The 69,981-nt window shown below is 56.1% G+C and overlaps 2 protein-coding genes across 5 annotated transcripts in view; both read right to left on the reverse strand.

The window, feature by feature from the left end:
- Nucleotides 1-7, reverse strand: part of NCCRP1 (NCCRP1, F-box associated domain containing) — a 3,200-nt gene extending 3,193 nt beyond the window's left edge. For both annotated transcript variants that reach the window (XM_049621340.1, XM_049621339.1), the window contains exon 1: nt 1-7. This exon is cut by the window's left edge. The gene's annotated coding sequence lies outside the window, so the exon portion shown is untranslated.
- A 14,424-nt stretch (nt 8-14,431) lies between these two features.
- PAK4 (p21 (RAC1) activated kinase 4) lies at nt 14,432-59,958 on the reverse strand. 3 transcript variants are annotated; one of them, XM_049621318.1, is made up of 10 exons: nt 59,793-59,958; nt 25,264-25,337; nt 23,793-24,051; nt 20,569-21,027; nt 19,917-20,354; nt 18,456-18,589; nt 18,116-18,242; nt 16,843-16,968; nt 15,876-16,010; nt 14,432-15,444 (listed from the first exon to the last, which is right to left on the reverse strand). In XM_049621318.1, exons 3-10 carry the CDS (start codon nt 23,994-23,996, stop codon nt 15,289-15,291), a joined length of 1,779 nt encoding a protein of 592 aa, XP_049477275.1. In that variant the 5' UTR covers nt 23,997-24,051; nt 25,264-25,337; nt 59,793-59,958; the 3' UTR covers nt 14,432-15,288. The 3 variants fall into 3 exon arrangements, with proteins under 3 accessions (XP_049477275.1, XP_049477276.1, XP_049477277.1); XM_049621319.1 differs by lacking the exon at nt 59,793-59,958 and adding an exon at nt 26,357-27,215; XM_049621320.1 differs by lacking the exon at nt 20,569-21,027 and having other exon boundaries at nt 59,793-59,956.
- Nucleotides 59,959-69,981: the final 10,023 nt, after the last annotated feature.

Raw genomic sequence — 69,981 nt, forward strand, 5'->3', positions numbered from 1 at the left:
TCGGTCTGTGGGCTCCGGGCGACTGTGCCGGGCTCGGCCGCGGGGCTCGGGGTTAACTGGGGGCGGGAGGGGCGGGGCGCTCGGCGGGCATTTAAGAGACGGGTGTGTTGGGAAAGGCCCTCGGTCCCAGGCCCTCCGCCCTCAGACTTAGGAGTCCGGGGCCCCAGTCCCCTGCCCCTTCAGACCAGGAGTCCGGGTCCTCTCCTCCGCCGGGACCCAGGAGTCCAGGCGCCCAGCCCCGCTTCAGTTTCCCAAGCCTCCTGCCGCAGTTTCCCCGGGGCCGGCCGAGGGCCCAGGCATTGGCCCTGGGAGAAGCGTGTGACAAAAGAGCTAATACCAGGGCTCCCCGCCCTCATCAAGACCTGGCATGGCGGGGTTCAGAGGTCAATTGAGGAAGACCCCCTCCTGCCCCCACCCCGTTCTCATCCAGAGGGTAGGAGGTGGGGGGAGGTCCTACCTCTGCTGCTTCCTCCTCCCCCCTCACCTGGGCCATACCCTTGGGACCCTGACAGGGCCACCCGGGTGGCTGAGTCAGGTAAGCGCCTTGATTTCAGCTCAGGTCATGATCTCACAGTTTGTGAGTTCGAGCCCCGCTTAGGGCTCTGTGCTGATGGTGCGGAGTCTGCTTGGGATTCTCCCTTTCTCCCTATCTGCCCTGCATGCACTCTCTCTCTCTCTCTCTCTCTCTCAAAATAAATAAACTTTAGAGAGAGACAGAGAGAGAGGGACAGAGAGAGAGAGAGAAAATGGGGGGCGGGGGGCGGGGCAGAGAGAGAGGAAGACACAGAATCTGAAGCAGGCTTCAGGCTCTGAGTTGTCAGCACAGAGCCTGATGCGGGGCTCGAACTCACAGACCGCGAGATCACGACCTGAGCTGAAGTCTTGTGCTTAACTGACTGAGCCCCCCAGGTGCCCCAATAAACTTTTTTTTTAGAAAGAGAGAGATGCAGAGGGACAGATGTGAAGGCACGAGATGGGGGACCCCAGGGAAGCCCTGAGAGAGCAGCAGAGAGGGGAGCAGCAACCCCACCTGGGTTTGGGGGGGCCTGTACCCCTTCCCGGGACAGGGGCAGGGCTTAGGCACTGCCAACCCCTCTTTCCTCATAGGTCCTGGGGATTTTGGAGTGAGGGGTAGGGCGATGGTGGGGGCAAGAGGTCGGGGTGCGGAGGAAGTGGGGTGCCGGAGGAACCTGTAGGGCCGGATGCCCGCGGCCACATCCTCCGGGGCCCCATCCCACACCGGCCCAGGCAAGCACAGGCACAGAGTTCCGCACGGATTACCGGCGACAGTTTTCACAGTGGGTGCTTCCTGTGTACTAGGTGCTGTTCTAAGTGCTTATGGGTTCATTTCGTCCTCCAGCAACAGGGGAGGTGGACGCCCCTATTATCTGCACTTCGGAGACCCAGGAAAGGCGGCAGCACACAGGGGTGGCGCTGCGACCCGGCCCTGCGCACCCAGTGCCTGTGTTGCCGGCGCACCGACCCCGTGTGGGGTGTGTTGTTATTCCCATTTCACAGATGAGGAAAGAGAGGCCACCCTCACAGGCCTGGTCCCATGCTGCCCTAAATAACCCCGTATGCTTCCACGGGCACTTCCTGCCCCGGATTCCTGCAAGATGCGGACGGACACACGTTCCAGACACTCAGAGTTGAGCTCACACCCGAATGAAGCTGCTCGTGTAATTGAGGGCTGCTTGCGTGCCAGGCATTGTTCCGCGTTCTTTAGGTGGAGTAATTAACTCGATCGCCGCATCCTCCCTAGGAAATGAAGTCCGTCATTGCACCCATTTTGCAGATGAGGAACCGGAGACGCAGAGAGGTCTAGTAACTCATCCGCGGTTGCACAGCTGGCGGGTCGACAGGTGGATACACCAGAGTTTCCGCGGAGGCACACGGACAGGGACACAGAATCAAATACCCCCACCCCCAGGGAGGAATACTGGCCCGCACAGAAGCACGCGAGAGATGATGGTCACATTTACTGGGTGTCTGTCTTTAACTCATGGAACCTCACAACAAGCCCGGGTAGGGGGGATCTAGCCATGGTTCCTTCATTCACAGATTGGGAAACTGAGGCAAGAGGTGAGATGACCTGTCCTGGGAAAGGTGAGAATTAGCTAGGGTCTTGGGCGGGGTGGGGGGGGGTGGTGGCAGGCGGGACCCATGGGAGGGAGCAGACCAACTGTTGCCCTCAAGGGCTGGCACCCAGACGCACCAGGAAGGCCTCAGGTGTTTCCCAAAAACTCGCAGAGCTCCTGGCACACGCACAGCCAGAGACACTCCCCCGGCCGCCACAAGCACACAACACACACCCATATCTATGCACCCATATCTGGCCGCCTGCCCACCTGACCTCGCTGGAGAGGGAGCACAGGAGCAGGGGTGGGGGAGGAGGAAGAGGAAGGGCAGAGAAGAGCGGGAGTGTCTTTCGCGGGGAGTCACAGTTGTTCCTGGGTCAGAATCCAAGGCAGAGAGTGGCCTGGGGCCAGAGACCTAAAAGGAAGAGCGGCAAGGAGTGTGTAGAGTGGGGTCTACACCCCTGCCCCGCCTGCTCCCCTGGCCTGTCATGGTTTCCACACCACACTTCACATCGTCTCCTTCCTGGGTCCTCACCCCCTTCTATATCACACACACACACACACACACACACACACACACACACGGATACAGTCAGAGGGGTCCTACAAGAGCCCAAACCCAAGCAGACACTCCCCCACTTAAAACCACCATGGCTCCCCAGTGCCCTCAGGAACTCTTGGACTGACATTCGAGGCCCGGATTTCTGGTCCCTGCCCCCATAACCTGTGCTCTCCCATCAGGGATTTTGTTCCCAAAGTTCTTTCCACCTTGAATGACTTTCCCCCTCACTCACCCCCCCCCAGACTCCATGTCCCAAACTTTGCAGCATGTCAGACTCACACAGGGAGCTTATGCAGAATGTGTCTTCCCAGGTGCCACTCCCAGGCGCCTGACTCAATCCCTCTGGGCCCCAGAATCCAAAATTTCAGAAGCACCTCTCCCCCTGACACTCCTATGAGAAACATTCTTACTTAAATCTGAGGAATCCAGGCCACAACCCGGGGCCCTGCAAAGCCAAGCGGCTTTCAACATTAGACCTCAAATGTCCCCCTGTCTCCACCTTCAAGGAATAAAGGTCTTAGTGTGGGGACCCATCTTCCAAACAGGCTGAGGCCTGGGTGACCGACATAGCGCCCCTCCTCAAGGGCACCTCTCATGGGTCACGAAACATTCAAGACCATGAGCAATGGTGGGACCACTTTGGAAATCACTTCGACAATTTTTTTAAGTGTATTTATTTTGAGAGAGAGGGAGAGGAGGGGAGGGGCAGAGAGACAGAGAGAATCCCAAGCAGGCTCCACACTGTCGGCCTAGAGCTCAACGCGGGGCTGGAGCTCATGAACTGAGGTCATGACCTGAGCCGAGATCAAGAGTCAGACACGTGGGGCCCCTGGGTGGCTCCGTCGGTTAAGCGTCCGACTTCAGCTCAGGTCATGATCTCAGGGCTCTTGAGTTCAAGCCCCGCATCCGGCTCTGTGCTGACAGCTCAGAGCCTGGAGCCCGTTTCGGAGTCTGTGTCTCCCTGTCTCTCTGTCCCTCCCCTGCTCATGCTCTCTCTCAAAAATAAACATTTAAAAAATTAAAAAAAAAAAAAAAAGGGTTGGACGCTCAACCGACTGAGCCACCCAGGCGCCCCAACAATTTCTTATGAAACCAGATATCCGGGGAGCCTGACTGGCTCAGTCGAAAGAGCATTCGATTCTTGATCTTGGGCTCTTGAACTCAAGCCCCACGTTGGGTGTAGAGATTACTTAAAAAAAAAAACCAAACAAACATGAAGAAAACAAAAACAACAAATATCCTCCCACCCTACAACGCAGCCGTCCCACCACGCCGAGGACTCAGCCACGGGACACGAAAGCACAGGTCCACACAAAAGCCCACACACCACGCTTTTTCATAACAGCTCCAAGCTGAGAACAGCACAAGGTGCTCATGCTCTCTCCTCTCAGTAAGGAAAAGGGATAAAGCATCGAAACATACAAGCGTGCGCACGAAACCACACACTGTCACGCAGAGTGGCAAATGCCAAGCAAAAAAGTGCACGTGCTCTGCGGTTCCGCTTAGGGAAAATGCCGGAAGAGGAGGCAGTCACCTAGAATCCAAGAAGGGAGGTTGCTGGCTCCCTGGACCCGGGAGGGTCCCCTTTAAAGAGGCACGAGGCGGCGGGTGGGGGGGTGCTTTCTGGGAGGATGAGGCAGTTGTCTTAGTGGTGGTGGTTATATATGTGTGTGAATACGTTTGTCAAAACTCGCCCAGCGGTGTGTTTAAAATGGGTGTGTTTGGGGGGGGGGGCGCCTGGGTGGCTCAGTCAGTTAGGCGTCCGACTCTTGACTTGGGCTCAGGTCATGATCTCACCGTTCGTGGGTTCGAGCCGGAGCCTGCTTGGGATTCTCTCTCTCCCGATCTCTCTCTGCCCCTCCTCCCCCCCCCCCCCGCGCGCACTCTCTGGGTCTCAAAATAAATAAATAAACATTAACAGAATAAAATAAAATGGGTGTGTTGTATTGTAAATTATACCTCAGTAAGAAGCAAAACAAAAAGAATACGGCAACTCTCTCTACATACTAATAAGAAATTATCTACAAGCTTATTAAGTGAAAAAAGCGCGGTGACCGACAGGGGACCTTATATGCTACTATTCGTGTGAAGAAAAAAATATATGCAAAGCAAACAAGGATCCCTGGCTTCCCATTGCCTTTCTACCTCTTATTCTTTTAACAAATACTTAAGTATTACATAATAATAAGTAATAATACTTATCAAGTACCACTATTACTTATATCCCCCAGCCCTGTGCATTGGGGAGATAATGTGGAAGAACAGACAGATTCCTGTCCTCATGGAGCCTCCGGCCTTGTCGGGGGAGGTATGGACTTCAACAAGTCCAGGGGTAGCTGGTTAATTAACAAACAGCATCAAGTGCTTTGACGAAAAAGAACAGACTGTGAGGACGGAGGAGAGGAGCAGGAAGCCTGCTTTAACTAGGGTAGTTAGGGAGGACTTCCGAAGGAGGTGACATTCGAGTGGAGACCTGAAGAAAGGGGAAGAGCTGAGCCTATCCAAGCAGCAGGAACAGCAAGTGCAAAGGCCCTGGGGTGGGACCAAGCTTAGTGTGTTTGGGGAACAGCAGGGAGGCCCAGGCAGCTGGAACAGAGGAATGTAGGGCATTGGGGGGCAGCTTAGGTAGGGAGCGGTAGGTAGGTAGGTGGAATACATTCTAAATGAGACCCCGGGGAAGGTCTCAGCTGGAAAATGATCTCTGGCTGAGAGTGGTCAGGGGAACAGCGAGGAGGCAGATGAGGGTGCACAGGACCAGGGCGGGGTCATGGAATGACAGGCAGAGGACAGGTTCAGTATCCCCTCTCGATTGGCCCTGGGCCGTGGACAGATGGTGGCACCATTATCAGAGAGGGGAATATGGAAGGCGGGACAGATGCGAACTTGGGGAAGAGAGACAGGAAATCGAGCGTTGTATGTAGGTTGTGTGAAGTGCAGGACATCCAAAGGGACGGTGCCAGGCGGTGACTGGATATACGAGGCCACAGTTGAGGGACAGATCAGGGCTGAGACCCAGATCTGGGAGGCACCACCGTGTCGACAGCGGAAGAAAATAATGAGATATAACAACAATAATGATTGCAATTACGGAGCGCTTACTCTGGACCAGACACTGCCCAATGCGCTCGTGTGTATTCACGTAACGCACTCACTGCGGTAGGTATTGTTATTATTAAGCCCACTTCACTGGGAGGAAACTGGGGCACAGAGAGGTAAAGTGACTTGCCCAAGGTCACCCAGCCAGGACGTGGCAGAACTGAGATTTGAACCCCAGCGGGCTGGCCCCAGAGTCTGCATCCCTAGGGAGGGTGGCTGAGGTTGGGGTCCAAGGTCCTCATGCTAGTACCTGGCCCCCAGTGGGACCCTTCTTACCAGCCATCTGACCATGGCTCTGCTCTCCTTAAAACCCCTCCCGTAGCCCCAAAGGCCTCAGAGGGGATCCTGGTTAGCAGTCCAGTCTCTAAGTCATGGAGCTGGTCCCCAGCTACCCGGACACCGCCCCTGCCCCCTCTCTGCATTCCGGCAGCTCCAACTGCCATTCCTAGGATTCAGAGCCCTCAGGAGGAGGACAGATGAAGGCTGTGCTGGGCACGGTGACAGGGCTCCATCTCGTCCCAGGTGGGAAGTCCCGCTGGGGTCTGTCGGTCCGTCTGCCCCATTACACACGGTGTACGACTTTCCTAGGGCTGCACAGCCAATGAGCACACACGTGGTGGCCTGAAACAACAGAAGCTTATTCTAAATCCGAAATCAGGGGTCGGCAGGGTCTCGCTCCCTCCAGAGGCTTTAGGGGAGAATCCTTCCTTGCCTCTCGTGCCTTTTGGTGGCTGCCGTGTTCCGTGGCTTGTGGCCACCTCGCTCTAACCTCTGCCTCTGTGGTCATGCTGCTTCCTCTTCACTCTCAGATTTCCCACTGCTTCGCTCTTTTTTCCCCCTAAAGTTAATTTATTTTGAGGGGGGAGGGGCAGAGAGAGGGAGAGAGAGAATCCCAAGCAGGCTTTTTGCTGTCAGGGCAGAGTCCAGTGTGGGGCTCGATCCCACGAACCACAAGATCATGACATGAGCTGAGATCAAGAGTCGGACGCTCAACAGGCTGAGCCACCCAGGCCCCTCTGCCTCACTCGCATAGGTCAGTGACATTTGTCATTAAATCTAGGGCCCACCTGACTAATCCAGGATGACCTTTCCACCTCAAGCTCTCTAACCTGATTATATCTATAAAAACCCTTTTTCCAAGTAAGGTAGCATTCACGGATTCTGGGGACTAGGTTGGGGACATATCTTTTGGGGGACTGCCATTTGTCGCCATGCAACCCACGACAGACAGGAATCCCTCAGAGGACCTCCTCAGAGGTCTGGGAAGGCAAGAGAGCCTGGTTCAGTGGTTCTCAAATTTGACTATGTGTCAGAATCTTCTAGAAGGCTTATTAATCGCAGACTGTCGGGCTCCAAACCCTGCTCCCACCCTGAGTTTCTGATTCGGTAGTTCTGGGGTGGGCCAACAGGTGATGCTGGCCTGGGATCCCACACTAGGAACCACTGGCTGGTGGTTGACCATAAAGTTGCCTGAGCTCAACAGTCGCCACCCTTACGCTGTGTGTCCTTGGGCGAAGGACTTTCCTTCTCCAAGCCTTAGTTCCTCATCTATAATATTGAGCTAACTCCTCCCCACAGTGCTATCCGAGGTAGCCCACACTCTCCCCTCACTCGTGGTATCCCATATTTTTGCTGGTCCTTGACCTTCCAACTTCCTTTCTACCTCAGGGCCTTTGCACAGGCTGCCCCTTTTGCCTACCAGGCCTTCCACTCCATCTTCCCTTCAAACGTCACCTCTTCATAACACACACCTTTCTGCCTTTATTCTACCCAACAGTATATCCTGGCAATTGTTCCCTACCGGTGCATAAATAGCAACCTGGGCCCTCCCCAGCCAAGGTCAGTTTCCCACCCCCTGCTATTCTCTGTCGTCACACCCCGTTCTTTCTTTCTTGAATTTTGTATGATTTATAAATACCTATGAGTATGTGGATATGTTCACTTGGTCATGAACCGTGTCACCCCATGAGAATGTCTGCCTCACCAGGGCAGGGCCTTGGGCGGGTTTGTTTTTTTGTTTTGTTTTGTTTTTAGCTCAGGGCCGACGGACTGGTTGCTCTGTTTGCTGAGCAGGGAGGACAAGAAGGCAGGAGGATGAGGCTCCATCCAGTCAAGGAACCGCAATCAACGTGCATGAGTCTAGCTCCCACCGCTTCCACGGCAAAACCAGTATCACCCCCAGGGCCCAATCCTACTGGTTGAGAGAGAATGGTGGGGTTCTTGGAGGGCAGGTACCAGGGGCCTTTGAGAAACAGACGGTAGGTTTTCCACCAGGGATGCAGGGGGTGGGGAAGCCCAGCCAGGTCGGGAGGGGGCAGGGGATGGGAGAGAATCTGGTGGAGGATGCGGGGAGCCAGCTTCATCCTGCAGGGGGCGACAGAGAGGCAGGGATGAGTTGGGTAGGAGGGAAATGGGAGGGGCAGAGGGAGAGAGGAAGAGGAGGAGGGGAGAGTGGTGGGGAGGGAAGCAAAGAGACACAGAGACAGAGGTGTAGATAAAGACAGACTGGGATGAGCTTGGCCAGGGGCAGGGAAGGATCTAGAAGGTTAGAGACACCCGGAAGGCATTACCTGGGGCAGAGGGCAGGTGGGAGTCCAGCGGCAGGTGCGGGAAGAGGCAAGGCGTGTGTATTTCAGATACATTTGCCCTTGTGCCAAATACAAAGTATTCGTACAAGATCTGTACCGAGGCATTGTTTAGGACGGCAAACAACTGCAAGCTTCCTGAAAAGTCCATCAACAGGGACTGTTTCAGTAACTCACGGTTCATATGCTCCATGGGATGATACTATAGCCATCAACAAGGAGTGCGGTTGCTGTGTCCGTACTAACAAGGAACCACCGCCACCATAGAGTGTTAGGGAGGAAAAAGCAAAGCACAGAAGGTTGTGTACATTTATGCTAACATTTGTGCAAAGTAGGACACATATCTGCATATGCATGGAGGGATTTCCTGGTACATGCCATACGTTTCTGGAAGGAGATTGCGGGAAACTTGTAGAGAAACTTGTACCAGGGGTCGCCTCCAGGGAGGGGGGACGGGGGAGGGAGGGGGGTTGATTTTGCAATTTATCCCCTTTGGAATCTTTTACATTTTGTTCCATGGGTTTGGGTTACCTGCTTAAATACTAAGAGTCAGCGATAGAATAAGGTAGAGAGACAGAGACAGAGACAAAGGTACAGGGAGGAGAGAGAGTGAGGAAGAAAGGGAGAGATTCTAACTTTGCTGAACCCGGGGGCCCCAAACTTCTGTGATGCGTCTGACATTCTAGGGACAGGCCGCGAGCTGTCCCCACCTCCCCAAACCACAGACCTGGACCCTGTTTGCTGTCCAGAGTCACTCCCAGCCCCAACACCTCTCGGCCCTAAGGCTTCTTGAGCAACCATCTCTCCCCTGAGCCTTTTTGGGGCCTGGCCCTAGTCCAGTTGACTGGCCACCCCCAGCCCCCCCGGGGGAGACAGACGGTGACAATCTCCAACTGGGTCCTGTGGCCCCTCGGGCGCAGTAGTGAAGGGAGCCCTGCCCAGTCCAGGAGGCTGTGACAGGGCAGTGATGTGCAGAGAATCCCAGACCACGTGCTTAGGTTCGAATCCCGCCTCTCGCACTTTCTGGCTGTGTGACCTCAGGTTGGTGACTTCCTGGGAGGCTGGTATTAGCTTCCAGAGTGCCGTAAGGGAATCGCCGCAGACTTGGTGGCTTAAACCAGCAGAAAGGTGCTGTCTCACAGCCCTGGAGGCCGAAGTCCAAAATCAAGGCGTCAGCAGGGTCTTGCCCCCTCTGAGGCTCTCAGGGGAGAATCTTCTTGGCAGCTGGGAGCCGCCGGTGCTGTTCACACTGCAGGCCTCCCGTGTCCGCCTCGTCTTCACGTGCCTTCTCTCGGCATCGCAAACCTCCCTCCGCTTCCCCTTCTAAGGACAGGACGTTGTCACTGGATGCAGGGCCCAGCCCGATGAACCAGGGTGATCTCATCTCAAAACCCTTAATCGCACCTGCAAGGGCCCTTTATCCACAGAAGGGATTTGGAGGCTCCGCGTGGACGGATCTCCGGGAGGCCGCAAGGGGCGCCTTTCAACACCCTGTAGGGTTGAACTAGATAAACTCGGAGCTCAGCAAAGCCCTGGACACGGACTATTTTGACGAATGTTAGTTATGACCTTGATTTTGCTTGGGCCACACGATACTGTTCAACGTGCCAGATCGGTTGTCTACCTTGAAGACTGAAGAGCTCTCACGTGAAAATGGGGATTTCTCAAGGAAAAGCCTCCCCGGGGCTCGGAGGCTGAGCCTCTTGGACCATGTCTGTCGTGCTCAATGCTGCAGCCCCACCGTCTGGGCCACCCAGGGCCTGGCACAGAAACCAACGAGGGACCTGAGACTTTAGGCCTGGCCCTCCTAGGCCACGGGACCCGGGGCAGGGCCTTACCCTCTGTGGACATGATTCCACATCTGTGAAATGGGGGAAGGCATGAGATGCTTCCCTGGGCTTTTTTTTCTCCTGGGCCCCTCTTCATAAGCTGTGGGGTGTTGGCAGGAGGCAGGCACGAGGTTTGAGCCCAACAGTGACACTGTGGCGGACAAAGTGCTGGGCGGCCCCCACACCATGTTCCTGTTCTCAATCCTGGCTGCGCGTTAGAATCACCTGCACAGGGGTGCCTGGGTGGCTTAGTCGATTGAGCGTCCAACTTTGGCTCAGGTCATCTCACAGTTCATGGGTTCGAGCCCTGCCTCAAGCTCTGTGCTGTCAGTGTGGAGCCTGCTTCAGATCCTCTGTCCCCCCTCCCCCACTTTCTGCGTGTGTGTGTGTGTGTGTGTGTGTGTGTGTATAATCACCTGGATAATTTTCATTCAAATACCCGTGACTGGGTCCCAAGCCATACCAAAGAGGGTTGCCCTTTGTTCATAGGACAGACCATCAGCATAACCTTGAAGGTCTTTATTCCTCCCCAAACCCCTCACTTGTTCATTTATTCTTCCTCTTTGTTCCCTCTCCCTCCCCCTTCCTCCCCACTGGGAGCCATACCATTATGTAAATGAGTCTTTCTTGTTTTTAATCCTGAAAAATGAATATTATTGTTTTATGCCCATAATTTGTAATCGACACATGTAGCCTGGTACTATAGATCTTGATTTTACTTTTTTCTGTTGCTGGGTTGGCTCCCCCTACCCATGGGCGCACTTGGTCCCTGGGTCCTGAGCACGGCACGAGCTGGTGTGCAGCCCGTGTTTACCACTCACTGCCCTAGGATGGACACCCAGGCCGCCTCCTGCTCCTGCCCCATAAACATTGCTGCAGCGAACATCCTCGTGCTCGCTCCCTCCCGGTCCCATGATTTCTTTGGGAAGTCACCCAGAGGCAGAATTATTGGGAGATACATATGTGCAATACTTACTTCATCAGACTAAACCACACTCTAATTTTAGCAGACTTGTGACAACTTGTTGTTGAAAGTTGTCTTCCTCTAATTACCATTGAGTTTGTGCTCTTGTACACACCCTGATTGGTCTTTTGTGTTTTTTAAATTTTTTTTCTTCTATAAGTTGCCTGTTTATACCATTTGCCCATTTTCCTATTTGGGTCACTCTTTTTCTCATTAAAAAAAAATCTTCTCGGGGCACCTGGGTGGCTCAGTCAGTTGAGTGTCTCTTGATTTCAGCTCAGGTCATGATCCCAGGGTTTTGGGTGGAGACGCAAGTTGGGCTCCACACTCAGCATGGAGCCTGCTTGGGATTCTCGCTCTCTCCCTCTGCCCTGCTCGCTCACACGCTCTTCTCTCTCTCTCTCACACACACACACAAATCTCCATGTTAGACTTTGCAAATATTTCTTCCCATTCTGAAACCTGTTACATTTGCCCATGATGTCCCTCCTTGAACAAAAGCTTTAAATTTTAACATAGTCAAATTAATTTTTTTTTTTTTTTTTTTACTTTACAATTTGTTCCAATGGAGTTTTAAGTTCTTCTCTGCTCCTGGTCACCAAGTATTTTCCTCCGTCACCTTTATAGTTTTTCAGAGGATGCTGAATCCATCAGAGAAACCTTGTCCAATAGAACTCAGATAATGGAAAGCTTTCATATCTATACCATCAAATTAGTAGCACTGGTTAAAAGTGGCAATTGAGGATGTCAAATGTGGCTACCGCAGCCACAGCACGGAATGCTTCATTTATTAAAAGAATTAAATAGCCATATGTGGTTAGCGGCTACTGCCCTGGACAGCACAGATCTAGAGTTTTGTTGTGGTGTTAGGTACGGAGTTCAGTTTTCTTTTATCTCCAGAAAATGAACCAATTTCCCCAACACTATTATTAAACTATCTATTCTTCCCTCGTTGCTTTGTGGGGCCATCCTTATTGTATATTAAGCTCCTGAATACACGTGGGTTGGCCTCTGGGTTCTCCGGAGAAGCCCAGTGAGTCTAGTGAACAGCAGAGGTGGAGAATCACAATTCTACACTAATAGACTTTTTAGCCAGACACACAGCTGCCCAGAATAAAGACTACATTTCCCAGCCTCCCTTGCCACTGGAGGAAACCATGTGACTAAACTCTGGCCAATGAGGCAATGGTGCAACCTCTGGTCATGTCCTTAAAGGGGAGTGCCCACCTCTTCCAGTCCTCTGGACCACTGATTCAGCCGGGGCGGGGAAGGGGGGGGGGGCCTGGGAATTTGCATTCCCAGCAAGTTCCCAGGGATGCTGCTGGTCTGGGAACCACACTTGGGACAACCATTGGTCTGACTTGTTTCACTCACTCATCTTGGGTTTTTGTTAAACATGCCTTTGACCCACAGGCTAATACATCCTGACTTCCCCCTCCCAGGCCTTTGCAGTTTAGAGCACAGCACCCCCTGCTGGAGCTGAGCGAGGTAACCCTCGCTGCTTGCGTGGCACCAGGTCGACTCAGAGGCCGGCTGTGACTGTGCCACACTTGCCCTTGAGTGCTCCCCTGTCCTGCCGAGGCTGGAAGCCTGAAGAACTAACTTGCACGGACCCCCTTGTGAGCTGGGGTCAGTAGGGTTCTGCCTGAAGGAGGCACCGGTGCTGGGGGGCAGGAAGCTGGAAGAACCCCTGTTCCCCCAGCAGCAGAGGCACGAGGGGACTTCCGGGATTCTGGTGGTGCCACTGGAGCCCTTCTGTTCCTCTAGCCCCACACATGGCCGGGTTACTGGCCCTGTCGGCTCCCACAGACTTCCCAATACTTTTGTAACTAACCCCCTGTATTAAATCTCTTGTTTGAGACAACTAGAGGCCTTTGATGTCACAGGAGCCCCTTCTGCGGAGGCAGGACAGCAGGATGGGGGCACAGGGCCTGCAGAGACATCCTCAAGGCCACCCCAAACCATTCTTTAAACTGCAGTGATGGTGACTGAAGGGGACAATCACAGCTGGGTCGCCTCCACCATGTAATGGCCCTACAAGGGACTTCCCGTCCTTCACCTGCAGTGGCCTGTCCTGGAGAGGCCCCGGGGGCCCCAGGGAAACAAGGCACTCAGGCTGTGAGCACGGCGGCTCTGTTCTTCACCGTCCTTCGCTGGTTTTAGAATCACAGGCTTACCAGCCTCCTAAAATGAGTGGGGGTTTCTATCTTTTTTCTGTTTCCTGGAACAAACTGTACCAGGTAGGAATTACTGGATCCAAGTCTGGTAGAACTCATTTGTAAAAGCATTTAAGCTCCAAGCTTTTTCGTTAGTGTGTGTTTGGCGGGGGACGGGGGTGTGTGTTACTTTGGACTTTTCCTGTTTTCCATTCCTCCTTATACCATTTTGGCTCTTCCCAGGGACCTAACAGCTCCACCCAGACTCCAACACATTCACACGTTCGGCAACAGCTGTCGCCCTTGGTAGGTTTCGACCCGATTCCCCATCTAGCCTCAGTGCGTGTTCCTGGCCGGCCCGGATCACAGACACGGTGCCCCATCCTTGGGGAGCTCAGGGCCTGAGGAGAGGGATGCTGGGGGCGGAGGAGGGGGTGTCATGTGACCGTGGGGAAGAGGAGGTGTGGCCCGAGCTGGAATCTCTACATACTTCGTGCCTACAAACCAGGCTGAGGTCCCGGGTGCCAATGGTGATGCGACTGGCTCCCCCCGCTGCTGCCGCCCCCACCACTTCCTGGGTTCCTGGGAAGATGCGCGCAGGCAAGCCCAGGACCAGCCCGGGGCGGTCAGTGACCAGGATTCAGAGGCAGCGCGGTTATCGTGACGTCAGCCAATTGCTTTCGCCCCTTGTGGAGACCCAGGCTCAGCCCCCACCGGGACCCTGATGTGGAGGGAAGTCTTTGGCCAATGGAGTAGCTTCCAGCTGGCCACTCGGGATCCATCTGCCTCTGCCGATTCCTCAAAAGCCCACCTGCCCGCTGACCGATTTTCTGAATGGCCAATTTACTCGAACGTCAACTCATCAAGGATCATTTCCATCCACTGGACGTGCTCAAGACAACCTTTGAAACAAGTTTCCAGCAAATCTCAGATTTGGCAAACTGGTGGTCGTGGCACATGGGCTCCGGGAACCTGGCCGTTGGCAGGCCGGCGGGGGAGCGAATCCGGGCCCCAGGTCAGGGGGGTGCTACTGGCTTCTTTGACCCGAACTCCCGCAGAGGCTGCCCTCTCTCCACCCCAACCCCTCCCAATTCCACACCAAGCCGGCCTGGGTGGGGGTGGGGGTGGGGCTCCACACACACACACACACACACACACACACACAAAACAAGAAAACATTTTAATTGTAAAACTAACTCGAGGGAGGGGAGGGTGGGGCGGCTCCAAGGGGACAGGAACCTGATTCTTCAAGTGGTGGTTCTATCCCTGATGCTGCCCCGCAAGACAGGGGCCATCCGTCCCCAAGTCGGGACAGGGGCTAGAGTGTTATAAAATGACAATATAAATAGACTTCTAGAAAAGAGGAGGCTGTCCAGGCGCAGTAGTCGTCTTCTGCAGAGGCTGGGGACGGGCAGGAAGCCCTGACCCCCGTCTCCCCATCCAGCCACAGAAAGGGGGTGCAGGACTTGGGGAAAAGGCCACTCTTCAGACATTCATGACCGCCCCCACAATGGCTCAGGCGGGGACAGGGGGCTGCGCTGTATGCTAGGTAAGGTCTCAGCGATACCCACTCGCAGGCTGGAGGACAGAGCGGATGGACCTTCCGCACATGCACACGCGCGCACACATGCACACCCGTGAGCACACGCACGCAGACAGACACACACCTTTCGTAGTGTTCTCTCCACCCACAGCAGCCCCCACTGCAGATGACTTCCAGTGATGGGGGGCTGCCCATCCTTCCTGGAGACAGGAAGACACAGGGAGGGCCTGTCCCCGAGGGTGGGGGTCCTGGGATCCTCACGTGCTCCCACGAGTCCCTGTGTTTTTTCAAAAGTCACAAAATCAAAACTGGAGTTCAGTAGTAGGGTCCTGCACACCCCCCCACCCCCAGCAAGAAGGGCGGTGCCACATGGAGTGTCTCCCAGGCTGAGGAGTGGGGGCCGGCCCCCTACTGGCCTGCGGCAGGGCAGGGGTGACCCCAGGGGCTCTTTGGTTCAGGGACAGGGCACTGGGCCTCATCTGGTGCGGTTCTGGCGCATGAGGGGCACGATGCTGGAGGGCGGGCCCGCTTTGGCCAGGAACGGGTGCTTCAGCAGTTCAGCCGCCGTGGCCCGCTGTGCCGGGTCACGCACCAGCAGGCGGTCCAGGAAGCCCTTCAGGGACGGGGACACCTGTGGGGAAGAGAGGGAGACAGTCGGGGGATCTGAGTGCCAGCTCCACCGCTCACTTGCCATTGGGCCTCCGTGCTCCTCTGTCAAATGGGATGACAATACCCACTGCCCAGGGAGGGGGCCAGGAGGTCCCATGTGTACTAGGGTCGGGCCCCGGGGGGAGCAACAAATCCAACCAGGGGCTCATTTCTTCTGCATTTTCAAGGTCTGTAAGGAGGTGACCGCAGCTGAGCCCTGGGGGCACCTCTCCCTTACCAGGAAGGCTCCTCTCCTGCACTTGGCTATGCTGTGTGTGTTCAGCCAGGCCAGCCTAAGCACAACCACTGTGGGACGGTCGGTGAGGGCTCAGGGGACCCGCGGGGGTAGGGGGTGGGGAGCTCAGCACAGAGCGTCCTCTCCCCTACACCACCTGCCTGCCGGGCGGGGCCCACCTTGTGCAGGTTTTTCAGTCGAGGAGGCAGGTTGTCCCGAATCATCTTCATGGCTTTGAGGGGTGGCTCGTTGAAGTAGGGGGGCTCCCCATCCACCATCTCGATCACCATCACCCCCAGAGACCAGATGTCCACCTGTAGTGGGGAAGGACAGTAGGGCTGAGCTGTGCAGGGACCGGCGGGTGCTGGGGGAAGCCGCGGAGGTGGGGAGGGGCCCTGCTTCTGCCTTTGCCTCTTTGTGACTGGGGTCCTTGGGCCCTGAACACCCGCTCTGGCACCCACCTTGCCAGACCCACACACTCTTCCCGCAGGGAGCCCTCGAAGGGTTCTGCGCACGCAGCACCCCTCTCTTTTCTGCTAACCACGCCCAGGTCTCCTCAGGGGAGCAACCCACCCTCCCTCCCTCTGCAGAGCATCCTGGGGTCCCGGACCAGGGGGCCCAATCGGCACAGGTGGGACATAGTAATTGGTTCAGGAATAGGCACGTGACCCAAGCAGAGCCAATCAGAGTCAATTCTAAGATTAATATCCGGGAAAACAGCGACGCTCGTGGGGTGGGGACGTGGCCATGTACCGAGGGGCTGGGCCAGCTCTGCTCCAACAGGGGCGGTGCCCGCCTGACTGAGGACCACGCCGAAGCAGTCGGGGCTGGGGACGGACAGAGCTCATGGATGGCTGGGCCCGAAGCCGGGCACCATGCCCAACTTCACAGTTCTTGGGACCCAGACCCAGCTAACCATTTGAGCTGGTTTTGTCACTCACAGCCCTGGGCGTGGCTCCGAACTAGCACCCAATCAGGGACGAATGCGCAGAGCACATGCGTGCCTACGTCCTCTCCCACAAGCCCATCCCTGGTGACCCACTTCCCAGACTGAGCCCCACCCCGCCCCCAGCACTCCAGCTGTTTCGGACCGTCACGCTGTACGCCAGGGCCGACAGCCGGACAACCGGGCCACCTCCGGGTTACCTCTGGCCCATAGGGGAGGCGAGAGATGAGCTCTGGGGCCATCCAGTAGGGCGTGCCGACCAGTGACTTCCTCCGCGGTACCTCCTTGCTCACCTGGGCACAGAACCCAAAGTCCGACAGCTTCACCTGCAACAGGGCACAGGCAGCGGGGGTCAGAGGTGCTGGAGGTGGGAGTGAGCGGTGTCCACCTGCAGCCTGGAGGTTAGAGCCAGACCACTGAGTGGCTCCACCATCTGCCAGCAGGGGGCCCTCAGGTGTGTCACCTCCCCAGGATCACACCTTCTGCCTCCCCGACAGGGTCTGCCCTGGGACTCCTGCAGGAAGTGGCCCAAGCCTTACAGGTTACAGGTGCTTCATGGGGGCGGAGATCACGGCTGGCTCCAGAGGCCCATGCCCTGGGCCCCGGTGTCCCTGGAGGGAGCACATCTTTAGGTGAGAGGGGCACAGCCCTGCCCACGAGGGCAGGAGGGGTGTGGCCCACGCGGCAACAACCACGTTCCCAGAACCACGGATTTTCACCTGTTTTGGAGCCACGAGCCCCCTTCAGATTCTTGAGGGTATGTGTGGATCTTCTCACCCCCAGGAAATATACGCACACGGCGTGCACACAATTTCAGGCTCCCAGATGTCCCCCAAACACGTCGGCAGACGGCTTTAGGGGTTGGTGGATTTCAATTGAGACTCCCAGTGAAACAGGGCCCGCTCCCACCCCTACCTCTACTGGAATGGCTTAACCTTCCTGGGGGAGGACAGGCGAATCACCAAGAAGATTTTGGTGAAAGTCAAGGACCCCCTCCCGCTGAAAATCACATCTACTCTTAAAAATATAAATGCAGGTTCTGGGCCCCGGGAGGCTCATCCGTGGACCTCAAATTTGGAGCGTCGGTCCAGAAGATGGGAGGCGGGATGGCGGTCGACGGCCCACCTCTGGGTGCTCAGCTAGGAACAGTTTCTTGGTGGAGGAGGAAGCGTATGGCCGAGAGCACTGGCCGGCCACTCAGATGCCCTCTCCCCTCTTTGGGCCCAATGCGAGACCACAGTTCCAGCATCCTGTGCTGAAGACAGACTCCGCCAGCCCAGGCCCCCCGTGGATGCGTGAGCGGAGCCCCCCACCGCCCCGGACCCGACTCCGGACTGTTGCATGAGGCGCAAACTTACTGCTCCTTGAGCCACTGAACCCGGGATCAGAGATACCCTCGGAGCAGAGGAGAGCTGGGGAGAGGTGGGGGAACTGGGGAGAGGCGGGGGAAGCCCGAGCCACCCTGCTCCTCACCCTGCCGTCGTGGGTCAGCAGGATTGAGTCACTCTTGATGTCGCGGTGGATGACGCCCTGCGCGTGGAGCACAGACAAGGCCTGCAGCACGGCCAGGCACACGGCGGCAATCTGCTCCTCATTCATCCTGCGCGGGATGGGGGTCAGCGACTGGGGCAGACAGGGCCCCGGCCGGGGGTCCGAGGGGGACGCGGCCCTCCCGGCCCCGGGACGCGGCCCTCCCGGCCCCGAGACACGGCCCCGCCCCAAGGGGTCCGAGGGGACTTCATCCTGTCGTGGGACAGGTCTGAGGGGACGCAGCAGGCTGGGTGCCCGCCGGGGTCCAGCTGCCTGGCGGTACCTGGTGTGAGTGACGATGTCGGTGAGGGCGCCGCCCTCCAGGAACTCCATCACCACCCAGAGTTCATCCCCGACCAGGTAGCTGTTGTACATCTCCACCACGTTCTCGTGCTGGTAGTCCCGCATGATCACCACCTGGGCACCGGGCTGGGTCAGCGGGGTGGGGAGGGCCACCCTCCCGCCTCCTCTCCCGCCCCGGGCTTGGGCCCCGCCATGCCGCAGGCCCAGTCCCACCTGTCACTCCCGCTCACCAGGGTCATCCTGGACCGCCTGCCCCAGTGCCAAAGCCAACAGACCCCAACGGCAGCTTGAGGCCTGATGCCTGCGTGGTGGGGGGGCGCCCCCCCCACACCCCAGTTTTGGATCCTGCTCTCTGACCAGTCCTGAGCTGGTCTCTGAGTGGCCCTGATGACCAGGCTGGTGTTGGGAGAGGGACTCGGGAAGAGAACATCTACGCACCGGGATGAGACCTCAGCACAAGCAGGTTATCAGCCAAGGTCAGAATAAAAGGCTGGGGGGGATGGACTTCAGGGGCAGAGGGCCTAGCGAGGCAAAGCCGGGGGTTGGGGGTGGGAACACGCCGCTTGCAGGGGTCCCGCTGAATAGCTCCCGGTGCAGCTGGAGCCCTGTAATGTTGGGGGGCCAGGGGAAGGGTCATGGGGACAGCTGAGGAGTACTGAGACGGGGAGGCAAAAGCCACAGTTTAGACCACCTCCAGGCCTGCCGTCCTGGGACTCCTGCATCAGAGTCCGGGGCCTGCTTCCTCTGGGGAAGGAGCCGGGAGTCTGCCTTTGTCACAAGCTCCCTGGCAGACGCCACAAGAGCCAAAGCCAAAGGCTGGACAGAACCAAGGGCCTAGGTGGGGGCTGGACCTCAAATGCTCGGCCAAGAGGCCAGGCCTTCATCCTGAGGACACTGAGGGGTGGGGCGCGGGCATGGGATAGTCTCACGTGTCACATGTCAAAAAGAGCCCTTTAGCGGCTGTGTGGGGAATGCCCAGGGGGCGCCCAAGAGGGGAAGGCCGGGCAGAGCCAAGCAGGAGAGGCTGGGGCTACGCAGGGGCTGATGGGCTGGGAGACGAGGAGGGGCCAGAGCTCTGAGCTGGGGTCAGGGAGGGTGGGACCTCTCTGAGACAGGGGACCCGGGAAGGGGCAGGGCTGGGACTCTGGGGCCAGTCTGGGAGGGTGTGAGGGGCCTGGGGCTCAGAGAAGGCCAGTAACGGGACAGAGATGCAGCGGGGGGTACGGGGGCGCAGAGGGGACAGCCCGGGGAGGTGTGAGGAGTAAGGAGAGGGGATAGGCCCAGAACCCAGCCCCAGGGAACCCCAGCCCTGAACGGCCTTCTCCCATCCCCACCCTTACAGGGGCTGGCCCAGAACGGGCCTCGAAACCCACTGGTGGAGGACTCCAAGAGGAGGGTGACGGCGGGGACAGGAGGGGAAAGGAGGGGGCCCGAGGCCCACCTCATTGAAGAGCAGCTCGCGCCTCTGCTGCTTGCGCAGATCCATCTTCTTGACGGCCACCAGCCTGCCCGAGCTGCGCACGGTGGCGATGCACACGATGCCCGTGGAGCCCTCGCCGATCTTGATGAAGTTGTCCAGGTAGGAGCGAGGGTCGCCGGGGTCCACCACCAGCTGCAGGGCGGCCCGGAACTGCTCGTGGGATACTCGCTGGGGTTCCCGCTGTGGTGAGCGGGGCCCGGGGGGCCCAGGGGTGGGGGGGACGGCGGGGGTGGTGACGGGGCGGGCCGGGGGGGCCAGCTGAGGCTCGGAGGCATGGGGGCCCAGCACTCCTGGGCTGGGGGGTCCACGGGCTCGGGTGGGAGGCCGGGAGGAGGAGGACTGGGGGACAGCCCGGCCCCCTGCCGACGGCCCGTTGGGGGCCAGGTTGTGAGGCTCCCCCTGCAACAGAAAAGAGAGGCAGCTGTCAGTGGAGGGGACAGGGGCCAGCTCTGCTCCCTGAGCAGGACAGGGGCCCTGGCTGCGGGACAGACACATGGCGGTCAGGATGGAGATGGACAGTGGGCTGGGCACAGGTTGGGGTTGGTGGGTGGGGAACAGGGGAAGCTTTGGAAAAAGGGACGGCGGGAGGTCCTGGGGCAGGGGGATTGGTTACCTGGGCACCCCGGGACGGGTGGTCCGTATCGGCCCTCGGGTACGTGTTAAAGGGCCGACCAGCTGCCACTTTTGCCCCACTGGCCAGACCGGCAGGTTGGGGGCTGCCGACGTCAGGCCCAGAGAGGGGGCGTTTATCCCGGGAGGACTCCTGGGGTCCCCCCGAGCCCTCCCTGGAAGACTTGGGCCTCTTCTCTGGCCCCGCCCGCCGCCTGTCACCACTGCCGCCACCCGCCTCGCCGCGACCGGCGACCCGGCCTTGGCCGCCCGCTTTCTCTGGGGCCCCTCTGGCCGTGCTGGCCGGCTCTGCGGGCATCCCGTTTTCCTGGCGGGCTCGGGCAGGTGGCGGCGGGCTGTCTCTCCGGAGGGAGTTGGAGCGTGTCACCGACATGTTCTCAAACTCGTCGAGCAGCAGCGTGAGGGCCCCATCCTTGGCGCCTTTGCTGCCCCGCACGATGGTCTGGGGTCCGGGGCAATGGCGGGATGGGGGCCGGGCAAGGAAGAGGAGGACACAGGACGTGGATCCGACACACAAGGACAGCACGACACAACACACACAAAGACAAGACAGAGGCGGAATGAAGAAATGCCATGGGGTGATGATGGGGCCGGGCAGTTGGGGGAGGCACCGGCGGGGGGGGGGGGGGAGGCTGCAGCCCCTCCCATACCACTGAGTTGTCTGTCTGTCTGTCTGTCTACCGCCGGAGGAGAGCTGGAGGATTAACCTCCCACAGGGCAGGCTGTGGCCCCTGGGCTGGCTGGGCCCCCTGAGAAGCACTCCCTGTCTTCTGCTCTCCAGGCTGGGAACAGGCCTCTGCCCTGTGAGCCGGAGGGGAAGGAGTGCAGAGCCCACACCACCCCATAATCAGCCCCGGAGAGCCGAAAATTACAGGATGCTAGCTAGGGCCAGGCACGGCTCGGACCTCCTCCTCCCCTGCAGCCCGCGAGGGCCGTCAGCCCCAAAACCACACTCTTGGGTTCCCTGGAAGCCGAGGGTGGAGGACAGGGAGAGTCGGGAAGGACCGGGCCCGAAGCGCAGGGCAAGAGTGCCCCAGGAGCAGCGGGGGCAAATGCAAATTCCCACGAGGGCCCGGTGGACCCAGAGTGTGTCCTGAATCCACCCAAGCCTCACCTGCCAAGTCCACCCCGATCCGGGCCATGGCCACCTCTTCCCTCGAGTACTGAGTCAAGGCCTCCAGGATTCCCCCAGCCCCCACTCAGCTCCAGACACATAGGCCTCCTCAAACATACCAGGCACGCTCCCACCTCAGGACCTTTGCACTGACTGTCCGCTCTTCCTAGAACATCTTTCCCCTCAAGTATGCCCACAGCTCCTTCCCTTCCCTCTTTCAGGCTTGCTCGGCGTCTCAGAGGGAAGCTTTTGCTGACCACCCGCAGTCTAAAATGCCTGCCCCTAACCCTCCCTGTTCCCCGTTCCCTGCCTTCTTTTTTCTCTGGAGTACTCAAAACCAGCAGACACGAAGCACTCATAAGCTGACCATCGCCTGCACTCCCAGTGCAACGTTCACGAAGGCAGCTCCTGTCTTTTCCTGTTTTTGTGCTCTTGCACATCTCAGCGCCTAGAACAGTGTCTGGGATGTATGCAGACAGTGCTCGGTAAACACTGGCTGAACCGGTGAGTGAGTGAGGGGGGCTGGGAGGAGGCCGCGGGGAGCAGAGAAGCACCCCCATCCCTCTGCTATCAGTCAGTCACTGCTATGCGGGGACGCGGGCCCAGGGCGGCCAGGCAGCCTCAGGCTGGAGCTGCCTCTACTGTGCAGAAAACACCGATGACACAAAAGCCACCTACAGGCCGCAGCGCCCCTGCCCCTGCCTCTCCTGGGCCTGGCTACCAGCGCAGAAGCCGGGCCCTGCCCAGGAGCCCAGTGAAGAAGGTAGATATCCGCTCAGACTCTGGCACTGGGATAAGAGGCTAAGTCCCTGGGGGTTGGGGGAGGGCCCGGGAGGACTGGAGAGATTCCCAGCCGAGGGCAGCGAACACCAGCATGAATTACGACCAGGCACCTCATCTCCTGGCAGGGCTCACGGCCGACAGGCTAAGCAGGGGCTAGACTGTAGGGCCTCCCCCAGGGAGGCCACAGCCAGTGCTCCAGGGGCCACGGGACCAGCCAGGGGTAGAACTGAGGGGGGCTGCGTGGGGCCCAGGAGAGCCAGAAATAAAGATCCGGAGGTGAAGCCTCGGCTGCTTTAAGCGGTGGCAAAGACTTCAAAGTATTCAAAAGGCCTGTGTGGGATGCCCTCACACCTCGGTGGGCCACCGGATGGAGATTCCTGTCATCCCGGTGGGCGTCCGCCCTTGTGTCCCCACCCGCCATGCCACGCGGATCACTAAGGGCGCCCTCCCACCAGGCAGGGGCCGGGCACCAGGAGAGGATGAGTCAGCTGCAGGCCTGTCCCCAGGCGCTGGGCCCGCGGACGGGCACACCCATCTCCGCCCCTAGAACAACCCTGGCTGCATGCCCCTGGCCCCCGGCCCTTCCTGGTTTCCACTGCCCTTGGGGTGAAGTCCACGCTCCGAAGCCAGCTTCCCGGGCCGGGCAGGCTCACGCCCTGCCACCACTGGGCCAGCCTCACCGCGGGCCACGCCTGGGCGCCTGGACCACGCAGACAGGAAAGGGCTTAAGAGCACAAGCCTTGGAAAAAGACCTCCGTTCAAATCCCAACTCCACCCTTTTGCCCAAGGTGGCAGGAAACCAAAGCCCCAAACTGAAAGACCCCCAAGGCTTCACTTGGACCGTTTCCTCCACTAAAAGCCGAGCCTCCTCTCCATTTGGCACAATGACTCCTTCGCGTCCCTCAGGGCTCAGCTCAGGTGTCCTCCAGAAGCTGGCCGGGACTGTGGGGCTGGGTCAGCAGCTCCTCGGAGCCTAGCCCTGACCATGGGGGATGGGGGGGGGGGAATCTTGTCCCTCGCCCCAGGACAAGTTTCTGGTACTGGGGACAGGGGCATGGAGCCCAGGGAGAGGAGCAGGACTCGGAGGCTGGTGTGGGGGGCTGCTGCAGGGGTCAAGGTAGCGGTCAGTGTTGAGAGGCAAGGGGAGGGATCAGCGGGTGGAGGAGTGAAAGGTCGGCACGGGGCGGGGGGGGAGGGACGAGGATTGGGGCGGACGGTTGGGGTGTGTCGATCAAGCGTGGGGTTGAGGGCCGGGGGCGCCGTGGGGGGACGGTGTGGGGCAGGAGGGGTGGAGGTGGGCGCTGGCCTACCTTGGGAGCCCCGGGCTGGATGGAGGTGATGCAGGCGGGGTCCACGAGGGGCTTGGGCCGGCGGGCCGACTCCTCGATCAGGCTCTGCCACTGGCGGGGCAGCCCCGTGAACTTCTGCTCATGCTGGTCAAAGCCCGTGTGCACGCGGTGCTCGAAGTTGGATGGCGCGGAGATCTCTACCCGCTTCTTCTTCTTCCCAAACATGGCGCTGAGGCTCTCGGCACCACGAGGGCGCAGACTGGGGCTCCTATCAGCAGGCCTGCGGGAGGGGGCCACTCACCAGAACCCGCCCAGTCCTCTCTGCTCCTCCGGCCCTGCCCTGGTCCTGTCTGTCCTCGTCTCCTCCCTGGTCTCCCGTCTCCCACATGCAGCCCGAGGGACCCTGCGGACACCTGCCCCCGCTCAGAGCCCTCAGCCGAGTCCTCCCGGTGGCCCACCCCACACAACCTGCCCTTGTCACCTCCCCTTTGTTTACGCTCACACTGGTTTTCAACCCTCAGCGCCTTTGCACTGGCTGTTCCCTCCCCCTGGGACACTATTCCCCAGTATCCACACATGGCTCCCTCCTTCCCCTCCTTCAAGTCTCGGAGTTGTTGGTGAATCTTCAAGTAAAAGACCACCCCACTAGCCTTCCATGGTATCACTTCATAACACGTTTAACGTGTGGAAATTCCACTGTTCTTGTGCTTACTAGCTCCGTGTCTATACCCGTCAGCACCGGAATATCAGCACCACAGGCCAGGTCTCACCTGCCCAGTGTCTCTGTGTCCCACCCCATTCCCAGAACCATGCCAGGTACACAGAGTGTGCTCAGTGACCGATTCCTAAAGGCCTGGCCTCAGCCACCTCTGCTTTCCCAGCCCGGAATCTGGGCTAACCCCACACATTTTTGGCTACCTACCCAATCACAGTCCCTGTCCTATGCGCAACCCCTAGGAGTCTCACCGCAACACTCCCACTTTCTAGATGAAGGGACCGAGACTCACAGAAGTGAGTTCACACAATGAGGAAAGTTCTGTGCAGCAGATACGAGCAGACAAAACCACGCCCGCCTTTAGGGGCCGTGGTCTCCAGGTGAATACTTAGCACAGTACCAGGCAAGGCATAAATGCTCAATGAAAGCCAGTTTGACAACCAAAGGGGCTGTAGGGGAGATGCGCAGATCGCAGTGTCCCACAGGGAGACCAGGACGATGAGGGCAAGGGGAGTCAAATGGCCAGAGCACAAATCTCTCTCTGCCACTTACTATGTGTGGCCTTGGGCAAGTGACTTGACCTCTCTGTGCCTCGGATCAACCCGCACAGGGCTGCTGTGAGGATTAACTGAGTTAACAGGAGCGGAGCCGGGCGTGGAGCGAGGGCCTTGTCCACGTGTGTGACTCTCGTGAGTAGTATTCCTTGCAGTGTCTGAGGGAGGAAGGGCCCCGGTCCTGCTCCCCTGTCCCACACATGGGCCCCAGAGTCCCACAGACCTGGTTTGATGCTGGCTGTGCTAGAAGTGCCCTCGGGCAGGTGACGTCTCCTCTTGGGGCCTCGAGTTACTCATCTGTAAAATGGGAAGAAAACATTCATTCATTCATTCATTCATTCATTCATTCACCAATAACCCACTCCTCTGTGCCCAGTCACGTACTGGTTGATGCGGGGACACAGTGGTGACCAAGATAGCCCTCTGACAGCCCAGAGCGGTCAGGGCTGGGGTCAGGGAGTACCAGACTGGCGTGAAGGATGGTAGGGTGGGGGTCAGGGGAGGCTTCCCAGAAGAGAGCCCATGTGAACGAAGGCCCAGAGGATGAGGGGAAATGCACTGGGCGGGGATCTCCGTCTGGTTCATGCTGGCCCGCCAGAGCCTGGCACGGTGCCTGACACAGGGTCGGCCCCAAGCTTAGTAAGTCTTGTGACCTAATGAGGACACTCTCAAGCGTGCCTGGGATGCGGCCCTTCAGCCCCCGGTTCTCCTCCCTCCCTGTTCTTCTCCTGTGGGAGCAGCTCTGTGAGGTTAGAACAGGCTGCCACCCCTAGCCCAGAAGTAGGACCATCAGTGGGTAGCCATCTGGGAGAACCGGTCTGGTAGCAGGAGCCCAGTGGGAGGGGGTGGGGACCCAGCAGACAACCTGTCTCAACTGGTTGGGGCCTCCTGGGCAGCAGGTGGCCACAGCCAGATCTGGCCAGGGCTCCCCGAGCAGGTCCAATTTCCCAGCTTGCTCTGGGGCCCCTGGCTGCCAGGAAGTGGGCTGTGAAAGCCCTGGCCAGGGCGGGTGCCCCTTTGCCCCTGCCTCTTTCCCTTCTCTGACCCCAACCAAGCCAGGAGCCCCTTCGATGTCTCTCCCCCGTTCCAGCCCACTGACCCCTGCCCATCCTTCCCGGGAGACTTCCATCCCTGTCCGGGCTCTCCAGCCTCTCTGCCCTCGGCTGTCCCCCCCTTCCTGGTACCCGACCTCTCCTTGTCCCCACGGCCGGACCTTCCCCCATCCTCCCTGCTGTCACCCCGGAGCCTCGCCTCCGCCTCCTCACTGTGTTCCCAGAGGTGCCCCAACCCGGCCCCAGGCCCAGCCTCAACCTCACCTTGGCCTCTCTCACGCAGCCCTACCCATCCTCCACCCAGCAGCCCACAGCCCGAGGCACCAAGTCACTCCAGGGGCATAAGATTAGCCACGTGACCGCTCACTAAATCCGGGAGAGGGAGGGGCGGACCCTGAGGTGGGAGGAGCTCAGCACGGAGACAGGGCACGCGGGAGGCAGCCTGCAAGGTGGGACAGCCAACTCAGAACCCTCCCCAGAAGCCCCAAGCCACCCTTGCACATTGCAGCCCGCCTGTTTATCCTGCCCTCCGCTCGCGTGACCCCTGCAGGGGAAGGGGATGGAAGGACACACCTCCGGATATTTGCCAGGGGGCCACCCCTTCCCTCTGGGCACCTCATGGAGGGCGGGACAAACAGAGGAACTGGCCGTGTTTATAATGATCAGGCCCCGGCTCCACCCTGGGACAGCTCCCAGCTCTGGCGGCTCCCTTGCCCGGCTCCCCGCCCCCACCGAGTCCCCAGGCCCCTGAGCAGCCCGGCTGCTGTGCCCTGTGCCGCCTTGGCTCCTGCCCCTGCCAACCAACCCACCTCGGGGGCTCATTGTGTGGCTGGGGGACGGCCGCTCGGCCACTCTGTGCCTCGGTCTCCCCCTCTGTTAAAGACAATAATGCCAGTGCCTGCTTCCTGGAGTTCCTACGGGAGTCACAAGTGAGAACACGAGGCCCTGACCGCCTGGCCCGAAAGCAGCTGTGGGCAGCACTGACCTGAGCACCCACTGTGTGCCGGCCCCTCCTCTAAGCACCCTGCCCGGAGTCCCTCATGTAATCTGCACACGTGACCCACGAGGAAGCAGCCACTACGCGTTACAGACAAGGTAAAACGAGGCACGGGGAGGGCACGGTCCACTTGCCCAGGTCACACAGCTTGGCAGCAGAGTGGGGGACGCGAGGCTCCAGGCCTGTTAACCTGAAACCCGTGCCTGGCCAGTTCTCGGAAATAAAGGCGGCTGCCCCCTCGGAGGTCCGTGTGTGCCAGGCTCTGCTCGGCGTCCTCTGCCCCCAGTCCCATTCCGCCCTCACAACCGACTGGCCCCAATTCACACATGGGGAGCCTGAGGCCCGGAGAGAGGAAGTCCCTTGTCCAGGGCATCCGGGATTTGAACTCGGGCAGGCGGGCACCAAAGTCCAGGCTCTTCCCTGCCTGGCCTGCCCGGAGGGCCACAGGGACGCCATTGTTTCCGTCATCATCGTCATCACCAGGGAGCCTTTCTCCCTCCCACTCAAGCCTCCAGTCCACACCCACACCCTGCCCTTCAGGTCCTGCCCTGACCCTTCCTGGGGCTGAGGGTCCCTACCTCCTGTCTGACCCGTCCCAGGCCCCCAAGGGTAGAGCGGGGTTCCTGCCCCTGCCTCCCATCCTTATCTGCCTTTACCGCAGCCTTCGGCAGGACAATCTGAAGCAGGAAAGATGTCCACAAACCAGTCCCTGCCACCAAATGTGCCACACCGAGGCTCAGCTCTGGGACTTCCATCACTACCACCACCACGAGGGCACCCGTGACCCTGTGCAGATGCGGATGAGGAGCTCCGGACCCCCTATGACCTCGGTGGGGCAGCTATTCTCATTCCCACTTCGCAGATGTGGAAACTGAGGATCACAAAGGTGAAATCTCTTGCTCAGGTTACCAAGCAGAGCTGGGCCTAGAAGACAGGGGGATCTACTACGGGGTCGACCTCCTTAAGCCTTCTGCTGGCCCCCAAGGCTCCTCCGTGTGGCCCCATGGCCTGATCGGCCTGTCACCTCTGCCCCCTCATTCACTCTGCCCCAGCCACATGGGCCTCCTTGCTGTTCTTCAAACCCTAGATGTGTCCCCACCTCAGGGCCTTTGCACTGGCTGTCACCCCACCTGCTGGAACTTCATTCTCCCTGATCTGCACATGGCTCCCTCCCTCCTCCCCGCTACCCGAGTCTGTGCTCAAATATCTCTGCTCCTGTCCCGGCTCCCTCTATGCCTTTTTCTTTGCACCTGTCTTCTGTCTTGCTCCCCAGTGTACCCCGTCTACAACATGGCCCCAGCCCACACTAGGTGCTCAAGGAACCTGTGGTGAATGAACTGATTCATCTGTACCCACTACGCTACAGCCCTGCTTGGACACCTCTGACTCTGCCCGGGCCGTCCCTGGGGAACTCCGGCGGAGATGTGCCTGGGACCCAGGGGCGGCGGGTGAAGCAGCAACGTCAGACAGAGGGAATAGAGGAGGACAGCGGGCAGATGCCTCTGAAGTCTAGGGTCTGATCCCAAGAACGCAGGCCCATTCTGCATTCTACTCTTGTACGGTCATTGCAATTAAAAGAAGTCTTTTGAATTATTCAGCATGTGGGACAGGCGGTTTCCAACCTGTCCCAGCAAAAGCTTCAGATTTTCTAGTCACCCCTGTGTTCGCTGGTTCTATACTCTGAGCTTTCAAGAGAAAATGATACCCACCCTCCCACCCACCCAAACTCTCCCCACCAAGGAAATTGGCCCCAGGGGGAGAGCAAGATCCACTTGTGGGACGAAGCTGTGTCTGGGGAGTGTGTGTGTGTGTGTGTGTGTGTGTGCGCGTGCGCGTGTAAAACTCCTTGCCTCCTGTCCCCTTCCTCCCCCAGGCTCTGAATAAAGCTGCAGTTCTGGGAGCTGACCTAGCTGGACCCCAGAGGCCCAGGAAAAGAACAGGGGATGTGACAGGATCACAGTCTCGCTTTCACATCCACCCAAACGAACCCCTCGATCAGGAAGAGGACCACGGAGGAGGGCTCACTGGCCCCGGCCTGCACTCAGGGCTTTCACCCGTGGCTCCCACTCACCCTTCTGTCAAGACCTTCACCCACTAGCTTTGGGAAGTCCCTCCTCACCTCAGTTTACCCCATCTCCCCTGGCTGTGTTCTGACAATGGAAGGAGAGTCCGGCCTCCTTTCCCGGCCTCCAGCAGAATCCTCACTGCCTCCCTTAATCCTCCACCCTTCCCACCTCCATACCTGTGCTCAGCTCTTGGGTGCCCACCTGTACAGCGCCCTGCCCTCCCCAGTCCAAATCTCTCTCCCAGTCTCCCGCCCCGAGCTGAGTTCCTCCAAGGAATCCTCAGGGACCTTGACCCCAGACACTGCCACGAGCTCTGGGCCTGACAAGACCTACTCTACCCACAAAGGACCCCATCACGCTCCTGCACCCACCCACCGTCGATAGCTACTGAGGGCTGATCTCTGCCAGGCTAGGGCCGGGGCTCCTAGCGGTGGTCAGGACGGCCAGAAGCCTCCCTGCCCGTGCAGAGCTCACGGTCTAGGGGAAAGGAGACTGTCGATAAATGAGCTGAATCAGAAAAACGTCTAGTAAGTGAGATGGTAAGCGCTGAGGACACACACAAAGGAAGGGTCAGGACAGTGTTGAGGGTCAGGAGAGGTTGGAATTTTCAATGAAGTGATTGGGGGGGGCGTGGCTGGGAAGGGGACACTTGAGCAGCGACCTGACAGGGGAGCGGAGAGGGAATCACTGGGATACCCGGAGGAAGAGCACTGGGCAGGGCAGCACACAGGGAAGAGTCAGGACAAATGTCCCCAGGTGTGGTCAGAGCAGAGGAGGCCGAGTGGTGGGGCAGGCGGTGGGGGCAGATCATGTAGGGACTTGTGGGCCACGGGGATCACTCTGTCCTTTCCCTGGAGTGAGGCAGAGCCACACAAGGGCTCTGAGCAGGGAAGGGACGTGGCCTGACTCACGTCCACAGGCTCCCCATGGCCACGTGTGGGGCACAGACTGGGAGCGGGGAGCCCGGGGAGGTGCAGGATGTGACGGTCCAGCGCAAGACAGGGGTGGGCAGGCCCACGTGGGGGCTCAGGAGGGAGAAGCGGGCAGGCTCCAGGCGTGTGGTAATGGTCGCGATGACGGGACTTGCTGAGGACCGACACCACTTTCCGTACTGGCTGCGGCAAGCGCGCCACGGGGGCGGGGGCTTGGTCCAGTCTTGCCCATCGCCGCACCCCCGGTGCCTGGCACATTCCGCCTACCCTCTCCCGGCCCTTCACATCACCCAGCAAGTTACACAGTCATGAGTGTGCCTATTGTCTCCCACTAAGTCAGTGGCTCGGCACAGGCGGGACCCACGTTTCAGTTGATTACGGCTCGGTCCCAGCACCTAGCGCGGGCTGTTCCTTCTTGGTGGCCGAGTGGATGGAGGGGACGGGCGCATGCTTTGGTGCCGACTCTGGCCCAGGCCCGCACCAGGCGTGCGGCACCAGGCGTGCAGACAGGCCACAGCGAGCCCTCCGCACAGTTCCTCTTCCTTTCTCCTTCCCAAACCAAAACGCTGAGGTCCAGAGAGGGGAAGTCACTGCCCAGGGCTGCCCAGCACCAGGTCACAAAAGTGCCCACTCTGACCCACAGAGAAGGTCACCACCCCCTCTGCCTCCTGCTTCCCTGCGTCCCAGGCTCCAGCCAAGGCCTTTGCTCCAGACAAAGGACCCCAGAGGTTTATGGGACAAGAACGACAGCAGAGACAACTCTATGCCGATAACCAGAACCAAGATCAGAAAGGCTGCCTTGGTTAGGAGGGAACCAGAAGCAACGGTAAACCAATGGCTCTCCCCAGGCCTCCCCCTTGGATAAAACTCCCCGCTGGGACTTACCAAGCCCCAGACCAGTTGGGCTCTTTCAACCTCAGGACCTCATCCCTCCCACTCTCTTCACTACAACTCGCTCGCCTCCTGCATTTTTGTCTCAGACACCTCAAGCGTGTTCCAGCCTCAGGGCCTTGGCACCTATGCTTCCCTCTGCCCGGAGCTGCGTGGCTCACCCTTTCCTGACATTTGGGTCTCCGTGCAAATAAAACCTCATTAGAAAGGTCTTTCTTGACCCCTGACAAAGTTTGCACCCCTGCTTTATCCTCCTCTGTGGCATTTATTAGTACCTGACCTCGTGTACATGTGGACTGTTGGTCCCCTCCTCCTCCTCTCCCCCCAGTAGAGGCTCCCTCTCCCTGAGAGCAGGGGTCTCTGTCTCATTCTTGCTGTAGGCTTGGCATCCGGAGCAGTAGGCACTCAACAAGTATTTGTGGAGCAAAGGAGGGATGCCATTGCCCAAGTGATGCGTCCAGACCCTGAGGGGGGACAGGCGAGGCTGGTGGAGGCGGAGAGTGGACATCAGTCCCCGATCCCTGCCTCACACCACCTGCAAGTCCGACCTTGAGGCTCCAGCAGGAGTTGGTCCGGGCTTTGGAGACCAAATCCGGCTCTTTGTGAAGAAGCTGGTGCGTGTTCCAAACACCACAAGGGGCGCCCACCGCGCTCCTATCCCGGGGCCCTGCCCACCCCAGGGAGGCCCACCCCAGCCACGCTGTGCTGCCGAGGCTCCAAATGTGAAGTGACAGCCTATTTTGGCGACAGGCAAGAGGCAGGTCATACAGTGACAGATGCCGCAGGAAACCCATTGGTCCCCATAACGGGTGAAATCCCATGAGATGACACAGATCCTGGGGTCCCCCTGGCCTGGGAAAGTCTGGGGAGCGAGGAGCAGCCCTGCCCCCCCCCAACCCGGCCTCTGTGCAGACAGTGCCAGGCAAGGACTCGGGAGGCGGTGGGTGGTTAGGAGTGAGCCACCCAAGCTCTGTCACCGGCTCCACCACTCCCAAGCTGTGCGCCCCTGCACAAGTGATTCAACCTCTCTGGGTCTCATCCGCAAACCAGGGATGACGACAGTCCCTGTCTCCTGGGACTTTTTGGATGACGGAATAAGGCGACGCGTGAAAAGCATTTAGAACAGGACCCACCACCAAGCGGGTCCTCGCTACAGGCGAACCTGCTGCTGGGAACAAATAAATGAAAGAGGAGGCCGGGCACAGCCGTCTCCTGGCCAGCACAGGGGTGCCAGCCTGTCTCTGTTGCCTGGCTTTCTCCAGGGCCCGGATGGGGAGCAGAACGGGCTGCACTGTCCGACGACGGGTCTGCCTCTCCCGCTGCACCAGGAGCCCTCCGAGAGGGCAGGGCCTGGGGCCATCTCAGCCCCTCTGGGTCCCCAGCCCTGCCCAACACAGGGTGGGGCACAGCTCAAAGCGGGGCTGAATGAAGAGACAGTATTTCCTGTGCCCAACTGGGCCGGGCAGGTGCCCAGAGCCCCAAGGAGGCCAGGCGGCTCCTCCGGCAGCCCCGGGCCCGGTGCCCCGCACCCCCCACCAGGCACAACAGGACACAGACACAAAGGGCACCCCCAGAGGTGCCCAGGGTGGGGACAGAGGCCACAACAAGACTGAAAGTGTGGATGAGCCCCCAGGGACCAGGAAAATCCGATTCGACTTCATTCATTCTTCCCCTGAGGGAGGGCAGGAAGGAGGGAGGGGGTCACAGGCAGGAAAGAGCGTCTGGAGCCCCCCTCTTCCCCCCGCCAAACAACTCCCCCCTACACACACACACACACACACACACACACACACACACACAGGAGCCCTAGACACTGAAGTACATGAAGCCGCCCCACCGCATCTTGGTGACAGCAGCCGTATAGGAGCCTCGGAGCAGGAAAGGACGTTCCACCCTGAGCCTTAGTTCCCGCCTCCGGAATATAGGCCCCAGCAGCGAGTGGCCGAGCTCCGAGTGGGAGAAGCGGCCGTGAAGAAGGGCCTGGCCCGGAGGAACCAGAATGGAAGGGCCAGGATAATCGGCAGCCCCGCAGCTGCCTCTCCACACAGAGTACAGAGACCACCCCCCACTCCCCGCCGAGATGCACAGACTCCCGAAAGAGACCCACAACACATGCCAACGAGATACACCATACAGACCAGCCACCCACCTTAAAACACAGGCACCCGCGCGCATATACACAATCCCAGATGGTCCACAACTGCCGGATTTACCTAGAAAGGACCCAGACACATACTCAGGAACACTCCCCGAGACAGAGTTAGACCCCGAGACCCACACAACCCTAGCTCCACACACAGAAGGTAATGAGACCCCACACCAGACCCAGGCACACCCATGGCCAACCCCAGGGTCATCCGGGGTGAGCCAGCGGGGCACAGCCCCTCAGGACCACCCCCACGAAAGCAGGCCCCAGGAATGTGCCCCCACAGAGGTGCTCAGGGGCCTGCGCTGAGGCACGCAGGAAGCCCCAGGAGACAGACACCTGCCTCTGAGCACGTGGAAACACGGCCACCTCGCCCCTGGCCCCGGATCGGTGTGAGCCCTTGAGCACGTGTTACCCTGGCCCGGGTGGCTCTGGTCGCCAGGCGGTAGGACTGCCCTCCCACGCCCCATGTGGTCCTCCCCTTTCCTCCCCTGCTGCCCGAGGCCAGGGTCGGCTCACCTCCACCATCCTCTTCCCTTGTCCCGGGCCACCCTCACTGGGGCAGGCCAGCAGACAGGCTTCCAGCCGGCAGAGCAGTGAACGGGGATCAAGGGTTTCCCTGGCCCACGACGCAGGTGCCCACCAAAGAGAGCTGGCTGGCTCTGCACCCCAGCCTCTCTGGCAGCAGCGGGTGGTGCCGAGGCCCGCCCTGGCAGGAGTCGAGCTTGGCAGTGGCTCCAGTCCACGGAGGGGGGAGGGAGGAGGGAGGAACAGAGGGAAGGAGGGGCCGAGCCTGGAAAGCCGGGGCCACGTGGCCACAACTGCCCCGGCAGAGGGAGGACCTGGGCAGGACACAGCAACGGGGGACCCAAGCCCCAGCCCTTTGCTTCAACGGGGTAGTTCCCCGCTGGCACCCCACACCCCCGTGCCAGGCTTGGTGCCAGGGGCCAGGGAAGCAGTGGCCACACAGCATGGGGCTGAGCACCTGAGAGTGGCTGGCCAGGCAGCCAGGTTTGAGATGACAGCCCGGGCTGGGGGAGGGGGGTGCTGGTCAGGGTGGGGGGCCCCTCTGATGCGGAGGGGCGGCTGGAGATCCAGAGCTTGCTGTCTCTGCCCCCACTGGCCACCTCGTGGTTCCGGCAAGAGCTCCGAGAGGGGCCGCGAAGGGGGCCTCTCCTGCTGTACCCCACTCTCTCATTAGATGCAGGGAAGGTCACGGCGGACCCCTGACATGGACATCTCTAGGCGCAAAAGTGGGACTGGTGGGCCTGAATGGTGGACATGTGGAGGGAGAAAGGCGGGGAGGGCTGGCGCCTCCTCACGCCCCACTGGCTCCCGTCTTCCAGGATGCAACTCACCTTCTGAAAGTGAGGGGCCCGACTCTCCAAGAACTGACTCTGGGCTGGGCCCGCTCTCGGCACCTACAACACACTCACCACTGCCCTAAAAGGGATAGGTACTTTACCAGGGTCCTTTTACAATGGAGGAAACTGAGGCCCAGAGAGGTTGAAACACTTGCCCCAGGCACCCAGCAGGGAGATCGGGCACCAGGCTTCCCGGACAGGCCTCTGTGCCCTTCACCAGCTGTCCTGAGCATGAGGCTGGCTTGCCCTGAACCCCCATTCCACACAGGAGAAAGATGTTTAGAGAAGGGAAACCTAGAAGGTGTGTGCACACCCCGCCCCACCTCTGCCTCCCTCTTCCCTCCCCTTCCAGATCTTACTTCCTCTACAAAGTCTTGGCCGGCCCAGGTCAGAGCGCACTGCGTAAAATGTGTTTTTTGTGTCTGTCTGTCTTCTCCCTGACAGGGGACTTGGGGGGCAAGATGGTGGGGCTGCCTGCTGTGTCCCCATCCACATTTCCGGCCCTGCCTCAGACACCTTCTTCTCCAGGAAGCCCTCCTTGACACTGGGCTGGGTCTGGTACCTCCTCCAGACTCCATCCTGGTGCCGACTCCTCCAGGCCACGCTGTCTCTGCCATGTCGGTCTCCCTCATTCGTTCACACATTTCCGGAGCTCCCGGCACCTGCCAGGCCGGCCTGTTGGAGGCCCTGGCAATTCAGCGCGAACAAACTAGACAAAACTCCCTGCTCCAGGGACTGACGTCGAGTGGGACTGCTTCCCCACGGGGGCGGGGTCCCGTGAGCGGCGGAGACCAGGTTCTCAGGTTCTCACAGGTGGCCTAGGACGGGTGCCCAGTCGATGGTAAGCCCGTGAGAACAGCGAGCAAGTGGCCCAGGCGGGCAGGTGGACAGAGAAGCCTGTGTCCTTCCCACTCTCCTGCTCTGGCGCCTCTACAGAGACGACTCACAGTGGCCAACTCCCCGAGGACTTTAACACTGGGACCAGGAGGACCGCACCGGCTCCGAGGTCCTGGAAACCCCACCTTCCCTCCTCCTGTCTACCACCCACCCACCAAGCCAGGGGCTCCCAGTCAGGCCCAGGTTGGGTCCGGCATGGGGGGGTCACAGCAGGGCAGGTCTAGGAGACCCCAGAAGTCCTAGATCCCAGGCCACGCCCTCCCATATGGGGTGGGGCACCTGTCAGGCAGCCGCCCAGAGAGGAGCCAAGTGGGTGGGCCCCCAGACCTTCCCAGACCGGACAGGCAGGTTTGGGCCGGCTGGCTGGCTGGCTGGATTGGGCAGTTCTGGCCAGCCAAGGGAAACTAGGTCCCAAGGGAAGGGATGGGGGGAGAGGGAGGGAGCGCGCTTTCCCCAGAAGCCACACTGGAAACAAGGGGTCCTCCTGGGAACAGGCTTCAGGGGCAAGGAGAGGTGGCTCCAGGATCATCTCACACCGGAACAGATTGTTATACGGCTCTGTGTACATAACCCCCAAGTACAGACTAAACCAATAAAGCCATGCAAAATTCATCACCTTCCATCACATCTGGGCTTCATCCATCCCCTTTCTTCCCTTTCCTTCTCTCTGGCTCTATAGGACACAGGCCCAGGGTTCAAAAGCCAGTGGCACCAAAGGGTAAACAGTGACAGGCCGGCGCCCTCCCGGGCGGCCCCAGCTCAACCCCAGAGGCAACCTCTACGCAGTTTCTTTTCTTTTTCCTGAGAGAGCCTACACAAGCGCGCGCGTGTGCACGCGTGTGCGCACACGTGCTCGCACACCGTTTGAAAAAACAGAAACAAAACAGAAATGGCAGCACACCACGCGTACTCTCCCGACCTTGCTTTTCTCAAAAACGTGCCTTGGGTCCTCCGCACTCCCGGCGGGCACGGGGGAGGAGCTCAGCAGCACCCAGCGGAGGTGAAGACACACCCTGGGGACCTAGCACGTGCTCTCCCGGGCACATTCCCTGCCCTTGACACCTAGAAACCGCTCTCCCGGGCACGTACGGAGCTCTCCCGGCCAGCGGACTGCTGGCCTCAGGGACGCACACGGGTAAGTTCCCGCAGCACAGTCGGAATCAGCTAGAGAGACTGGGAGCGACGCACACGCTCGTCCCCCAGAGACGGATGACGATCTGGGATGTGCTGGCTCCACGGGGTGGTACGCAGCAGTGAGAAGAAATGAGCCACAGCTACCTGTGAATGGACAGTCGAAAGCGAAGGAGCAAACCGCAAAACAATGCGTCCCGTGACTTGGTTTAGAAAGAGCTCAAAACTAGACACAATGAAATACGCTGTTTAAGGATGACGACAGAGGCAGCGAAACCCAAGGAGAAGCACCGGGCGGTGACTGTCTCCGAAGTCAGGGGAGGGGCTGCCTCTGGGGCAGGGAGGGCCTGAGAGGGGGTCCTGGGGGGCTGGCGCCAGCTGCTGCTTCTCCTGGGGCGGGGGCGCTAGGTGGGTTTCCCCTTCACAGTAACTGGTTACGCTACACATTCGTGCCTGATACCCTCCTTGGCTTGCAGGCGAACGATTTCAAATTATGTTACCGGGGCGCCTGGGCGGCTCAGTCAGTTAAAGGTCTGACTTTGGCTCAGGTCAGGATCTGCTGTTCCCAAGTCGAGCCCCACGTAGGCTGTGCTGACAGCTCAGAGCCTGGAGCCTGTTTCTGATTCTGTCTCCCTCTCTCTGCCCCTCCCCCACTTGTGCTGTCTCTCTCTCTCTCTCTCTCTCTCTCTCTCTCAAACATTAAAAAAAATTTTTTAAATAAATAAAATTACGATGTTAGACACAAGTACATACGTGTATATATGTATCCGTGTGTGGGTTTATGTATGTATAATATACATACATTATATACATAGTCTTTATGTGTCTTAGGTGATTTTCCAGGCCTCGATCGTTGCAAAGCACTGCGTGCACTTGAGCTGTTGCGCGGAAGGACCGGGATGCCCGAGCCAGTCCCCACGGGGCCAGGTAGGTGGTTTCCAGCCTTCTGCTCTTACAAATGGTGTGGCAAAACGACGCCCGTGTGCAGATGTCACTTCATGGGTGTGCCAGCATGTCTGTGGGCCACGTGCTGACAAGTGGGCTCGCTGGACAAGGACCATCACCGCCAAGCCGCCCACGTGAGCGCTCCCCACCCCCCACAGCCCCTCGGCCTCCCAGCCCAGGGTGCTGTCTCGCTCTCTTCGCTCCTTGCCTGTCAGATAGGGGAGGTCTGGCCCCTCTCGGCCTACTTTTCATTTGCATTTTCTACCCCATCGTAGTCTGAAAGCCATCAGACTCCTTTCCCGCCGAGTGTCTCCACCAAGCCTTTGCCTATTTTCCACGGGCCCAGGGAGACCTCTGTAAATCCAATCTATGTCCCTTTCCTGCTGAAACGCTAGCGGGCACGCACGGCTAAAGCCACCCCCTCTCCAGGGTTCCCCAGGCTCTCCCAGCCTCTCTGGGCTCATATCCTCACCTTCCCTTTCCCCCCAGTCGCGGGTGCAAACTCCTGCCCACGTTCAGGGTTTCTGTCAAGAGAAATCCAATCCACGTCTGCCCTGTGTCACCAGGGCTGGGGCGGGGGTGCAGCCTGGTCCCTGCCCGCTGGGGCCCCTGATCAAGGATCAGACACATGAAATGTGAAATTCCAGCTGAGCCAGGCTGGTTGGAGGGACGAGAATGCGGCGGAGCAAGGCCAGAGAGGGGCAGCAGCCAGGCCACAGGCGAGCCAGGGGGAGCCGGGTGGGTGCTGGCGAGGGGCCTGTCCTTGCCAGAGAGAACTCTGGCTGTCCTGTCTGCGGAGGACGAGATCGAGGTGGCTTGAGTGGGTGTGGGGGACAAGTGACAAGACACAGCATCGGTCCAGGCAACTGATGAAGGCAGCCGGGACAGCGGGACGCAGAGAGAGGGGGACAGGCCGGAGCGATACTTGAGGAGTCAGATACAGGGGCTGAGGACGAGGCAGGCGTCAAGGAGGTCTCGGAAGTTGGGTAAACCACAGTGCCACCTTCCACACAAGGGGGCCTGAGAGGAACTCCAAAAGCGACAGGCCCCAGGCCCAAGAATTCTGGAACAGAGGAAAGTGGAGGCCTCACTCCCCCTGATGTGAAGGCCCACTCACAAAGCCGCAGTAATCAGTGCGGATAAACACACACGGGTCAGCGAGCCGGAGCGAGGACCCGCAAACAGACCCGCACAAATATACACACTGGTGTTTAAAAAACTCATTTTGCAGGGCGCCTGAGTGGCTCCGTCGCTTAAGCGTCCGACTCCCGATGTCAGCTCAAGTCACGATCTCGCGGTTGGTGAGGGCGAACCCCACGTCGGGCTCTGTGCTGACAGTGAGGAGCCTGCTTGGGATTCTCTCTCCGCCCCTTCCTGCGGGCACACGCATGTTCTCTCTCAAAATCAATAAATATACTTAAAATAAAACAAACACTGGCTTTTCCTTCTTTGTGGTAAAATATACACAATATTTACCATTTCAACCATTTGTGAAGCATTAAGTATCTCCGCAGTGTTGTGAAACCATCACCACCGTCTACACCCAAAATGTTTTCGTCATCCCCAGCAAAAACCCTGCAGCCATGAGACAGCAGCCCCCATTCCCTCCTGCCTCCCAGGCCCTGGGAGGCTCTGTTCTACTCTCTCCGGGAACTTGCCTATTCTGGGCGTCTCCTTTAAGTGGGATCTTACAACACTTCTCCTATGTCTGGCTTCTTACGCTACGCATAATGTTTTCGAGGTCCATCTACGTGGGAGCATTTTTCAAAATGTCACTCATTTTTGTGGCTGAAAAATAACTCACTGTGTTGTATATATACACATCATATTTTGTGTATCCATTCATCCGTTGATAGCCACTTGGGTTCCCTCTACCTTCTAGTTATCGTGAACAATCCAACTACGCACACTGATGTACAAATATCTATTCAAGCCTCTGCTTTCAACTCTTCTGGGTATATACGTAAGGAGTAGAACTGCCAGGTTACGTGATGGTTCTATGTTTAACCATTTGAAAAACTACCAGACTGTTTTCCACGGCGGCTGCTCTGTGTTACATTCCCATCGGTGATGCGTGAGGGCTCCCGGCTTCTCCACATCCTTGCCAATACTTATTTTCCCTTTATTGGTAACATTTATCCTGGGAGGTGCGAAGTAGGATCTCGCTGTGGTGACTTACTTCTGGCCCCCCAAAAAGCACAAGCAACTCAATGGAGAAAAGGGCATTTCCCGTAAACGGTGCTGGAATCATGAACCCTGATCTTCAACCCCGCCCTTTGCACCCACGTTAACTTATAATGGATCACAAACTCAAATATAAAACCACAAAACTTTCAGAAACCAACTGACCAAACCAACCTTCAGGATCTAAGGCTAGGCACAAATGTTAGACTGGATATGAAAAGACCCATAAAAGGAAAAATTAATAAAGCAGACCTCATCAAAATTATAAACTTTTGCTCTGCAGAAGTCCACAAGAGGGGGGAGGGGGAATCTACCGATTGGGAGACAAGATTTACAAGCCACCCATCTGACCAAGGATTAGTCTCTAGAAGAACTCCCCAAATTCAACAGTAAAAAAACCAAGCAACCCCCGGAGAAAATGGGCAGAAGACACGAAGAGACATTTTACCAAAGACGGTGTAGAGATAGCAGTCAGCACATGAAAGGATGCGTGGCGACAGACGCAAATTAAAACCACAATGAGTTACCGTTCACATGCCTAACAGAGCGGCAAAAATCGAAAACAGCAGCAACACCAAATGCGGGTGGAGATGCAGAGAAACGATCATTCGCACACTGCTGGGGGGAACGTAAAATGGTACACGGTTTGGTGATTTCTTTCTTTTCTTTTTTTTTGGCAATTTCTTTAGATGTGCAACTGGCCATACTGCCCAGCAAGTGCACTTCTGGGTATTTACCCCAGAGAAACAAAAATTTACGTTCACACGAAAACCTGTATGCAACTGTTTATGGCGGCTTTATGTGTAATAGCCGCCAAAATGAAAACAACCCAGAGGTCCTTCCATGGGTGAAAGGATAACCTGTGGTACGTCCATACCATGGGACACTCGTCAGCAAGAAAAGGGAACCAACTATTTTTTTAAAAATACCTATTCTATTTTTTAATGTTTATTTATTTTGAGAGAGAGAAAGAGAGAGAACAAGTGTCCACGAGTGGGGGAAGGGCAGAGAGAAAGAAAGAGAATCCCAAGCAGGCTCCGCACTGTCAGCGAAGAGCCCAACATGGGACTCCAACTCACAAACCGTGGGTTCATTTCCTGAGCCCAAGTCAGACACTTAACCAACTGAACCACCCAGGCGCTCCAGGAACCAACTGTCGATACACGCAACAACCTGGGGAACTCTCCAAAGAATTAGGCTGAGTTAAAAAAAAAAAGCCAACCAAAAGGTTACATACAGTAGGATTCCACTTACGTAACATTCTTTTCTTTTTGAAACTGTAGGCTTTTTTGCTTTATTTTATATATATATTTTTTTTTAATTTTTTTTTTTAACGTTTATTTATTTTTGAGACAGAGAGAGACAGAGCATGAACGGGGGAGGGTCAGAGAGAGGGAGACACAGAATCTGAAACGGGCTCCAGGCTCTGAGCTGTCAGCACAGAGCCCGACGTGGGGCTTGAACTCACGGACCGTGAGATCATGACCTGAGCCGAAGTCAGCGGCTTAACCGACTGAGCCACCCAGGCGCCCCTATTTTATATTTTAAATTCTCCTTATTGTTACAGTTCTTTACATCAGGGCTGTGAAAACTGTTTCCCAGTACATCACATTTTTTTTTTAATTTTTTTTTTAACGTTTATTTATTTTTTAGAGACAGAGAGAGACAGAGCATGAGCAGGGAAGGGGCAGAGGGAGAGGGAGACACAGAATCCTAAACAGGCTCCAGGCTCTGAGCTGTCAGCACAGAGCCCGACACGGGGCTCGAACCCACAAACTGCAAGATCATGACCTGAGCTGAAGTCAGACATTTAACTGACTGAGCCACCCAGGCGCCCCGTACATCACATTTTTGAAATGCAGGATTATAATAATGGGAAACGGACAGATGAGTGATTGTCAGGAGTTAGGGACGTGCCAGGGAGGGCATGTGGCTATAAAAAGGCATCAGGAAGGAACCTTGTGATGGAATGTTCTGTCTCTTGACTGTATCAATGTCATTATCCTGGTCGTGGTCTTGTACTAACTATAGTGTTTGCAAGATGTTACCTCTGGGGAAACAGGGGCCTTCTCTGTGTTATTTCTTGCATCTGCCAGTGAATCCACGGTTATCTCGAGATAAAAGCTTAGTCAAAAATATTAATACTTGAGGGGAACCTGGGTGGCTCAGTCATTACAGAGGCTGCTTGGGATTCTCTCTCCCTCTCTCTCTGCCCCTCCCCTGCTTGCTCTCTACCTCTTCCTCAAAAATAAACATTTGAAATATATATACATATAAATAAATAATTTAAAATATACATTTTTATATATTATATATATGTTATATATTATTATATAATTAATATATTAATATATTATATATTATATATTTATATATTTTATATATTATTTAAAATGTATGTATATATATTAATAATTTATTTAAAATGCCAGAGACCCTTGCCCACCTTTTAGCCTTTGAATATGCGATTCACTCTCCTTGGAACACCATTCCGCATACTAACTCTTGTGCCTCTTTTAGCCTTCAGCTCAGAAGTCTCCTCTTCCAAGAAGCCTTCCCTGATTTCCTAAGCCCAGTTCTCTGGGCTTCCTCCTCCACAGCCAAGGCAGTGATCTGTGCTCCACGGTCATTCTGGCTGTCACCGACTGGTGCTGTCTGTCTCCACCACTAGAGCACAAGTTCCATGAGGAAAGACCATGGGCTAACCCGCCACCAGCCTTTCCCCGGCGTCAGCCAGAACAGAGCAGGAGGCACAGCGGCACTCAGGGAATATCTACAAAATCAATGAGTGAGTGGCAGTGAGGACAATAACACAGCTCGCACTCAGTACAAGGATTCTCCGCGCCAGTCTCTTTTGAGTGCTTTCCATGGATGAAATAATCTTTATACAGTCCCATTTTATAAATGGGGAAACTGAGGCCAACAGAGGGAAGTCGCCGCATGCCAAAGGTCACCCAGCCAATAGGCGGCAGAGCCGGGGAACGCATTCAGAGCCTTTGATAGTCATCTCCACCCCCGAGGGCCTCTCCGGAAAGTCTGGATGAGCCTGGCTACCAGGGGAAGCAGAGGGGCACAGGGGGGCAGGTAAGAGAAGAGACCGTCTGGCCCTCAGCCTGCAATCGGTTCCTCTGTAGTGGGACAAACAGACCCCGGATGATACCAGAGTTCCTTTATCTCTTACAGGTGCTCAGTGAAGACCCCTTACATGTCAAGGGCCTGTGACTGAGTCCCATGTGGTGACCTGGGAAGCCAGCAGTGCCCTCCATGGACAGAAAATGCCGATGTCACTTGAGGTTTCAAACCACCGCCCCCCCCCCATGCCCTCCCGAGGCTCCCCCAGGGCTGGGCTGCTTTCATCTGGCAACTGTGGGGGCGGGGGAGGCAGCTCCGACCCACACTGGGGAACATTCCTATTGGCACAGGACTTCATTTGTCCACCTAGAGAAACCTCGAGAGCAAAATACTGAGAGCAAATTACAGCCGAGAGCTGGCGGTCTGGTGTCATTACACTCGGCTTTAAAAGCTGCGGAGCAACATGGGAGACCGTGTAGGGAGGCACCAAGGGACCACGGTGAGGCCTGAATACCTGCAGGTGGGCACAGAGGGCTTTCCCCAGGGCCAGGGTGTCTCTCCTCTCAGCTGGGCAAGAGGGCCTAAGGGGGGCCGTCAGGTGATTCCCTGTCCTTTTGGGGCATCTGATAGCTCTCAAATTTCACAAAAATAGAAGCAACAATTAAAAGGAAGAAAAGGGGCACCCGGGTGGCTCTGTTGGTGAAGCGTCCAACTTCGGCTCAGGTCATGATCTCACAGTCCGTGAGCTCGAGCCCCACATGGGGCTCTGTGCTGACAGCTCAGAGCCTGGAGCCCGCTTCGGATTCCGTGTCTCCCTCTCTCTCTGCCCCACCCCACTCACACTCTGTCTCTGTCTCTCTCTCTCTCAAAAATAAATAAACATTAAAAAACATTTTTTTTAAAGTAAAAGGAAAAAAAGACGGTTGGATTTCTTTGACAAAGCTGGTGACACCGACCTTCCAGATCTGGGTGGTCGTTAGATGGGGGTACACCTTAGAATCATTCATTAAACTGAACAGGGGGTGATGTACTTTTTCTCTACACATGTCCTATTTTACACTCCTGTGTGGCAAACACCAGGGATGGCAATTCTGACAGCTGGAAGCTTCCTCTATATACACCTGTACCTTCAGACAACCTCCCTCTCTTGAGCTCTCTCTATCCCTCAACACACACACACACACACACACACACACACACACCCCAAGCTGTAAACTGCTATCATAATCACAACAGTCCTCCTTGGCCCCTTGCAGCTCTTGGCCTGTTTCCTTCAAGGAAGGCACAGGCCTGCAAGCAGCCAGCCCTGGAGCCCTTGGATGCTGCCACGGCCGGGGTCCCCATACCCTGGACGCTCCCGTGTCCCATGTGCATCACTCTTCAGTGAGTGAGCCCTTCTGGCCAAGGGAATGTGTCCCTGCCCTGCCCTACCCTGAGGCACCAACAGCCAGTCACACAGAGTAGAAGGACAGAGTTAAGATTTAGTGACGTGTCCCCCTGGGGGACACTTTACTGGCTCATCGGTGCCCTATGCTGGAGACACAAGACGGCAGCGAGGCCAGCTGCGAAGCATTCCGTTCGGGCGCCCTGCTGGCCCAAAACGAGGCAGTGGGCAGGGTGCTGTTAATACCCCACACTGCAGAGGAGGAAAGTGAGGCTCAGAGAGGGGAGGTGCCAGCCCAAGGTCACACAGCGTGTATCAGAGCCAGGAGTCCGTGGTAGGTCTGACGCAGGCCAAAGTCTGCTCATGTAACCGTGTTCATCCTCTCGTTTCATGCGCCCGGTAATTATTGCGCACACAGTGAGCGCCAGACACGGTTTTAGGCACTGGGGACACAGCAGTAAAGAAGACAGTCCCTCCTTCCCAGAGCTGAAGTTCCAGTGGGGGAGATAAGACAATACACACGTAAACGAAAAAGGACGTAACAAGGGGGCGACGACAGGGAGCACAGTCAGGGAGGTCTCCGAGGCGGGTGGCACTGGAGCTGGACCAGAGGGCAGGGAGGAAGCCACGAGGCAACCCAGAGTAGAGGGGATGGCCACCACAAAGGCCCCCGGACCAAAGCCCACCTGATACACGCCAGGATGTGCGAGGAGGGCAGCGTGGCCGGGAGCGGTGGGGGCAGTGGTACAGTTGAGGTCAAGGAAGCCCGCGCGGACTGTGGAAGAAAAGTAGCTCCCATCACACCCTTTTCTGCACGGTCTCCGCCTGGCTGAGTCCTGACCACAGCCCTCCTGGGGAGGCGTGGTCCCCATCGTGTCCCCGAGGAAGCGGGTGGAGGATGGGACAGCTTCCCAGGCTGGCCCTGCTGGCCAAGGGCAGAGCCAGGCCAGGAGAGCAGCTCTGTGCCTAAATGACCACCAGGCCAGCTAGTGGCCAGCTAGGGGGTGACTCAAGGATGGGGCTGGGGGACGGGGATGGCTCTCAGCTGGGGGCCTAGGGGTCCTGGCAAAGCAGGAACCCGAAGCCATGCGCTCTTGACGACAGACAGTTCGTGGAGGCTGGTGGCTGACACACAGCCCTTTGCCCAGGCCCCAGCAGTTCCCGAGCCTCTGTCCTCAGGTACCCCCCGCCCCACCCCACTCTGCTGTATCCGGATACCAGTCTGACTGGGAGCAATGGAAGAATTTTTCTTTCGATCCACTCAATTTTTAAAATTTAATGAAACTTACTTTATCTTATTTAATTTTTTTAAGTTTTTTTTTTTTTTTTTTAACATGTATTCATTTCGAGAGAGACAGAGTGTGAGTGAGGTAGGGGAAGAAAGAAAGGGAGACACAGAATCCAAAGCAGGCTCCAGGCTCTGAGCTGTCAGCACAGAGTCTGACGCGGGGCTCGAACCCAAGAACCGTGAGATCATGACCTGAGCCGAAGTCGGATGCCTAACCAACTGAGCCAGCCAGGCGCCCCCTAGGTTTATTTTAAAAGTGCCCCAGGCACTAATGTTGACCTGATGTTCATACATATAGTACCACCTGGGAAAGAAACAGAACCTGAATATAAACAAGCCTCTAGACCTAAGTCCCAATTTACAGGAGGCACAAGGGACAGAGGAACACGTTAAGAGACACAAGGATTCATCGGCTGGGTCCAGACTGTGGAAAACTCGAGGGGACAAAGCACTAGGGTCTTTGATAGATACACAATGCAAACAGCAAGCACACAAAAGCGCTGACACGAGAGGTCCCACAGACGACAGACGCCTTAAGGGGCCTGTCAACCAAATGCAAAGCACAGACCTTGTCTGGATTCCAAATCAAATGAACAAATTGAAAAAAAGGATGATAAGACAATTGGAGAAATGTGAGGATGTTAACGAACTACCAGCTCTTTTTTTCCTGTGACAACAGTATTGTGGGTTTGTTCTTTTAGACTCTTTAATCTCCTTCGGGAGGAAAATTGGGAAAACTTACGGCTAAAGTATATGACATTTGGGAATTGCTTTGAAACAATCAGGGAGGTGGGGACTGCGTTACGAGATGAAAAAGCCCGGTGACATCATTGGTAACTGTGGATGCCGGTGACAGAGCCAGTGACGGGGACCTGGGGAAGGCATGAGACCACCCCTCTGAGCATGAATGAACACTTCTACACAAAGGTTTTACACGTTTTGCAAAAGGAAATGTGACCTACTGGTAACAGCAAAGAATTACGGCTTGCCCGCCCAGTGAATCTTTCATTACTAAATCCAAACACGTGTCCTGCCTCTAATAACTGTAACAGCGATCGCGGCCAAAGCCACCATGACGACATACGGATGGCAGCGCTGTGCTGAGCGTCACACACGCCACTGACTCGCTCACTCCTCCCAGCTACTCCCAGGAGGCAGCGGGAACCCATCTTCTGCTCCAGATGTGGGAACCGACGCCGCTGCGGCATCCGGGGCTCCGGGGCCCGGCCGGGGCCCCAGGGGAAGCTCTGCCAGAACCGGAGAGGCCCAGTGGGGAGCCCTTGCCCTGAGTGGGCGTGGGAGAGGAGGCCAGTGAGCCCTGGCGAGCACTGGACCCATTTCCCCTCATTCTCCTCAAATAGTAAAGGCCCCCGCGATGCAACCTCCACATCTGAGCATAAGCTTTTGCTGAAACCAAACCCTGGGTTGCCCCGCAGGAGCTTGAAATGGTAACTGGCCACAGAGGGCACCACCAGACTTTTGGGCCCGCGGAGGGATCTTGGGTCACAGGATCGGTCACGTCAGAGTCTGCCGCCTGCCCGGACAGTCCTCCCGCGAGGCAGCAAAGCCGGCCCCAGTACCCGCAAATATCAGTGGGACGCTTGCCCCCACCCCCACTCCAGGTGCCAGGAGAGGTGATGGGGGCTGGGAGGGTGACGCCAGCATCCTTCCCATCCCTGTCTTGGGCTGGTGGACACCATCTCCCTCTGTGGCTTCAGCAGGATCCTGGCTAAATGGGAAGCCGGACAAGCTTCGACTCTCGGAGGAGGGAGTGAGAAATCGAGGCCGGGGAAAGGGGGAGAAAGGCGAAAGGCAGAGAGACATGGGGAGAAAGAGAGGAGGAGGGCAGGGAGGCAGAGAAGGCCACCTCCAGGAGCCTGGAGGACCCAGGGATGGGAAGACAGGACAGCGGCAGAGGCTGTACCGCCAGCACGGAAGCCCTCCCTGGGCCCAGCGGCCTCATCTGTAACGTGGGAACAACAGTCCTATCTTCCGACAGTGCGCCTGTGGGGGTGACGTGGCTCAATCACGCCATGTCAGGAGCCTGGAAAGTGCCCCCAACGTTGCAGAAGCGAACACATTTGCTATCATTTCTGTAGGCCGGTGGCTCTCATCTTAGCTAGTCACCCAGGGAACTTAAAACAAAACAAAACAAAAACTAATCAATGCTTGGGCCCCACAGCCAGAGATTGGGATTCAAACAAACAATCTGGGCTCGACCCCCCCAGGTGATTTAAAGTGCAGTGGGGGGGGGGGGTAAGTGGGATGTCAGGGGCTGGGCAGGACACACAGCTCCAGGCCTGAGGCCTGGAGGGGTGGGAGGGGAGAGGTGGGACTTGTAAAGTGAGACAGACTGATGACAGAGGGGGAGGAAAGTAGAAAGGAGGGCCGGGGAGGGGCAGGGGCATTGCCTGGGAGGCCCCTCTGCCTGCTCATCTTCCCCCACCTCGGGCCACCAGGAATCTGGGGCCTGCAGAGGAATGCAGGCGGGCCTGGCACGGCCATCTCCGGGTCCCCTCCCCCTGCACAAACTCCCAGGAGCCCACCTCCGCCTGGCCCAGCCAGAAGCCTCCCCTGGGAAGGCATCAGCTAGCCCTCAGTCCTCCAGCCCTCCCAGGCTTCTCGGAAGGCCCGTCCTGAACCCCTTCTCCTTTTGGGTTCTCTGCAGCTCACATGCTGGACCAGGCGCCAGGTCCAGCACTTAGCAGGGGTGGAGTGAGTGGCCCTGATCACCCTTATCACCTGCTCTGGTGGGCGGGGCAGGGGGAGGGGCGACCTGAGAAGGCCTCCCAGAGGGGGTGACCTCTAGTTCAAGACTTGGTGAGGAATACTTGAGATGTGGGCACTTAACAAAGGTGGGCAAGGCTAAGTGCAACAGGCAAGCAGATTGGGGCAGGGCCCGGTCCACCAGAGGGGGCTCCAGGTTTGGGTCCTCGCCCCCAGGCAGTGGGAGACATGGAAGGATGTCAGGCGGAGAAGGAACCCACGCTGACCTCAGCCACACCAGCTGCCCTCCACCTCTCTTCTTTCACGGGGATGGGAAACACCAGCTGGCCCACTGGAGGGTGCCAGGGTATCCCCAGGTCCTGCCACCCCAGAGGGGTACAGCTGGGCCCTGGTTCCTTCCTGCCACGCTGTGAGGAGACTCCTCCAGAGCTGCTTCCCGCATCCCTGAGCCTGTTCCCCGATAATTAAACTGTAAGCTGATTAGTCAAGGAAAACCTTTAATTAGCCCTTGAAATCATTCAGGAAAATTACAACCTCCTCTCCGGGCACCCTGCCCGCCTTCTCCCAGGGCCTAGGAGTGATGCCAGGGAGGAAGCAGGGTCTGGGGAGGGGGACTCCTGCCCCTAATGTGAGCCTCACCTGGCAAAGGCCAAACCTAGGGTGCAAGGCACCTTGTGGGAGAGGAAGGCACGGACTCCCCCGGCCACATCATGAAGTACCTCGGAATAAATCCAACAAGAGGTGGGCAAGGACTGGAAAAGTCCAAGTGCTGGAAAAGCAGGGCACGTTCCTGAGAGACGTCAGAGAAGACAAATAAATGGGGAAATATACCATGTTCATGGACTGGGGAGACACAATGTTGTGTCTGTGTGTGTGACAAGATGCTTGTCTAATATTTAAATAGAACTCAAGAAGCCAGGAATGGCCCAGACACTCTTGAAGAACAAGTAAGAGTGTTTGCTCTCCCCATGACCAAAACTTCTTATCAACTACAGAAATTAGGGCAGCATGGTAGTGATGCAGGAATAGGCCAAAAGAGCGAGAAAAGGACAGAGCACTCAGAGAGAGACCCAGTTATACAGACACGTGATCTATGATAAGCCTGACTGTGGAGAAAAGTCAGCCTGTTTTTAATAAATGGTATTTGGAGGATTGGGGATCCAGATGAAGAATATGAACCTGGATGCCTACCTCACACCACACCACACCACACCACACACACACACACACACACACACACACCCAGGACAAAGAAAGACTAAAGGTGAGGGGCGCCTGGGTGGCGCAGTCGGTTAAGCGTCCGACTTCAGCCAGGTCACGATCTCGCGGTCCGTGAGTTCGAGCCCCGCGTCAGGCTCTGGGCTGATGGCTCGGAGCCTGGAGCCTGTTTCCGATTCTGTGTCTCCCTCTCTCTCTGCCCCTCCCCCGTTCATGCTCTGTCTCTCTCTGTCCCAAAAATAAATAAAAAAGGTTGAAAAAAAAAAAATTTAAAAAAAAAAAAAAAAAAAAAAAAGACTAAAGGTGAGAAGCAAGACTATAAAACTGTAAAGGAAATGAGTGATACATTTGACCACATTAAAATTAAGAGCTTCTGTTCATCAAAAGACACAATAAAGAAGGCGAAAAGACAGGCAGCAGGCCAGGAGAAGATACGTATAGCATCTCGGAAACAAAGGCTCTCATCCAGAACCTAGGATTTAACTCAAAAGAACTGACAAATAAAAATGCAGACAGCCTGATGGAAAATGGGCAAGTGACTTGAACAGGCTCTTCACAAGAGAGGAGCTTCCAGATGTCCCAGGAACAGGTGAAAGGCTGCTCCACCTGACCGGCCACCAGGGAATGGCAAATCGCCAGGCTGAGGAGATACCACCAGACCTGCTTAGCACCAGCTTGCAGGACAGGCTAGCACTCACCACTGGTACCACCCTTACCCTCTATGAAAGGGGTCAAGTAGTCATGGCCACCTTCTGGGATCCCAGGATGCACTGAGCAGACGCACAGGAGTGCTACGTGGGGCGCCGGGCCTGGTACGTGCAAACCTTCAATTAGTTTTCCCTATTAATCAGTCTAGGGAATAAGCACGCCCCAGACCCGAGGTCATTTCAGGCCCTCCCCTGCCTCTGAGCAGGGATGCCCCAGAAGGCTGAAAGTCCAAGAGGCAGACGCCAAGTGGGTAGCAACGGGATCTGTTTATCCACCAACCACTGTGTCCCTGGAGGCCACAAAGGGCCAGAGTATTTGTGGAAGGGAAACGAAAACAATCACGTTCATATTTATACACCAGGCATCAGCTAAGTATGTTAGGAGAACTTCATAGATGCCCTAGAACACCCAGAGTGGCCTCGATTCTAGAGAAGAACCGGGACATGGAGAGGCCCGCGTGGCCATCTGCATTCAAAATCCAGACTGACCACAGAACTGACACTGCTACCCTTCAATTCCCCGAAGGCCCCTGCGCTCTCTCAGCCTCAAATGCCCATCCCCAGCCAACCACTATCCACCCTTCAAATGGTGTTCCCTCCTTACCTGGGGCAGATCTCCCGTCATTGGTCACTGCACTCAGGTGACAACAGCACTCACAGCTTAGCACAGCTCATTCATTCCTGCTTTCACATTTAGTCCACCAGCGTTGACTGAGCAATCACGACACATACACATCAAGCTGAGGTTCTAGCAAGGGACACGGTAAGGGTCTCCCACGCTTACCCCCCGGCCCATGAAGCCAAGTTATGAGGGGCAGGGAGGACAATAAGCCAAGTGACCCACAAATCCTAATGTAATGTAATGTAGGATGAGTGCTACAAAGAAAATCAAGCAGGGGGAGGCGGGAAGAGACGGTGACAGGTCGCAGAGGAAGCAGCATGAACCAAAAGCCCTGAGGCAGGACCCAGCCTAGAATGTTCCAGGAACAGCATGGCAGGAGAGAAGGGGAAGCTGGCAAGGAAGCTGGGCCAGGATCTCATGCCCTCCCCCCTGCCCCTGCCCCAAAGAGATGAAGCCACAGGAGGGTCCCCAGCAGGCAGAGACACGATGTGACCCCAGCTCCCTCTGTCCTCATGGGAGGATGGACTGTGGGGGCAGTGGGGGTGCGGGGAGTGAGGAGGTGGGGGAAGAGAGTGCATTAAGTAGGGGCTGACACAGGGAGAGTGAAAGGTTCTCTTCTGAAGGTACAGCAAGTGGCTTTTCTACCATGGTGGATGCGAAGGAAGAGGACAAGAGGAGTCAGGATGATACCAGACTCCTGGCCGGATCTACAGGATGGATGGGGTGCCCGTTGATGAGACAGGGTCACTGGGGGACGACGGGGGCTTGGGAGTCTGGCTTCCTTTACCTGTGTGTCGACCTTTGACCAAGGTCTGTGCACTAAGACAGGGTACACTAAGGGCCACCTACTGTGGTCACCTCTGGTTCCCGTGGCCCCAGCACAGCGCCTACTCAGGAATAAGCACTTGACTCCTACTGGAAGGACGGGTAAGAGCTGGCAGGGACAGGAACATGGGAAGGACAGAATAACGAGAGGACTCCAATCAATGATAAGCAAGCACATGTTACTTCTACAGAACAGAATATAAAATGTTCCAAGCTCAGTTAAAAACTTTGACCGACCGGGGGTGCTGGTTAAGTGTCCTGTCCGCCTCTTGGTGTCGGCTCAAGTCATGATCTCTCAGTCGTGGGTTCGAGCCCCGCATGGGGCTTTGCGATGTTGTTGCAGAGCCTAGCTGGGATCCTCTCTCTCTCTCCAGTCTCTCTCTCTCCCTGCCCCTCCTCGCCTCTCTCTCTCTCAAATAAACTTAAAAAAATTAAAAAAGAAAGTTTGACCGAACGTTGGTGAGGATGCGTAGTGCACATTGGTACCATACCCTACCTCTGACCCAAGCAAGGCACCTTGGGTAGATTCCCTGGAAAAAGCATGCACACGTGCCCCAGCAGACGAGTTCAAGGACATTTATACCCTGCACAGCAGGAGACAGAGAGATCCGTTCTGGTTTATTACAACGACAGAATACTACACAGCAGTGACGGCGGACGAGGGGCCTGCCACACTAGAGGCAACGGCTGGACCTCCCAGATTGCGGACCAAAGACGGCGGGCACAAACGAGGACGCGCCGGAGGACTCCATTTATGTGAAGTTCAAAAGCAGGCAAAGGTGGGGGGTGCATGCCTGGTAAGAACTCTCCAGAAAAGCAGGGACGCAGGGACCCCCAAGGTCAGGGGGGTGATCACTCCTGGGGTCGTGATCGAGAGAGTGGGGGTGGAGGCTTCCAGGGTGAGGTGTCCTGTCTCGCCCCGGGTGTGGTGAGGTGTCGGTTCCTCCTATAATTATGTGAAATCGAGGCTTACGCGCATTTCCGGAGGCATATTACGCTTCACGATTGGTACACGTATAAAAGTAGTGGAATCATAAACGCACATAAACATACATAGACACACACGCGGCATCTCGGAGTCAAATCATCTGGGGTCAGGCTGCTGTGGAAGATCTGGGGGCGCCCGCGGGCAGCAGAGCAGGGGTCCCTAGGGAGAGAGGAGGCAGACCAGCCTGGGGGTCCTCACCTGAGGGGCAGGTGCTGAAGAGCCCTGCCCTCCGGCCATGTCCTACTTTCTCCCTATTCCCAGCACTGACTGCTGAGGGGAAGGGAGGGGAGGGGAGGGGAGGGGAGGAAGGGGCAGGAGGAGGGCGGGAGGAGGCCCAGGATAGCAGCCCGCTTCCCTTCCCGTTGTGTGGGAGCGGCTGAAACCAGACTGGGGAAGTGAGCCGGGCCGAAACCGCAGCACAATGCCACTTTATCAGGAGTTTCCAGAGCCAGGCCCCAGGCACCTGGGGGTGGAAGCAGGGAGGGCCTGGAACCCCGGGAAGACACAAAGGGGGGGGGGCGCGGGAGAGCCTTCTAAGCCCTCAGGCTTAGTTCTGAGGGTGGCACAGGTCGTGTGCCAAGGTGGTCAGGAGGCAGACTCGGCAGTGACCCCAGGCAAGTCTCCCGGGCTCTCGATCTCCTCCCCTGTGGAAGGGGAGTAACAGCAACGCCCCGATCTGGAGGGTGCTGGCGGGGGCCAATAAGTCAGTTTGCAGGAGCACGCAGAGGGAGGCCCGTGAACAGTCCTGGTATCGGGTGAGACTATGCATATTATCACTAGCAGCTAAGTCTCTGAGCGCCTTCGATGCACTTTGCCTGAAGATTACGCATTTATATCCTCACAACAGCCCTTCGGCGAGGTACCATCGTCGTCCGCGTTTCACGGATAAGGACGCCACGGCACAGAGCGGTTAAGTGACCACTCAGCTACTAGGGGCAAAGCTGGCGCCAGAGTCCACGCCCTCAGCCTCCACCGTGTCACTCAAGTTAAGAACTCCAGACTGGAGCCAGGAGGGCCTGGGGTTCGAGTCCTGGATCTGCCACTTATTTGCGCCGGGGTTGCCAGCCTGTGCCTCAGTTTCCCCTTCTCAGGGAAAGTAAAAATCCCACAAACAGCTCCCGGGAAAGGAAGCCTGGACGGCTTTCAACAAACACAGAAATGCTCCATTTCATTCACATGAAAATCAGGACCTTACATGATGGGCAAAGATCAAAGTATCAGGTAACACCCAACAACGCCAGCGAGGAAACCTCGGAGCCACCAGACCCCGGGGCTGGGGGGCTGGGGTGTAAACGGGCAGGCCAGAGCCCTACGGGCAGAGCTACCAGGGTGCGCACCTCAGACCCCCGAGCCCGCCTCCAGAGCCGCACCCAGAGCCACGCTCACACGCGTGAAGCCCTGTCCAGAAGAGGGAAAGGCTGGAAGGGCGGGAACGGCCACTGACGCGAACACAGGCGCATCAGGGGACATCACACGGCCGCAGAGAGCGCTCCACAGAACGGAAGGGGGAAAACTGCAAGGGCTGGGACAGAATGCCAACATGGGAAGTCGGCTCCACCTGGGGAGAAACAAAAGGGGGCAGATCGTGTGCAGGAACAGACGTCGCAAGAAAGACGCCGGGAACAATGGCTGTCTCTGGGAAGGGGACGGACAGCCAGGCCCGGAGAGGGGTTTCCTCGTCACCCTGTAGCCTGCTGTGCCGTGCGGAGGTTTGCAACTCTTATGTAGGGGACAACGCACACACGGAGCAAAAATGTGCCTCCTTAAAACGAAGAAGACGCTGGCGGAGAGAAATGAGGTTACTAAGCCCTCCCCCTCCGGGCCCCTGGGCAGAGCCACCGCGAGGATGCTCAAAAAGCACAGCCAGCGCCTGGCCTGGCCGCCCCGGAGGCTGGGAGCCCGCGAGGAGGACGCCGCAGCCCAGGAGGACGGGGCGCACGGAAACGGAGACTGTTAAAATTGTTGAACTATTAAACTGTTACCGCAAGCTCACCGTGGGCCGGGCAACGTGCTAAGCGCTTTCCAGCATGATCTACAACCCTCCCAACGGCCCATTTCACAGGTGAGGAACGTGAGGCCGGGAGGCTCCGGCTCTTTCCCAGGGGCCCCAGCTAGGGGGAGCAGGGATGCCGTGGACGGCGTGGCCCCCGGCACGGAAGTGGTCACTGCCCCTGAGGACGGCAGCAGCACCTGGGGAAAGGCAGGGCAGGACCAGAGGGCCCCAGGAGACAGGCTGCGGTGAGGGGTGGCTTCTGTCTCGTCTGCCACAGCCAGCTCCCCTGGGACCTGGCAGAGCTCCCCTCTGCCCCCCCCACACCTTCCTGTGGGCCAAGGCGGCCGGCGGACAACAAGCCCCAGCCCCGGAAGGGTGGTTGGGGCGGGAAGGGTCCCATTTCCCTGGCCGTGACTTGGAAGGAGACCGCTTCCTGCTGGCAGCATCTGTGGCCGCCTGGCTCGGGTGATGGGATAAACAGCTGCTGGGGACACCCCGACCGGCGTCTGGCCAGGAAGTCTGGTCTACTGTGAGCCAGCAGGACAAGGAGGGGTGAGGCAGTGGATAAGAGAGCGAAGGGGTTGTGGGGGGCCCCGAGAGAGGTAGGGACCTGGGGCCCAGAAACAGCCCAGGTTGAACAGACCTCCAAGGAGCTTCCATCTAATAAAGAGGAGCCTGGGTCAGGCCCAACTGGACAGGAAGAGACCTTGTCTCATCAAAACCACTTCCAAACCACTGAGGACAGCCACAGCAGGCAGTGACTCCAGAGTCTGAAGGCCTGGAGTTCACGTCCTACCTCTGCCGCTTGCCTGCTGTGTAATCTTAGACTTGTCACCTGCCTCTCCGGGTCTCAGTTTTCTCATCTCTGAAGTGGGGACAATAACAGTACCTACCTCGTAGGCTGTCTGTGGAGATCCAGTGGGTTAATGTGTGGAAAGTACCCACAATTTCGACAGCACACAGATCCCTCCTCCATCACTGTCACCCTCATCCTCTCCGCCCTCATCTGCTGGGACTATTACAGCAGCCTCCTACGGTCTCCCTGCCACCGCCCCCCATGATCTGGGCCCCACATGGCAAAAGGAGCAACCCTTATAAAAGAGAAACGGGATGGGGACGCCCGGGTGGCTTAGTCTGTTAAGTATACTCTTGATCTCGGCTCAGGTCACGATCTCAGGGTTCATGAGTTGGAGCCCCGAGTTGGGCTCTTCTCTCACAGTGCAGAGCCTGCTTGGAATTCTCTCTCCCTCTCTCTCTGCCCCTACCCACCTTGTGCTCTTTCACTCTCTCTTTCAAGATAAATAAACTTTAAAAAAAAGTTTTGGTTTTTTTTTTAAAGAAAGACACCAAATGTTGCTTGAAACCTTCCAATGATCCTCATTAGACACAGAACAAAACCCACACTCCTCGCCTCAGCCTGTCGGCCCCCCGTGTATCTGCCACATCTTCCCCGCCTCCCTGAGCTCAGTGCCTGCTTGGTCACGCTGGCCTCCGTGCTGGTACCTGACCATCTCAGGGCCTTTGCACTTCCCATACCCACTACCCGCTCTGTTCTTTCCACCTCCTTTCTAGGCCTGGCTCGCTCTTTCTCATCGGTCAGATGTCTCCTTCTCTAGAAAGCCCTCACCGACTCCCCAGGCTGGGCCAGGTGCTTCCCGGATCCTAACCTTGACGCTTCTGCTTGTGCTTCCCCATCCCAGCCCTGACGCTCTGGGCCGTCATCGTCTAGGGATGGGGCCCGTGTCCTTGGTATGCCAAAATCCACGCAGGCAGGGCCAGGGCCGTGTTGGTTGCCAGTGGGACCCGTGGTCAGACACACAAGGAGTGTAACAGGCTCTGCCTGTCGCTTTCCACACTTCACCTGCTTCCTCCCTGCCCCGTTCCTGAGGAGGTTCAAGTCAGTACGGTTTCCTTCCCCACTGTCAGCCCTGAGAGATGCCTCCCCAGGAGAGCTGCGTCAAAGCTGTGGTCACTGCCCCGGATGCCCTACAGGGCAAAAGCCTGGGTGTGGGGGCTCGGTGGGTGTCAGGCCCCAGCTAAGCCCATCGCGTGAACCACCTCCTCAACTGCTCCCAGCCAGCCCGGGGGCGGGGGGTGGGCATAAAGCCACCATCTCATGGCTGAGTAAAGCCATTTCAGCAGGGGCCATGAACTCACCCAAAGCAGGACGTGGCGTGAAGGGAGCCCTCAAGCCTGGTTGGAAAGCAGACTGGTACAACTGCTTAGGACAGCAATTTGGAAGGTCCAGCAGTTCCACTGCGAGTCCCATGCCCGCGAGAGACTCTGGCCACGGTATCCAAGGAAACACGTTCTAGAATGTTCGACCCAGCACCATCACTGTCCCATGGGAAACCACCCAAATGTCCACCAAGAGGTGAACAGGTAACTCCTGTGTGGCATAATCACAAAAAGAAACACTCACGGCCGAGACCGTGAGTCCTAGCGCGACACACATCCTCGCGGAGCAACAGGCGGACTCTAACGGTGAGCAGGAAAAGCAGGCTGCTTACCGGGATACCACTTACATGATCCGTGAAACCGGAAAACGGCGGCGGTCAACCCCGGCTGGCCACCAGAGCCACGTACTGATGCCAGCCCCACCCCAGACCCAAGCGGATCCAAGTCGGAATCTCTACGGCTGGCCTGGGCAACGGCATTTTTGAAAGCTCTCCAGGGGACTGCAGTGTGCAGCCAGGGTTGAGGGCTGTTGCTCTGTCATTCGGGAACACTCTCAAAGGCAGTAAAAGTAGGAAGACCCGCAGAGGAGCGCTGAACACCAAATCCAGTGCAGGGCAGCGCCGGCAGGGAGGCTGGGGAGGGGGCGGGGCGGGGCACTGAACTCGACACTGCAAGCTCCGAGCTTCTCACAGGCCCCAGCTGGAGGGGGGAGTGCTCTGTTATACTGAATGCTTCACTTTCTTCCCTAGTCTAAAATGTATCGTCAGGAATAAGACTGGCAAGTAAGAAATGACTTGCCTAAGGTCCCTCGGCCGGTGACAGGGCAGGGACCCGAACTTGGGTCCCCAGTGCCAAAGCCCCGTCCCTCCTTTTCTGTGCCAAGCCCGGGATGCTGAGCAAGCTGGAACCGCGAGGGCACGAGGCTGGGCTGACCTCATGGGGCTGCCTGGCAGTGTGCCCACCCGGTGACCCTGCCCAGAAGGGGGCGGGGCGGCTGGCTGAGAAAGCCAGGAGGCGGATGGAAAGTGAGGTCCTCCCAAGGAAGACAAACGCTAACACAGCGCCCACCGTGTGCCAGGTCCTGGGTCAAGCGCTTTACACCTTGCACCCTCACGGCAATCCCACGAGGTGGCCACTATCGCTATTTCCATTTTGCAGACGAAGAAAACGGAGGCCCAGAAAGTTAAGCGACTTGCCCACAGTCACGGCCCGTGAGCGCTGGAGCTGCGTGTGAATCCCGGCTCCAGCGCCCGCGCTCCGAACCAGTCCCCAGTACTGCTCCACAGACCCAGGCCAGGTACCCGTCCCCTCCCTGCTCCACCGCCCCTCCCAGGCCAGGCACCCCAGGGGTACGGATGAAGCCATGTGTCACTGGCTGGGGGTCTGCTGCCAGTCTGCTCCCACGAAGGGATGCCGAGGGCCCTTGGAGGCCAGGGATTCCGTGTCTCTTCCACTGCTATGGTCCCGGCGCCCAGCAGCAACCATCGTTTGACCTCCAACAGCCGAGCATCCTCTACCGCCGGGCAGGGCTTCAGGTGGGTGTTCAGGGAAGGAACAACATGGGAGAAACTCCCGCCGTGGGGGGCCCACATTCTGGGGAGGAGGCAGGGGACAAACAGTGCCCTGAAAAACCAAGTAAGAACAGAGCAAAGGGCTGGGGAGAAAACAAGATAGTGAGATAAAGAGTGTGAGGGACTGTGAGAACTGGGTGGAGTGACGGGGAGTGAGGGGGCAGGGTGGGGAAAGGATTCCAGGCAGAGGGAACAGGAAGGTCAAAGCCCGGAAGGTGGCATGTGCCTACAGAGAGTAAGAACAGCAAACAGGCCAGTGGGGTTGGACCTCGAGGAGGGATGGGGAGGAAATGAGGTGGGGGCGGCTGAGGACCAAGGTGAGAGCTTGGGGCTTTCAGTACAGAGAATACTCAACTTTGTACAGGGTCCCACTCAAGGACACCCTCTCCAGGCAGAAGCCCATCAGACTCATTGAACTCTGGGCCACCCACAAACACCCCACTCCCATAGGTCCGAGGGAACTTCTCTTCCCAGATCACGCCCTTCCAAGAAGCCCAGAGACAATCCATTCCAGTCCAGGGAGTGGCTCAGCTTTGCCCGGCCCCCTGCTTCCAGGAACAGACCTTCAACAATCTACAGTATGAGGACTGGGGGCAGGAGCTCTGGAATCAGTCAGACCCAGCTTGGAATCGGCCTCTGTTACTCAGCAGAAGCTATCTGAGCCTCAGTTTTCCCGTCTGCAAAGTGGGTCTATCCGGTACCCACTTCGCAAGATTGTGGTAGAATGAAACAGCACTGAGAACAGCGTTAGCCGTCGTTAAATGATAGACAAGATTATGTTTGAGAGCATCGTGCCATTCTGCGCCCAGAACTCCAGAGTTTGAATCCCAACCCCACAACTTATTCGTTAGATGATCCTGGGCTAATCACTTGGGCTCTTAATAATAGTGCCAACCCTGTAAGGTTGTAGTGAGGATTAAACATATGTAAAGCATCTAAATGAACTGGCACATAGTGATTTGTAAGTGTTTGCTATTATTTCCATTATTTGTGGGAGGGGGCTTTTACTCCACCAGGACATCCCTGACCTCTCTCTGGGACATTCCTCCCGTCCTCCCCAGCAATGCATCCCTCTAGGGTTTTAACTTTGGACCCTCAGGTACATCATCTGTCAGATTCTGACCTTTGCCCTCCTTTGGCCACGCCCCACATTTGATCCCTTAAAAAGAGGTCCCCCAACCTAAATCTCATGCATCTGCTCCGCTGGTTGCTGCCTTAAACCTGCGAACCACCGACCACCTTAGCTGTGATCTCTGACCCTGGTAGGCGCACCCGGCCTTCAAGTGATGAGTTCTGACCCCCCATTTTTGACACTCGCCCCGAGCCCCCTCGAACGCGCCCCATTCTAAATTTCGAAATTTGCGCTCTCCTTCGCCACGCCCCCTTCGCTAGTCTGACCTTTGACCTCCCCTACCCCACCCTCCCCAGCAATATTGACCCCCGACCCCTCGGACGCGACCCTTCCCTCCCGAGTGAACTTTGACCCCAGCGGCCCCGCCCCCTACTTGTGTAAACGATCTCCCACCGCCATCGCCCGGCCCACCCCAATCCCCTGGCCAGACCGTTTATCCTACCGGATCGGCGCTGCAGTCGCTCGCGGCCTAGCTGCTCGACTCGGAATTCCGAACCCTCACACGGCCCTCAACTCTCTTGCGCCGCCGCCACCGCGGCCACTGCCGCCGCCATGTTAAATCCCCAACGAACATCCGGGGCTTTCCCCCCTCACCGCCCACCAGTCCCCATAGCAACGGGGCTGACCGGGCAGGGGGCAGGGCCCACTCGGGGGCGGAGCTGGGCCGCTGGCGGAACCCGCTCCAGCCTCTGATTGGTGCATATTGTCCAATCGGAGGCCTTCGGGATGAAAATGCCAAGCGGGGATTGGAAAATTTGGAAAGGGTGTCGGGAAGCTGGCTCCCCGCCGGATCGAGTTCTTAAAGGGGAAATGACTATTCTCTTGTAACAGACCCACCTTACACTAAAAAGAGTTGGTGGGTAGAAAGCGGTAATGCGCAATAGTGGCCAGAAACAGTTATGACGAACTTATTATGTGCCAGACACCCGACCAAATGCTTTACTTGCATCGTTCCGCTAAACACTCGCTAAATCCCTATTTTATTGTTAATACCCAATTTACGGATAAAGAAACTGAGGCTCAAAGTGGTGACCTAGCTGCCTCAGGATTACAGGACATAGATAATGAGTTTTGAACGACAGTCTGTCTGAGTTCAGGAACTTGACCTGAAATCAAGACACTATTTGATCTTACTCTTTTTAATAAGTTTTTAAAAAGTGAATAATGTGTCAAAAAAAAAAAAAAAAAAAAAGGAAACTACCAGAAAACAACAAAATCCTTAAGCTAAACCCAGACAAGCTGTCCTGTGATTTCACTCACTGGGTGCCAGCCACCTTGCCCTTCCAGAAAAATATCAGGTGCTCTCCCACCTCAAAGTCTTTGCATTGTCTGTTCCTTCCGTCCAGAGTAGCCTTCCCCTAGGTACCCCAGGGCTCCCTCTCTTGACTCCTTCAGTGTTTTACTCCTGTATCACCTTATCAGTGATCTTATACCTTTGCACCTTAACTAAAGCAGCAAACAACCTTCTCTCAAGCTACTAAACCCTTCACTTTGTCTGTTTTTTTTTTTTTAATTTTCCTGCTGTAATCACCTTCTAACAAACAAGATGATTAGCTAATTGTAGTTATTGTTTTTTGGCAGTTCCCTCTACTGAAATGTCAGCTCGAGGAGGGCATGGGTTTTGTCTGTTTTCTTCACTGTGCATGCCCCAGTACCCTTGCACTGTTGGTATGTAGATGATCAATAAACATTTACTGAATGGGGTGGTTGGATGATTCCTAAATCCACCCCCACAGAGATACTCTTAAACGCTGAGTGCATTCTGCCTCTTCCCCCCCCCCCCACCAGAACAGTGTCTAGCACATAGTAGGCATTTAATTAATGCCTGTGAAGGCAATGAATGGATGATTGCATGAGTCATTTTTTTTTCTGTACGTTTACCTACCCCTTTTGTCTTTAACAGAATCAGAGGCATATGTTTATAAAGAATTTTATATGTTTTTAAAAACAAGATGGGAAATATCACCAGTATCTTCCCATGTCATTTTCTTCGAGAGCATTAGTTTTAATGGCTTCAGATGACATCCTGTCAATGAACTCTGATTTGTTTAACCACTCATTCTTGTTGAACATCGAAGCTGTGATAAATATTTTGCTATTATAAATAATACCCCCCCCCATTCAAGCAGTTAAATATTTGTGCACATCTCTAATTATTTCCTTTGAATAAATTCCCACAAATGGAACTGCTGGGTCAAAGGAAATGTACAACTTTAAGATTTAATAATAGTAACAGTTGCCATGCCTGGAGCTAAGCTGTGTAATTTTAACAACAGGGGCTATGATTATTCATGCCTGCGCTTCGCAGAGGAAATCCAAGCTTAGAGAAGTAACTTTATTTGCTCAAGTCACACAAGCTAATGGGGCAGAGCCAGGGCTCCTCCCCACCTTTGATTCCCAGCCAAGGCTCTCGCTACCTGCCCTCTGCTGCCTCCCGGCGGCCCGGAACACAGGCTGCCAAATTGTGCTCCAAGGATCCAATTCACGTTCCCACCAGCGTTCAGAGGGAACGTGCACTTTTAGGTATCCTCGCCAGCATTAAACATTCTTGCTTTTGTGCTCTTTTGAAATCTGTATGTCTTACAGAGTCTCCGCTTTTTAAAAGTCAAGTCCAGTAGCGAAGATGACGGCACGCGATCCAGGTCGGAGTGATGGGAGGAGGGCCGGGGGTAGCCTTTGCCTCTTTGAGGCCCTTTTTAAGGTAGGGCATTAGGCTCTTGGAACTTAGTTGGGGATCTCGGTCAGAGATCAGACCCCCGGAACAAGCCCAGTGGTAGACCTACTCCCAGGGCTTCCTCAGGATGGGCAATTAGACCCTCTTTCTTCAGGGCTCTGAGAGAAAAAATCAGCCTCCTCCAGAAGGCTTCCTGGAGGAGGTAGCGAGGAGGTGACCGCCCAATAGGTGGAAACAGGTGAGGAGGACTTGGCCTCATAAAAACGGTAAATTTCAGTACATCAAGGGAAAAGAGGAGTGGTGATACATAGATGGCAGACAAAGCTTTCTGTCCTTCATATGTAAAGAGCATTTTCAAATCAGTAAGAAAGATGAACATACAACATAAAAACAGGCAAAACACATGAACACGAATTTATTTTTATTTTTTTTAATTTTTTTTTTATTTTTGGGACAGAGAGAGACAGAGCATGAACGGGGGAGGGTCAGAGAGAGAGGGAGACACAGAATCGGAAACAGGCTCCAGGCTCTGAGCCATCAGCCCAGAGCCTGACGCGGGGCTCGAACTCACGGACCGCGAGATCGTGACCTGGCTGAAGTCGGACGCTTAACCGACTGCGCCACCCAGGCGCCCCTGAACACGAATTTAAAATACAACAAATACAAAAAAAAAAATGGAATTGGCAAATCAAATGAATGAAATGGATATTAAACTCTTAAACAGATCCCTTTTTTGATCTCTCAGAAAAATTTTTATGTCATAATTAGTGCTGACGAGAATACCAGATAACAGCCACTCTCATACCCCACTTATAGGACTATGATCTTGGGGCAGGCTTTTGGTAATATCCATGAAGAGACTTAATAATGCTGTCAACCCTTTGACGCAATTCTTCTTCTTGGAATTGTTCTTAAAGGGAGAAAAAAAGACATAGACAAAGGAATATATGCGAATGTATAGGTGACGCTTGAATAACACAGATTTGAACTGCATCGATCCGCTAATAAGCATATTTTCAAAAAAATTTCTTAAGTTTATTTATTTATTTTGAGAGAATGCATGCACACAAGCAGGGGAGGGGCAGAGAGAAGGAGAGACAGAATCCCAAGCAGGCTCTGCACCATCAACGCAGAGCCAGATTCGGGGCTGCAACTCACAAACTGCGAGATCACGACCTGAGCCGAGATCAAGAGTCAGATGCTTAGACAACTGCACCACCCAGGCACCCCACTAATAAGCAGATTTTTAAAAAATGTTTATTTATTTTTGAGAGAGAGTGAGAGGGGTGGGGGAAGGGGCAGAGACAGAGGGAGTCACAGAATCCAAAGCAGGCTCCGGGCTCCGAGCTGCCAGCACAGAGCCCGACGCGGGGCTTGAACCCACAAACCGTGAGATCATGACCCGAGTTGGAATCAAGAGTCAGACACTCAAGTGACTGGCCCTGTGCTAAGTACTTTACACGCACCACCTCATTTAATCCCTACAACCATCCCATGCACTTTTGTTACTCCCATTCTCCAAATGGGCAAACAGGAACAGAGAGGTTAAGTAACTTCTCCAAAGCCACACAGGCAGCCTGGCTTCAGGGTCTAGGCTTCCAACCAGTTCTCTTCTTTTTCAGAGAATGAATGCTTGAGAGATAAATAATAAACACATGAACCAATGGATAATATAAAACAAGGTGACAAGCGGAGCTCGAAACGTGTCACGGAATACAAGATTGCCGCCATAAAAAGAGCGCAGAAGACACAGGACCCAGCGATCCCACGCGTGGGTATTTGCTCCAGAGAAATGAATCCATATATTCCCGCGATGACCCGTACAGGAAGGTTCATGGTGCTTGTTTTTGGGGTTTCGGGGTTTTTTGTTTTATTTTTTTCCACAGCGCTTGTTTTCACATCGCCGGAAACTGGAAACAACCCCAAACGTCCATCAACTAGCGAACGGATAAACGGGTTGCCATATATCCATTCCAGGACGCTACTCGGCATAAAAAGGAAGGAATTGTTGATAAGCAGGGCCTCGTGGATGAATTGCGAATGTGTTAGGCTGAGTGAAAGAAGCCAGTCTCTTACAGTTCTATTCCTAGCTTTCTGGAAAAGGTAAATCGAATCTTTAGTGACAGAGGGCAGATCGGCTGTTGCCTGAAGCTGGGGGACAACAGGAAGGATTCACGGCAAAGGGACAGGAGGGAAACTTGGGGGTGGTGGAAATGTTCCGGGTCTTGATTATAGTGGCGATTTCATGGGAATACACATGGCCCAAAACTCCTCAAATTGGACACTTTATTTTTCAAATGTATGTATTTATTTATGTAGGTTTAAAGTTTATTTCTGAGAGAGAGAGAGAAGGGAGGGGCAGAGAGAGAGAGAGAGAGAGAGAGACACAGAATCCAAAGGAGGCTCCAGGCTCTGAGCCATCAGCACAGAGCCCGACGCGGGGCTCGAACCCACAAACCACGAGATCATGACCTGAGCCGAAATCGGAGCTCAACCGACTGAGTCTATCCCAATGCTTTAATTCCAGGGTATTTTCTCCGCAGTGCTGATCGCCATCCGGAAGGCTCGCATGATAGTATTTTTGTTCATGGTTTCTTCTCTATCTCTCCCAGTAGAATGTAAGCCTCACAAGGGCCAAAACCGCCGCCCCTCCTGGGGACACTCACCCCAGCTTGCTGGACACACATCTGTGGAGCCCCAAAAGCCTCGCTCCGCTTCGCCCTCCCAGAAGCTGTAGGGGCTTCCGTCCTGCAACCCGTCACTTGCTGGGCATGTCACACACGACAGGTGTTGCAATTGGCCAGACGTGCCTGTCTCCTGCGCACCCGGCAGTGGGAACCCTGAGGGCCAGGCCTTCATCTGATTCACCTAAATTACCATCGTTCCTCCTGTTTATTACCTGCTCCTTCAGCGCCAGGTGCCGCATTAAGCATTTTGTCTGCCTGTCTCCTGCCTTCCCTCATTCACTCAAGCAGTGTTTATTGAGGAACTGCTTTGTTTCGGGTACTGGCACTCCAGGGGTAAACAGAACTGGCAGAAACCCCCGTGCCCCAGGAGCCCAGTTTCCGATGGAGGAGATAAAGAATAAATCATGAAAGATGTATCTCCATAGCGGGTCCCAAAGCAAACGTGATCTGAAGGCAAATAAAGCAGGGAAAGGTGATGGGAGGTAGGGGGTGGGATGCCGTGTGGGTTTGTTTTTTTTTTAAGTTTTTAATTTAATTATTTTGAGAGAGAGAGAGAGAGAGAGAGAGAGAGAGAGAACAAGCAGAAAAGGGGCGGAGAGAAGGAGAGACAACATCCCACGCAGGCTCCGCACCATCAGCGCTGGGCCGGATGCGGGTCTCGAACTCACAAACCGCGAGATCATGACCTGAGCCGAAGTGGGACGCTCAACCGATTGAGCCACCCAGGAGCCCCGCTAGCTAATTAAATGCGGGACATGACAGAGGCGCCTGGGTGGCTCAGTCTGTTAAACATCTGACTCTTGGTCTCGGCTCAGGTCATGAGCTCACGGTTCGTGAGTTCGAGCCCCGCATCGGGCTCGGTGCTGATGGTGCAGAGCCTGCTTGAGACTCTCTCCTTCTCTCTGCCCTTCCCCCGCTTGTGCTCTCTTTCTCTCTTTCTTAAAATAAATAAATAAGCTTAAACAAAAAGTGAAAACCATGGAAAAAAGAAGAACACAACACAACACCAAGGCTTTCAGACTCATTTAATCCCAAGGCAACCCCATAATGTGTGGTCCTCCTTTTGTGACAGATGAGAAAACAGAGGTTCAGAGTGGGCTGGTGACCTCACACCCCACAGGAAGGGGCAGAGCTGAGATTCAAACCCAGTGCCGGGCCTTTGCTCTCTGTGGACCCCACCGCCCAGGCACGTTCACAGCCTCCCCCAGGCCTGGGATGGAACAGGCCAGGCCCACACGGGCACCAGCTCAGGGCAACGACTGCCCAGCGGGTGACTTCACGGGCTGGGTGCACCCCTCTGTGGCATTCCCTCATTGTTTGTCACCCACGTTGGGTAACTGTGTTTCTCTGCTCACCCATGAACTCCTACGGGGCCTGGCGGGGGCGGATTCATTGCTGTCCCCGGCGTGTCCCTGGCATCGCCCCGCCGGAGCCTGGCATATGGCGGCCATCAGTAAGGCAATAAATATTTATTAAGCACCTACCTTGTGCTGGGCTATGCCGGGGAGAGCCCTGGGCACCGCCCTCCCGGGATGGACAGTCCAGTGGGGGAGACAGACCCACCCTCCCAGAAAGTGTCAGCCCGGGGATGGGCTGGTTTGAGAAAGCTGAGCCCGTGCAGCTCATAGAATGATTAAGACGAGGTGAGCCTGCAGAGCTGGGGACCCACGGGCTGCCTCAGGGAAGCCCTGAGCCCTGGGGCTGGAGCCCAGCTCGGCCTTGGATTCCCGGAGTCGGAGGTCTGTCACCAGCTCAGAGCCCTCCTGTGGCTCCACTGCACATAGGATAGAGGACAAAGTCCTCTGATCTTTCCCTGTCACCCCTCTCTGCCCCTCTCTCCCCCTCACTCACTCTGCCCCAGCCGCCCTGGCCTCCACTTCCACTTCGACACCCCGGCAGGGCCAGCCACGTTTCTGTCTCAGGGCCTTTGCACTGGCCGTTCCTCTGCCCAGAACACTCTGCTCCTGTGGCTACTCCCTCTGACTCCTTCAGATCAAATGTCACCCTCTCAGTGAGGTCTCCCTGATTGTCCTGGTGAAAATTACAAGTGTCCCCCCTCATGGCCCTTCCCTGCTTTGGGGGAGCACTTATCAATAGCTATCCTGCTTCCGATTTTTCTTATTGTGTTTGCTCTCTGACCCCCTGGTTAGGGCATGAGTTCCGTGAAGGCAGAGATCTCGGACTTGTTCACCGGGGTCCCCCAGGGCCGAGAACAGGGCCTGGTACACGGTAGACGCCCAGTAAATAATGGTCGAGGAGAAAGACAGAGGGGGCTGAGAAGAGGAAGGGGAAAGGGGAAGAAAACAGGCAGGTCCGTGTAAGCACCACTAGCTTGGAGGCAAGAGTGTTAACACTTCTCCCCCTCCAGGATAAATCAGTGCTGGGCTGGGAAACTGAGGCACAAAGCAACACCGGTTGGCACGCCTTGGGCCGGAAGGCCCGCCCAGGAGAGAGTCACCAGCGCCACCTGCCGGAGAGTGGTGTCATGACGGCCGTGCCCACCCTGCTGACTCGGGGCGGTGATGCGCGGGAGGGAGAGGAGACGGGCCAGGGGGCACCCCCAGCGGAAGTGCAGAGTCGCAGCGATGAGCCTCTTTATTCCGGAGGCCCCGTGGGCGCCCCGCCCCGTCAGTGCTATGCAGGAGAGCAGGGCTGCCCAGCGCCCGCCTCACTCGGTTCCTGTACACCTGCCCTCTCGTTACAGCCAGAGGGCACCCCCACCTCTCCAGGAGGGGAGAGCGGCCCCAGCTCCCCGAGGGCTCTGTCCACCCCACATGGGGCCTCATAAGGGCTGGGAGACAAGGCCCGCCCTGACTCTCCACCCGGGCCTGGGCAGCGTCCGGTCACACTAGCCAAGGCAGCAAGGCCCAGGGCTCCTGACCAGGGCTGCCCCTGGGCCTAGAGGTACATCATCCGGCCAAGCAGGGGTCTCACCACCCAGACGTCGTCCACAATCTTCCCGTCCTGCAAGGGACAAAAACAAAGGAGGTAATGACAGCTGGACGTTCAGACTCCAGGACCAGAGACTTGGATTCAAATTCCAGCTCTACCTTTAATGGGCTGTGTGAGACCGGACAAACTGCTAGACCTCTCTGAACCTCAGTTTTCCTCATCTGAAAAGTGGGCATGATAGTAATAGCACGTACATCATAGATCTTGTAGGAATGAAATGAGATTATTTGTAGAGGGCTTTTTAAATTTATGTTTTATTTACGTTTTATTTTTATTTTTATTATTTTTTACTTACTTTTATTATTTTTTATTTTTATTTATTTCTTACTTATTTTTATTATTTATTATTATTTATTTTTATTTACTTTTATTATTTTTTATTTTTATTTTATTTTTACTTAATTTTATTATTTTTTATTTTTATTTCTTACTTATTTTTATTATTATTTTTTATTTATTATTTTTATTTATTTTTTACTTACTTTTATCATTTTTTATTTTTATTTATTTTATTTTTTACTTTTATTTATTTTTATTATTTTTTACTTTTATTTATTTTTATTTTTTACTTATTTTTATTATTTTTTATTTTTATTTATTTTTTTGGCGCCAATTTTTATTTTTTATCTTTTTAAAAGTTTATGTATTTTGAGGGAGAGTGCGTGTGTGCACATGTAGGGGAGGGGCGGGGAGGGGGGAGAGAGAGAATCCTAAGCAGGATCCACTCTGCCGGTGCAGAGCCGGACCTGAGACTCAGACCCATGAACTGTGAGATCATGACCCGAGCTGAAACCCAGAGGCCCACGCCCAACCTACTGAGCCACCCAGGCACCCCGAAGGATGTTTCTGAAGGGGCCCCAGAGCATGGCAAGGATTGTATAAGTGTCGGATATTATTATAAGCACAAACCCCAGAGTCAGACAAACCTCACTTACATCCCAGTGCAATGGCTCTCTCTCCATGACTGTAAGCACATTATCCAACTCTGAGCCTTAACTTCCATATTCTACACACTGGGAGAACCGAATGGGATAACACATAAGCCTACCCCCGGAGCACATGGGGCTCGATAAATGGAAGTTATTTATAATAAAAAGAACATAGTTCAGGAGGGGGGAGGGGGAGAAGAAGAAGAAGAAGAAGAAGAAGAAGAAGAAGAAGAAAAAAAGAATATGGTCTTCAGGGTCATATCCCAGCTCTGTCACCCTCCAGCTGTGTGACCCTTGGAAAATTATTTCCTGTCTCTAAGCCTCAGTTATCTCATCTGTAAAATGGAAAGAAAACCCACCCCCTGTGATGGCTCTCGTGATTCAAATACTACGAGATGGAAAGCATCTAGCACAGCATCGGATATACAACAGGTGCTCAATAAATCATCATCATAATTATTATTTTAAAATTACAGTGGCAAAAATAATGGTGAACCGTGATTATGTGGGTGCATCTAACCTTAAGCCGTCTCAGCCACCCACATGTCATATTGGTTTCCCACCTCTTTCAGTCCCTGCTTCATGTTGATAAACACCTATGGAATTTACCACGTTTGGGAAACCGTTCTCAGCACTTCTCTATCATAAGTCATTCAACTATTATCATCCCCTTTAACAGATGGGAAAATTGTGGCTCAAATAGTTGAAATAAGTTGTTCGAGGTCATCCAGCTGGTAAGTAGCAGAGGCAGGATTTGAACCCAGGATTTCCAGCTCTGGAGTCCGTGTGTTTTTGTTTTTTGTTTTGTTTTTGTTTTGGTTTTTTTAATTTTTTAATGTTCATTTTTTTTGAGAGAGAGAGAGAAACAGAGGGTGAGCAAGGCAGGAGCAGAGAGAGGGGAGACACAGAACTCGAAGCAGGCTCTGAGCTGTCAGCACAGAGACCGACGTGGGCTCGAACTCACAAAGCGGGAGATCATGACCTGAGAGTAAATGGGCCGCTTAACCGACTGAGCCACCCAGGCACCCCTGAAGTCCCTGTTTTTAACCACTTGACTCCAGAACACGCCAGGCCCGGTTACTCAGGGAGGTGATTGGACCACTGTTCACTGACCTGGTCGTCGGACACCTGCTGGATGTGGATGTGGCTTCCATTAAGGATGTGCAGCCGCGTGTACCCGTACTCTTTCACGCGCAAGGCGCTCCAGGGCCGCGGGAAGAGGGAGAAGGGGGTCAGCCGCTCCTCACAGCCCTGCCAGATAGAATCATTCAGACCCAGGGCTGGGGAGGGTGGAGGACCCACAAGGAGCAGAAACAACCTCCAGGGCCAGGACCCTCCTGCCCCCAAGGAGGGCAAAATCCGTTAAGACTTGACCTCACTGATGCTCAG

The sequence above is a fragment of the Panthera uncia genome (genome assembly GCF_023721935.1).
Source record: "Panthera uncia isolate 11264 chromosome E2 unlocalized genomic scaffold, Puncia_PCG_1.0 HiC_scaffold_19, whole genome shotgun sequence".
NCBI lineage: Eukaryota > Metazoa > Chordata > Mammalia > Carnivora > Felidae > Panthera > Panthera uncia.

Excerpts from the sequence above, each read along its gene's own strand:
- PAK4 (XM_049621318.1), bottom strand. The coding sequence starts at position 23,996 with ATGTTTGGGAAGAAGAAGAAGCGGGTAGAGATCTCCGCGCCATCCAAC. Across the intron at positions 21,028-23,792 it reads TCCAGCCCGGGGCTCCCAAG|ACCATCGTGCGGGGCAGCAA; the intron begins GTAGGCCAGCGC and ends CCCGGACCCCAG. Across the intron at positions 15,445-15,875 it reads GACTGAAAAACCTGCACAAG|GTGTCCCCGTCCCTGAAGGG; the intron begins GTGGGCCCCGCC and ends TCTTCCCCACAG.